The 72,089-nt window shown below is 43.9% G+C and overlaps 1 protein-coding gene across 2 annotated transcripts; it reads left to right on the top strand.

Annotated features, from left to right (window-relative positions):
- Positions 1–47,003: 47,003 nt before the first annotated feature.
- On the top strand, positions 47,004–71,028 carry MOSPD1 (motile sperm domain containing 1). 2 transcript variants are annotated; one of them, XM_038588368.1, is made up of 7 exons: positions 47,004–47,138; positions 48,834–49,063; positions 60,175–60,432; positions 60,542–60,617; positions 62,321–62,538; positions 67,225–67,386; positions 69,568–71,028. In XM_038588368.1, the coding sequence occupies exons 3-7, from the start codon at positions 60,279–60,281 to the stop codon at positions 69,597–69,599; spliced, it is 642 nt and encodes a 213-aa protein (XP_038444296.1). In that variant the 5' UTR covers positions 47,004–47,138; positions 48,834–49,063; positions 60,175–60,278; the 3' UTR covers positions 69,600–71,028. The 2 variants fall into 2 exon arrangements, with proteins under 2 accessions (XP_038444296.1, XP_038444295.1); XM_038588367.1 differs by lacking the exon at positions 48,834–49,063.
- Positions 71,029–72,089: the final 1,061 nt, after the last annotated feature.

Below are 72,089 nucleotides of genomic sequence, written 5' to 3'. Positions count from 1 at the left end.
TTCCTTCTTCCTTTCTTTCCTTCCTTCCCTTCTCTTGCTCTCTCTCTCTTTCTCTCTCTCTCTCTCTCTCTGAAAGATTTTAATGTTACGTTTATAATTAAAACACGGGAAAATAAATGTGTCCTGTTGGTCTTGCAGATAAATGAACAGTAAATATTGCAGGAAGGTGCTCCAAAGGAGCCAAGGATGTATTATTAAAGTGTAATCCGGCACTAAGCAGGCTTTCCTGGGAATGTTCCTTGGTCCTTTTAGGTGCTCTAAGGAGAAAATATGCAGAACATTTCGAAGCCTTCATGCTTGTCAGTGAAACATCAAAGAAAGGGGCTCTTTGGCTATGGGTGAGATGGCATGTGTGCTTCAACACGTCAACCTAATAGACCTGCTGCAGAGAGCTGGACGAGTGACTTCATCACGACCTGGTCTTGAAATACTTTACTTTATGGTGTCGAGGCGGTAGACCTTCCTCCGGGCTTTTGTACTTAGGCTCTGGAAGTTTGAGATGCACCCTGAAAGACTTCAACCCTCCTACTGTACTGATAAGAAAACTCGGCCCAGTTTGGGGATAAGATTTGCCCAAAAGATCCCATTTGTATTTCTACCCCTCGGCATCTTCATCCAAGTATCCCCTACATCTGTGGAGCACTCTTGGACATGCCCTCTGGTGTCTCTGGATCTCCTTGAGTAAACTGGAGATAATTATGGGCACTACCACATTCCAGAGTATTGTGATAATTCGGGGCAACTCCTGATCTTGGGTTTGTGAATTCAACCCCCGCATTGCATGTAGAGCTTTAAAAAAAAAACAACAATAGGGCTCCTGGATGGCTCAGTCAGGTAAGTGTCTGCCTTTGGTTCAGGTCATAATTTCAAGGCCTCGGGATCGAGCCCCACATCAGGCTCCCTGCTCAACGGGGAGTCTGCTTCTCCCTCTGCCCTTCCCCTCTGCTCCAGGTCTCTCTCTCAACTCTCTCTCAAATAAAGAAATAAACTCTTAAAAAATAAACAATAAAGAAATATAGAGCATTGTAAGAATTAAATGAGATAACTTAGCCTTCAGTAAGTGTTAGCTATTCCCGGTATCTTTACTGTGATAGTTAATGTCTTGGAGGGTCTTTTCCACAATCTGGGAAAGCAGACAGCATGGGCAGGCTGTCACCTAGCCTGTGAGCACAGTGACAGGCAGAGAGGGTAAGTGGCTCATCTGGCTTATAAGTCTCACACTCACATCCAAATCTCTGATATTCTGCTATACGGTACATGAGGCGACCCCTTCCAGAACGTCTCCAATGCTAAAATTCCATGCTGTCTATAGAAAGGACTCTCAAGGTCGGCCTTTTACAACTTCCTGTCTTTTTCGTCTCAGAGAACAAGAAAGTAGCAAAGTCTAGGGCTCAGAGGTCGATGACACGGAAGGGAGCCAGCGTCCTAGTATTAATAAACCAGTGGTGTCTCTTCTACGGTATTTGATTTGTGCAAATTTCACCATGTGTGCCTGTGAGATTTATGGGAATTCTTTTTTTTAATTTATGGGAATTCTGTAGGACTTTTCAGGAATAGAATTTTTAAATTTTATTTATTTATTTATTTACTTATTTACTCATTTATTTATGAGAGACACAGAAAGAGAGAGGTGGAGACATAAGCAGAGGGAGAAGCAGGCTCCGTGCAGGGGGCCTGATGTGGGACTCCATCCCATACCCTGAGATAATGCCCTGAGCCGAAGGCAGAGAGAGGCTCCACTGCTGAGGCACCCAGGCGTCCCTGAGGAATAGTTTTAGTGTGGTTTTGACTTGACATGCTGGCTTTGCAACTTAACGTTCCCATTACATGTAACGCTGCTACTGCTTCTCATAGCTCCTCCCATTTACTGGACAATAACACCCTGCCAAAATGCATTATCTTGTCTAATTACTAGAACAATTCTAGGAGGTAGGTACATTATCCTCACTTTAAGTGGGAATCGATAATAATAGTAATAATAATATAACTACAAAGGCTTGAGATAGAGCGTGAGTGCAAGGGGGTAGGGGAGGAGCAGAGGGAGAGGGAAGGGAGAGAAAGAATCTCAAGCAGACTCCCTGCTGAACATGGACCATCCCACCTACCATGTAGGGCTCAGTCTCATGACCCTGAGATCATGACCTGAGCCGAAATCAAGAGTTGGACACCTGAGTGACTGCACCACTCAGGCACTATGTTATTTGTTGTACTTCCTAATCATATCTTTATTTATCTGACAACTTTCTTATTTTCTTTTTTTTTTCAGAACTTTCTCATTTCTTGATTTCTCTTTTTGGTTTTATGTATGTGATATATTCTCTAATCTTTCTGGGGGTGATAAATAAGGGATCATTTTTTTTAAGTTTTTATTTATTTATTCATGAGAGACACGCAGAGAGACTAGGCAGAGACAGTGGCAGAGGGAGAAGCAGGCTCCAAGCAAGGAGCCTGATGCAGGACTCGATCCAGAGACCACGGGATCACGACTGGAGCCGAAGGCAGGTGCTCAATCGCTGAGCCACCCAGGCACCCCAGGGATCTTTTTTAAAGATCATTTTTGATCCTTTAAGGCGTTTGCTCTGCTTCCTTCAAGATACTACTTTTTCATCTTAGACTTCTCTTGTTGCAGTTTCCTTCAAATACTTGGTGTTCCTTTGTTGGCCATTTATATTTATGACTGGGGGATTTTGATGAATAGGAGATACAGCTTGGCCTTTGAATAGAACTATTTACCCCAAGATCATCTTTCTTGACTATCTGACTGCATCTCTGTATAAGTAGGTGGGGGCCCCGGGAAGCAAGCTTCCCTTTGGGTAATGGACAGAGAAACCAACTCGGGTCATCCTCCCAACACCCCCATTATCGATGGAAGATGAAGTTTATTCTTTGTTTTAAAGATTTTATTTGTTTCTTCATAAATTAAGACACAGAGTTAGAGAGGCAGAGACACAGGCAGAGGGAGAAGCAGGCTCCATGCAGGGAGCCTGATGTGCAACTCGATCCTGGGACTCCACGTTCATGCCCTGAGCCCAAGGTAGATGCTTAACCATTGAGCCACCCAGGGGTCCCAAGGTAAACTTTATTCTTGGTGCAATTCCTCCCTGGGTGCAGCTTTCTTTTCGTCTTTAATTCTGGGGCTACTGTGGAGGTCAGAAGTGAACCCCAGGCTCTGTGCTGCCTCTCTCCCTTTGTCCCCGTACTCATTCTGGGGGCCCACCCAAGGTAAATTTTCTGCTCTGTTAAGTCAGCAGCCACTGGGGTGGTAGCTGGTTACAAATGCTACTTCTTACACCTTCTGTCCCAGCTGTTCCACTCCAACTTCCATCCCTCCACCCACTCTGCTTTCTGTACCTGTCAATTCCAAGACCTATGAGCTAGTCCCTATTAGCTTTTTTGTCACATCACTCCGGTGCCTCCAGAATCTAGAATGCTATCTGGTATTGAGCAGGTGCTCGTGAACTGCTTATTTCATGAGCAGATGACGAGTGGACAGGGACCAAATTATAGAGAGCAGAGCTTCAGTGCCAAGTTTTTGAGTAGATATGCCATTTATAGTATTATTTTAGAGAGGGGTAGAGGGGGGATAGAGAGAGGGGGAATCCCAAGCAGACTCCCCACTGAGCATGGAGCTGGATGTTGGGCTTGATCTCACAACCCTGAGATCGTGACCTGAGCCAAAACCAAAAGTCAGACGCTTAGCCCAGGTGCCCCTAGATGTGGCATCTGAGAAAAAGAAGCTGACGTCAGGTTGGTTGGTTGGTTTGGGTTCTATAATCATGGCCCCAAAAGCAACAACCACTTTCCAGGCAATCCCAAAAAGAAGAAATTCTGAGAAGATAATGCTGGCTAAGTAGGGATCTGGAAGCCAGAGAGTTGGGAGGGTTCCGCCTTGATCCAGGGAGCCAGTTTCCCTCTGGAAATTGGTGAGCAGCATGAAGACAGAGGTTCTCGCAGAGATCTCTGACAATAATATTGTTGTAGGTAGAATAACGTACCCCCAAAGATGTACATTTCTTAACGCCCAGCACAGGTGGATACATTACGTCACTTGGCGAGGAGGCATTAAGACTGTAGACAGAATTAAGGTTGCTAATCAGCTGACTTTGAGATGGGGAGATAATCCTGGATAATCCGGGTTGGCCCAAAGTACTCACCAGAGTCCTTATAAGTGACAGAGGGAGTCAGAAAGGTCTGCAATGGAGTGATTTGATGTGAGAAAAACTCAACCCATCTTGCTACCTTTGAAGATAGAGGAAGAGGGTTGCAATCTGAGGAATGTGGGGGCTCCAGAAGCTGGAAACGGCAAGGAAGCAGATTCTACCTTGGAGCCTGCACAAGGGAATGAAGCCCTCTACCTAAATTGAATCAGTAAAGGAAGATCAGTAACATCAAGGGCTTTCCTATCTCTGACTTCAAGTTTCTCATCAGTCGAATGGTGGATGCTTCGTAGGCCAGTGATGTTCTTAGTCCTCCTTAGTCACTGTGATGGTTAATTTCATGTGTCAACTTGACTGAGCGCCTGGGTGCTCAGATGTTTTGTCAGGTATCATTCAGGGTGTTGCTGTGAGGATGTTTTCGGATGAGATTAACATTTAAATTGGTCAACTAGGTGCTTGCTTCCCCAGCACATACATTAAATTGGTAGACTGAGATTGCCCTCTCTAGTGTGGGTGGGCCTCGCCCAATCAGTTGACGGCCTGGATAAAACAGATATTCTGGCCCACCCCACTTAAGAGAGAATTCTTCCTACCTAATGGTTTTTTATTTATTTTTATTTTTTATTGGAGTTCAATTTGCCAACATATAGCATAACACCCAGGGCACATCCCATCAAGTGCCCCCTCAGTGCCCCGTCACCCAGTCACCCCACCACCGCCCACCCACCTCCCTTTCTACCACCCCTTGTTCCTTTCCCAGTTAGGAGTCTCTCATGTTCTGTCTCTCTTTCTGATATTTCCCACTCATTTTGTCTCCTTTCCCCTTTATTCCCTTTCACTATTTTTTATATTCCCCAAATGAAAGAAACCATATCATGTTTGTCCTTCTCCGATTGACTTATTTCACTCAGCATAATACCCTCCAGTTCCATCCACGTTGAAGCAAATGGTGAGTATTGTCATTTCTAATGGCTGAGTAATATTCCATTGTATACATAGACCACATATTCTTTCCCCATTTATCTTTCAATGGACACCGAGGCTCCTTCCACAGTTTGGCTATTGTGGACATTGCGGCCATAAACATCGGGGTGCAGGTGTCCCAGCGTTTCACTGCATCTGTATCTTGAGCTGGGACATTGTCTTTTCTTCTACCTTCAGACTCAGATGAAAGAGCTGCTCTTCCTGTGCCTCATGCCTGCCGGCCTTTGGATGAGAAACTCTATCCTTGGCTCTCTTGCTTCTCAGGCGCTTGTACATGCACTAGAAGTAAACCGTCAGCAATTCTCGGTCTCCACCTTGCCGACTCGCAGATCTTAGGACTTATACACCCTCCCCGTGATCATATAAGCCACTTCCTTATGATTAAATCCTCTCTCTCTCTTTCTCTGATATTGTGATTTATAATAAGAAAAAATACTTGGTCTTTGTCTCCAGTCCCTGACTCAGGGCCTCTTGCAAGTTCCTGAGCACTAGTAGTATCTTTGCTTCTAATGTGGTGACTCTGGTTGGCCTCCTGGATGGGGGCTGATCTCCAGAAAGACCAAGCCAAGCTTAGACGTTTGGAATTTTCAGCTCCACCCACATCAAGAGAAGGGAGAAAAGCTGGAAAATGGACTTACTGATGGATCATTCCTATGTGATGAAGCCGCCCCTAAAACCCAAACACCAGCAGGTTTGGGAAGCTTCCTCCGGGTTCGTGAGCACATCCGCATACTGAGAGGGTGACAACACCCCTACTCCACAGGGACAGAAGCCCCTGTGTGCAGGAGTCTCCCAGACCTGGCCCTTTGCTCTATGAGCCACTCTAACACATTAGTCAAACCCAAGGAGAGGGGTCTTTGGAATACCCAAATTATAAGCCATTGGTCAGAAGCAAGGTGATTTACTGGACTTGCTATTAGTATCTGAAATGGGACTGGAGCAGTCCTATAGGAATAAGCCCTAAACACATGAGATATAAGGCCATCTCTGGGTTGATGCTGTCAGAATTGAGTTAAATTGTATGATACCCAGCTGGTTCCAGACAGAGTTACTTGCTAGGGGAAACCGCACTGTATCTGGTTTAGAAAGTGTTGTGGGTGTTCGGGGTGAGAGTAAGCAAAGACACGCAACAGTAGGTTTCTCCAATTCTCTCCCTCCCTACCTCCCTCCTTTCCTCCCTCCCTTTTCCTAGAAACTTGGATTAATTCAGCCATCAAAGCCTGATATAAATGACAGATAATAGTGAAAATCCTTCAGCTGTAGCAGCTTGAGTGAGACTGGAGCCCCATCCACTCATAGCCCTCTCTCCTACTAGGCTCCAAAGCCTCGATTAAAATTATTTGTGTAAGGTCATCACTTAGCTCTTAAACTTGAGGAATTGTTTTCATTTTTCTCTTAAAGAAGGGTATGTACTGAAAAGTAAAAATATCTCAGGGTATCCTCTTGCTTCATTTTTCATTTATATTAGTATCATTTGCTGCTGTAACAATTTATCCAAACTTGGTGGCTTCAAAACAACCACTGATTATCTTACAGTTTTGTAGCTTTGAAGTCCACGATCACTCTGACCTGATTAAAAAATCAAGGTGTCAACAGGAATATCTTCCTTCTGCAGGGTCTAGGGAGAATCTCCCCAGCCAACTTTCCTGCTTGTGAAATCCACTTGGATTCTTTTGTTCATGGCCTATTTCTCCATCTGAAAAGCTACCAACATAGCAGCTTCAAATCTCTCCCTTACTCTGACCCTGCTTTCCCTACCACACTATTCCCTAATGCTGGCCACTGAAACGGAATTTTCCAGAACACTTTATGCATATACAATGCTAACTCATGCACAGTCCTCACAACTGTACAGGGGCAAAAGACAGCACATAGTAGACTGGCAGGGGGGTTACATGCCACCAGATTGGATAGGGCTCACTTAAGGGGTCGGGGGGTCCATTAACCTTATGCCTGTGGAAATTTCAAAGCCGAGCTCTCCTAAAGCACTTGCTGCAATATGTCTCTAGAGCACTTGAAATGTGGCCAGTGGGAATGAGAAACTGAATCTTTCAGATTAATTCAACTGAAACTGCCACACGGGACGTGCACTATCGTATGGGGCAGCACAGTCATAGAGGGCCCTTGGATGTTCATGGACATTTTGTAAACCTTTGACATGGGATGTGTGTGTGTGTGTGTGTGTGTGTGCGCGCGCGCTGTGTATTTCTGGGAAGTGAGTCCGTGGCTTTCATCAGCTTCTGCTAACTACGGAAGAGGTCAGGACCTGCAGCTTTATGGCTTTGGGAGAAAGGAAGCAAGGTGAGGGAGGTGAGTGTGGCCTCTGGTAACCACTGCGGTTGCCCCTTTCTGCGTTTGTCTGTGGCTGGCTTCTCGGGATGAGCTCCTACGTCGTTGACTTCTTCCCAGCAGGCTAGGACCGCTAGCCCAAAGCGCGCTGGTGTGAAGCTCAGACTCTGATGCATCCTGCGGTTTTATATTTTTTAAGATCTTCTTTATTTGGCAGAGAGAGACAGAGCGCCGAAGCAGAGGGAGCAACAGAGGGAGAGTGAGAAGCAGGCTCCCACTGAGCAGGGGACCTGATGCGGGGCTCTGTCCCACGACTCGGGGTTCACGGCCTGAGCCAAAGGAGATGCTCAACCGCTGAGCCACCCAGGCGCCCCTCTCTCTGTGTCTCTCATGAATCAATCAATGCAATCCTTTTTAGGAAAGGAATAGAGTGTGACCCTTGAACTCGGGGGTGTGAGCATGAGCCCCTCGTTCAGTGCAGAGAGGACTCAGAGGACAAATAAGCTTTTTACAAAGGGAGCACCTTTTAAGTGCGCAGCGCCCATTCTAGCCCTCCCACCACAGTCCAGCCACTAGCTTTCTGTCATATCTTATGGTCATTTTAAAAACTTTCTTTGAAATAGTTCATCGCATGGATGTCTCGCACTTTATGAAAACAACCGGCTCTTTTGGATAGAGCCCTTGGTTCCACATCTCCAAAACTCTAAGTCACGCTTGATGGAAACGCCTGGGCACGCAGACCCACTTGCTGTATGTTTTAGACCCGTGACAACGGATGAGCTGGAACACTGGGCCGGGTCCCCTGAAAGGGGAGTCACTGGAGAACGGTCTAAAGATATGAACGGAGAAGCGACAGCTCAGAGAATTCGGAAGAGCAAGTGCCCTGAGGTTTTAGGAGTCAATACCTTAGAGCAGACGCCATATCTGAGGTGGAGTCTCAGTGTGAATGAGGGCGAGGGGGTCCCCGGTTGCTACTCCTTCTGCCCTAGGACAGGAACAGCTTCCTCGCAGCTCTGCAGAAGCAGCTTCTGCACGCGGCTGTGGATCTCCTGGGCCAGGAGGGCCAGGAGCTGCACGGACACCAAGGGACCTAGGACCCGTTCCAGGGTTCGCATCTCGGGCCGAAGCCACCGACCGCTGGCAAAGCTCCAGGAGCCGCCTGACGGTTTCCTGGGGCCCAGCGGCACGATCCACAGGGGCAGGTAGGAGGCCACCAGGCTGCGCCCTCCAGCTGGGCTGGGCTGGGCTGGGCTGGGGGCAGCTCCTGGCGGCAGGTGCAGTAACTCCCGGGCTGTCACAGTCAGGAGGCCTTTGGCTCCTGGGAGCACGGGCCAGACGCCAGGGTCAGGTTCCGAGCCCTCGTGACCCCGAAAGCAGGCGCGACCGCCGCCGACCAAGGAGCCCGCGCCCGGGGCGGGCTGGCGGGCGCCAGACCTTGAAAAGCAGGTGCACGACCGCCGTGCCCCGGGCTCCCACTCACAGCCCGGAGGGGCCGCGGCCTGTGTGGCTTCGGGGAGTGGGGCTCCCGCCCCCTCGACCCGATTCTGCGCGGCCTTGGGAGGCCCCATCGCGGGCGGCTGTCTCCTCTCTGTCCGGGACCCACGCACCACTAGGCCCTGCTCCCACCAGGGAAGTGGCAGCAGCCCTAAAGTCTGGCGTCCGAACACCAAGGGCTCCAGCTGAGCTGCGGACCAACGTGTGCACCACTTGGCCTCAGTGACAGCCTCTGCCTGGCGCCGGCTCAGCCAGGAGGGAAAAAATGGGACCCCAGCCCCGCCCCGCCCCGCCCCGCCCCGCCCGCCAGGGACCAATTGGAAGACAAGAGGCGGGGCGGCGAGGCCAACCCCAGCCCCCACGAGCCCTCTGCTGGCGGCCCAGGGCGGAGAGGAGAGCACCGGGCTAGCCAGGTGGAAGCTCAGGTGTCCAAGGGAAGAAAGTAGGAAGGTAGCTCAAGGCCACTGGGACCCGCCAGACCAAGGTCAGAGGCATCAGCCCAGGAGAGCTTCTGAAAGTGCCAACTGTCCAGCTCCTGCGAGATGCGGTGCGTCAGGGTGTCGGGGTGTCGGGAAGGGGGGCCCCAGAGACGTGCAGTGTTCCGTGCAGGGCCTCCCAGGAAATTCTCCCTGCACTGAGACGTTTGAGAATCAGCGACCTGGGCGGAAGAGCCCGAGGGGGTCCCCACCGCTCCGGTTCCTCTCGACTGGACGGCAGAGAAGCCCTCGCTAGGATCAAAAACGGGGGATGTGCCACCCAGGCAGCCCCTGGGCTCTGGAAGCGCTTCAGACCGGAAACGGGGACGCTTCCGAAGCGGCAGGAGGCCCGACCCACGTCAGCGTCGTCTGGGGCCCAGCCTCGTCTGGGGCCCTGGCGGCGGGGCGGGAGGCTCAGGGCCTGCCCAGGAGCTGGAGTCCGCAGGGCGGGCACTGCCGGCCTGGGAAAGTGGTGCGCCCCGACGCAGTACCTGTCTGAGCCACCGGAGGGCGCGTGGGTCTCTGGGACGCGGGAGGCGCGGCTCCCCGCGCGCGTGCCTGGACCAAGGACCCGGGGCGCGCGCGAGGACGGAGGACTGGCACGTAGAGGAACGATGGGCGCGTGGACGAAGGACGCGTGGCGAGCGCGGGGACAAAGGACACGCGGGGGCGCGGGGACAGAGGACAGGCGCGTGGAAGAATGATGGGCGCGTGGACGAGCACGGGCGGCGGGCGCGAGGACGAGGACGAGCGACACGTGGGGGGCGCGTGGCCAGAGGGCGGGCGCGTGGACGGAAGATGGGCGGCGGGTGCGTGGACGAAGGACACGCGCGGCCCGCCCCTGTCCCGCCCGCCGGACTCCCTGCCGCCGCTCCCTGCGCCCCAGGCCGGGCCTTGCCCAGGTTGTCTGGGGCGAGGAGCGCCCGGCGGGGCCCTGGGTCATCCTGGTGGGGAGCGCGCCCGCACCCGCACCCGCACCCGCACCCGCACCCGCACCCGCCCCGGCGCCCCGGCAGCTGCCTGGTAACCGGATTTTGGACGTTCCCGAGACGCGTGGCCCTCGCTTTTCCCCGAGTGCGTGCCCGCTTTGCATGCAGCCTTCTTATCCCGGGGCCGAGTGAGCGCGGGCTCGCTCAGGCGGCTTTGGGGAGAAGCCGCGGTGCATGCAGTGAGGCTGCCCTGCGGGAGAGCGCATGGAGGGACGGCCGGACCATCTGGGCCCTCCCTGGTGGTCGTGCTGGAGGGTTGGGGCCCGTGTGGGGAGGGCTGCCAGCTCTGAGGCCCAGCACGGTCAGGGCACGTATGTCCACAGCCCAAGCGGCCCGCTTCCTGGATGCCTCGGAGCCGCGAGGAAGGCTCGGGGCTGAGGGCGGGCGACCGCGCACGCTCTCAAGGAATGGGTGCTCGCGAGCAATCCCCCTGCAGGAGCGCTTCCTCTGGGCCAGGCCGGCCTGCTGCCCGTGGCTTCCGTGCAGCTGCATGCGCCGCCGCGGGAAACCTGGGGAAACTGAAGGTTCAAGGAGAGACCCTGGGCGTCCTTGCAGATACCTTCCCCGAGGTGGGGGGAGGGGGGGCAGAGGCGCGGCGGCGGGCGGGGCCTGAGCGGCTCAGTTGCTTGAGCTTGGGATCCTGGGGGTCAGCTCAGGCCCTCAACTCAGGGTCCTGAGGTCAGGATCTCCCGCGCTTGTCAGTCTCTCCCTCCCTCTCCCTCTGCCACCCGCCCTCCCTCAAGGGAAGAAATCATTCCTTGTGCAAAAGAAACTTGCCCAGGGATGGGGTGGGAACAGCGCTGTCTTCCAAGACTGGGCAGGAAGAGTCCTGAGTCGTTTTCTGTTTCATGGCCTCCAGGGACGAGGCCGGGGACCCCAGGGCTGTGAGCAAAGAGAGGGAGAGCATGTGGGGGGCGCGGGTGGGGGCCGGTACAGGTCTGGAGACCTGTGCTGACGTGCACGTGAGCACCCCTGTGTCCACCAGCCTGGCCCCAGACGTTGCACTAAGAACCTTTGGATGTTGCTACACGTGAGCATTGCAAGGGCTATCCACTCTAGCCCGGTCGCCATAACCCTCTGGCATATTCTGTGTGACCTGGGACGCGTCATTCAGTGCTCCTGAGCCACAAGCCTCAGGCCCCTCCTCTGGACTCCGGGCATGAGCTTTGGGTGAGGGCTGGGGGACCCGGCCTATGCATACGCTGCCCCCACTTGTGCGTCGGCCCGCCTATATACAGAAACAGAAGACGGCCAACAGTAGAGTGGCAGTGGGGTTACAAGCCGCCAGATGGATAGGGCTTCGCTTAAGGGGTGGGGTCCTTAGCCTTAGGCCTGTGGAGTTTCAGAGCCGAGCTGTCCCATAGGACTTCCTGAAATTCTGTCTCTAGAGCACTTGAAATGTGGCCAGTGGGAATGAGAAACTGAATCTTTCAGATTAATTCAACTGAAACTGCCACACGGGACGTGCACTATCGTATGGGGCAGCACAGTCATAGAGGGCCCTTGGATGTTCATGGACATTTTGTAAACCTTTGACATGGGATGTGTGTGTGTGTGTGTGTGTGTGTGTGTGTGTGTGTGTTGTGTATTTCTGGGAAGTGAGTCCATGGCTTTCATCAGCTTCTACTAACTGCGGAAGATGTCAGGACCTGCAACTTTATGGCTTTGGCAGAAAGGAAGCAAGGTAAGGGAGGTGAGTGTGGCTTCTGGAAACCACTGGTGTTCCTTCTTTCTGCTTTTGCCTGTCCTCAGCTGTGGATGGCTTCTCGGCATTAACTCCTATGATTTTGACTTCTTCATAGTTAGTTAGGACCCCTAGCCTCGAGGTCAATGGTGTTAAACTGAAACTGTCATACAAACTGTTTAATTTTTTTAAATATTTCTTTTCTTTATTCAGTAGAAGGATGAAGCGACCAGTAACAGATTGAGAGAATTGAAAAAACCTACTGTTTCATGTCTTTCCTTACTATTACTCAGAATACTCACACTTTCTGAAACCAGATACGGTGTGGTTTTCCCCTAGCAAGCAACCCCGTCTGGAACCAGCTGAGTATCCTACAATTTCACTCAATTCTACAGCATCCACCCAGAGATGGCATTATATCTCATGGGTTGAGGGCTAATACCTGTAAGACTGCTCCAGTCCCATTTCAGATACTAATAGCAAGTCCAGCAAATCACCTGTGCTTCTGACCATTGGTTTATCAATTGGGGATGCCAGAGACCCCTCCCCCTGGGTTTGACTAATGTGCTAGAGTGGCTCATAGAGCATAGGACCAGGTCTGGGAGAGTCGTGAGCACAGGGGCTTCCGTCCCCGTAGAGTTGGGATGTGTCACCCCCTCAGTATGCGGATATGCTCACCAACCTGGAAGCTTCCCTAACCTGCTACTATTCGGGTTTTAAGGCGGCTTCATCACATATGCATGATCAATCAGTAACTCCATTTCCATCTCTTCTCCCTTCTCTTGATGGAGGTGGAGCTGAAAATACCAAGCTTCTAATCTTGGATTGGTCTTTCTGGACCAGCCCAGATCCAGGAGCAGATCCAGAGTCCTCTCATGAGAATCAAAGATATTTCTAGTGCTCAGGAACTTCCAGAGCCCTGTGTCAGGGACTGGAGACAAAGACCAAGTATGTATTTCTTATTATAAATCACAATATCAGAGAAAGAGAGAGAGATTCATCATAAGGAATTGGCTTACATGATCATAGAGGTTTGTAAGTCCCAAGATCTGTGAGTTGGCAAGGTGGAGACCCAGAAGTGCTGACGGTTTAATTCTAGTGCATGTACAAATGCCTGAGAAGAGGGGAGCCAAGGATAGAGTTCTTGTCCAAAGACCAGCCGGCTTGAGGCACAGGAAGAGCAGCTCTTCCAATTTGAGTCTGAAGGTGGGATAAAAGCCAATATCCCAGCTCAAAAACCATTAGGTAGGTATTTTTTATTGGTGTTCAATTTTCCAACATATAGAATAACACCCAGTGCTCATCCCGTCAAGTGCCCACCTCAGTGCCCGCCACCCAGTCACCCCCACCCCCTGCCCACCTCCCCTTCCACCACCCCTAGTTCGTTTCCCAGAGTTAGGAGTCTTTCATGTTCTGTCTTCCTTTCTGATATTTCCCACTCATTTTTCTCCTTTCCCCTTTATTCCCTTTCACTATTTTTTTTATATTTGGGTCCAAGATTATAGCACCCAAACCAATCAACCAACCTGAGCTCAGCTTCTTGTTCTAAGATGCCACATCCAGGGGCACCTGGGTTAAGCGTCTGACTCTTGGTTTTAGCTCACATCATGATGTCATGGTCGTGAGATCAAGCCCCACATCCAGCTCCATGCTCAGTGGGGAGTCTGCTTGGGATTTTCTCTCTCTCCCCCTCCACCCCTCTCTAAAATAATACTATAAATGGCATATCTACTCAAAAACTTGACACTGAAGCTCTGCTCTCTATAATTTGGTCCCTGTCCACTTGTCATCTGCTCATGAAATAAGCAGTTCACGAGCACCTGCTCAATACCAGATAGCATTCTAGATTCTGGAGGCTCCGGAGTGATGTGACAAAAAGCTAATAGGGACTAGCTCATAGGTCTTGGAATTGACAGGTACAGAAAGCAGAGTGGGTGGAGGGATGGAAGTTGGAGTGGAACAGCTGGGACAGAAGGTGTAAGAAACAGAATTTGTAACCAGCTACCACCCCAGTGGCTGCTGGCTTAACAGAGCAGAAAATTTACCATGGGTGGGCCCCCAGAATGAGTATGGGGACAAGGGAGAGAGGCAGCACAGAGCCTGGGGTTCACAGCAGCCCCAGAATTAAAGAAAAGATAGCTGCACCCAGGGAGAAAGTGCACTAAGAATAAAGTTCACCTTGGGACGGCTGGGTGCCTCAGTGGTTAAGCATCTACCTTCAGCTCAGGGCGTGATCCTGGAGTCCCAGGATCGAGTTGCGCATCGGGCGCCCTGCATGAAGCGTGCTTCTCCTTCTGCTTGTGCTTCTGCCTCTCTAACTCTGTGTCTCTCGTGAATAAATAAATAAAATCTTTTTAAAAAAGAATAAATTTCATCTTGTATCAACAATGTTGGTGTTGGGAGGATGACCTGGCTGGCTTTTCTGCTCATTACCCAAAGGGAAGCCTTCTTCCTGGGGGTTCCATTTACTTATACAGAGATGCAGTCAAATGGTCCCTTCAAGGAAGATGATCTTGGGGTAAATGGTTCTATTCAAAGGCCCAGCTGTATCTCCTATTCATCAAACTCCCCCAGTCATAAATATAAATGGGAAACCAAGGAACACCAAGTATTTGAAGGAAACTGCAACAAGAGAAGTCTAAGATGAACAAAGTAATATCTTGAAGGAAAAAAAAATAAATAGCTTGAAGGAAACAGATCAAAGGCCACAAAGGATCAAAATTATCTTTATAATGATCCCTGGGATGCCTGGGTGGCTCAGCGATTGAGCACCTGCCTTCGGCTCCAGTCGTGATCCTGCAGTCCCGGGATCAAGTCCCACATCAGGCTCCCTTCATGGAGCCTGCCTTTCCCTTTTCCTTCTGTCTTTGCCTGTCTCACTCTGTGTCTCTCATGAATAAATAAAATCTTTTTAAAAAATAAAAATAAGGGATCCCTGGGTGGCACAGCGGTTTGGCGCCTGCCTTTGGCCCAGGGTGCGATCCTGGAGACCCAGGATCGAATCCCGCGTCGGGCTCCCGGTGCATGGAGCCTGCTTCTCCCTCTGCCTGTGCCTCTGCCTCTCTCTCTCTCTCTCTGTGACTATCATAAATAAATAAAAATTAAAAAAAATAAAATAAAAAATAAAAAAATAAAAATAAAATAAAAAAGATCCCTTATTTATCACCCACAGAAAGATTAGAGAATATATCACATACATAAAACCAAAAAGAGCAATCAGGAAGTGAGAAAGTTATAAAAAAATAAAATGAGAAAGTTGTCAGATAAATAATGATACGATTAGGAAGTACAATGAATAACAGGGTGCCTGGGTGGTGCAGTCAGTTGGCTGTCCAACTCTTGATTTCGGCTCAGGTCATGATCTCAGAGTCATGAGATTGAGCCCTGCATGTTGGGGGGGGGATCCATGCTCATCAGGGAGTCTGCTTGGAATTCTTTCTCTCCCTCTGCTCCTCCCCTACCCCCTTGCACTCGCGCTTTCTCCCAAGTCTTTGTAGTTATATTATTATTACTATTATTATATATTCCCACTTAAAGCGAGGATAATTAAGTACCTACCTCCTAGAATTGTTCTGCTAATTAGACAAGAGAATGCACTTTGGCAGGGTGTAATTGTTCAGTAAATGGTAGGAGCTATGAGCGGTAGTAGCAAGGTTATATCTAATGGGAAAATAAGTTGCAAAGCCAGCATGTCAAGTCAAAACCACATTAAAACTATTCCTGACGGACACCTGGGTGGCTCAGCAGTGGAACCCATGCCTTCAACTCAGAGCGTGATCCTGAAGTATGGGATCGAGTCCCACATCAGGCCCCCTGCATGGAGCCTGCTTCCCCCTCTGCCTATGTCTCTGCCTCTCTCTTTCTGTGTCTCTCATGAATAAATAAATAAAATCTTTTAAAAAATAACTATTCCTGAAAAGTCCTACAGATTTCCCATAAATCTCGCAGGCACACATGGTGAAATTTACACAAATCAAATACCATAGATGAGACATCTCTGATTTATTAATACTAGGACACTTGTTCCCTTCCATGTCATCGACCTCTGAGCCCTAGACTTTGCTACTTTCTTGTTCTCTGAGACGAAAAAGACTGGAAGTTGTAAAAGGCCGACCATGAGAGTCCTTTCTATAGACAGCATGGAATTTTAGCATTGGAGACGTTCTGGAAGGGGTCGCCTCATGTACCGTATAGCAGAATATCAGAGTTTTGGATGTGAGTGTGCTACTTATAAGCCAGATGAGCCACTTACCCTCTCTGCCTGTCACTGTGCTCACAGGCTAGGTGACAGCCTGCCCATGCTGTCTGCTTTCCCAGATTGTGGAAAAGACCCTCCAAGACATTAACTATCACAGTAAAGATACCGGTAATAGCTAACACTTACTGAAGGCTAAGTTATCTCATTTAATTCTTACAATGCTCCTTATTCCTTTATTGTTTATTTTTTAAGATTTTATTTCTTTATTTGAGAGAGAGTGTGAGAGAGAGACCTGGAGCAGAGGGGAAGGGCAGAGGGAGAAGCAGACTCCCTGTTGAGCAGGGAGCCTGATGCGGGGCTCGATCCCAGGGCCTTGAGATTATGACGTGAACCGAAGGCAGACACTTACCTGACTGAGCCTCCCAGGAACCCTATTATTTTTTTTAAAGCTCTACATGCAATGCGGGGGTTGAATTCACAAACCCAAGATCAAGAGGTGCCCCGAATTCTCACAATACTCTCGAATGTGGTAGTGCCTGTAATTATCTCCAATTTACTCCAGGAGAATCTGAGACTCAAAGGTCATGTAGAAGCACTTTGAGAACTTGAAAGTGCCCCACAGATGTAGTAGATGGCTCAGATGAATACCCTTAGGGATAGAAATACCAATGGTATCTTGGGCAAACCTTATCCCTAAACTGGGCTGAGTTTTCTTATCGGTACAGTAGGAGGGTTGGAGTCTTTCAGGGCCTAAGTACAATAGCCCGGAGGAAGGCCTACTGCCTAGACACCATAAAGTAAAGTATTTCAAGACCAGATCGTGATGAAGTCACTTGTCCAGCTCTCTGCAGCAGGTCGATTAGGTTGACGTGTTGAAGCACACGTGCCATCTCACCCATCGCAGAAGAGCCCCTTTCTTTGATGTTTCACTGACAAGCATGAAGGCTTCGAAATGTTCTGCATATTTTCTCCTTAGAGCACAATAAAAGGACCAAGGAACATTCCCAGGAAAGCCTGCTTAGTGCCGGATTACACTTTAATAATACATCCTTGGCTCCTTCGGAGCACCTTCCTGCAATATTTACTGTGCATTTATCTGCAAGACCAACAGGACACATTTATTTTCCTGTGCTTTAATTATAAACATAACATTAAAATCTTTCAGAGAGAGAGACAGAAGGGAAGAAGGAAGGCACAGAGAGTGACAGAGACACAGAGAGAGACTCTCTGCTTTAACACTTTCCCAACATTTGTCATTCTGAGGTGATTCCTTCAGTTCTTGTTCAGCAGCTTCTAGATATTTCCACAGTTGATTTAGTCATTCCACAGGTATTTCTTAGGCCGTGTCAGGTCCTAGGCACTCAATGCTCTAGGAAACAAATATGGAGCAGTGAGGACCACAGAGTCCCACCTCTGGTTGCAAGCCCTGTGTCCATGTGCCTTTGCACCTCCTCACCTTTTCTGGGGGGCGGGGGTGAATAACATTATATCTTTTTAAAAAATATTTTATTTACTTATTTTTAAAGAATTCATGTATTTATGTGTGAGAGAGATAGAGCACAAGCAGGAGAAGGAGCAGAGGGAGAGGGAGAAGCAGATTCTCGCTGAGCAGAGAGCCAGACGTGGAACTTGATCCCACGACCCTGAGATCACCACCTGAGCTGAAGGCAAATGCTTAAGCAACTGAGGCACCCAGGCACTCCTCCCTCCTTTTGAAAGATTTTAACATTGTATCTTAAGCATTTTTCACGTGTCTGCCTTCCAGCTCATCCTTAAGGATCTTTGATTTGGTTCCATTTCTCTGTTTTGGGGCAGGGTAGGAAATGGAAAATCACTTGCCATCGTCTTTTGCTCAATTCCATAACTACTTCCAGGTTTCAAAGGAGAGAGCAGTAGAGAGAGGAAAAGTCACATGCAAGTTAGAAGAAGTGAAAGAAAATAGTGACTCTTCTTTCTCATTCTCTTTGCTCACCTGAAGCCTTGCCAGTGCATCATTTTTATTCAAAGAAACAACAGAGGAAATAGTACAGTGTAATAGCAGTGGCATAGAACACAAATTGCTAAAAAAAAAAAAAAAAGAACACAAATTGCTAAGATAGGGTAATTCGACTCAGTGGTCAAGGAATGCCAAGGACCCACAGCTACATCGCATGCTCCCACCAGTGGTTGAAGAGAGGCCACCTTGGACCCTGGAAATATCTCTGAGGTAATAACAGCAACAAAAACAAAATTACAATAACAGGAATCCCCGGCTGGTCACACAGCTTTTGCCAGTCTTCAACACCCGGATGGCAGTTTCTCAAATATGAACAATGTGTGGATGCTTCCTTTTTCTAAAAAAATATTTATGTATTTATTCATGAGAGACACACAGAGAGAGACAGAAACATGGGCAGAGGGAAAATCAGGCTCCCTGTGGGGAGCCCAAAGCAGGATTTGATCAGAGGATCCAGGGATCGTGCCCTGAGCCAAAGGCAAATTCTCAACTACTGAGTCACCCAGGTGCCCCTGTGTGGATACTTCCCATTGGATAAAAATTGCTTCAGAACACATTGTTGATCCTGATCATAATATTACCTAAATAGGACAGCCTGGGTGTCTCAGCAGTTTAGCGCCTGCTTTCAGCTCAGGGCATGATCCTAGAGTACCAGATTGAGTCGCAAGTCAGGCTCCCTTTATGGAGACTATTTTCTCCCTCTGCCTATGTCTCTGCCTCTCTCTGTGTGTGAGTCTATGAATAAATAAATATATAATCTCTTCAAAAATATTACTTAGGGGGGCAGGGCAAGATGGCGGATGGGTAGGTTCCCCAACTCACCTGCCCCAAACAACTTACCTAGATGACTTTCAAATCATCCTGAAAACCTACGAATTTGAACTGATATTTAAAGAGAGAACATCAGGAATGCTACAGAGAGAAGGGTTTTCGTTTCTTACTAGTACAACTCATTTTTAGCCACTCTGCACTGAGCAAAATGACTAGAAAGAACTCACCACAAAAGAAAGAATCAGAAACAGTAATCTCTGCCACAGAGTTACATAATTTGGATTACAATTCAATGGCAGAAAGCCAATTCAGAAGCACTATTATAAAGCTACTGGTGGCTCCAGAAAAAAGCATAAAGGACTCAAGAGACTTCATGACTGCAGAATTTAGAGCTAATCAGGCAGAAGTTAAAAATCAATTGAATGAGATGCAATCCAAACTAGAAGTCCTAACGACGAGGGTTAATGAGGAGGAAGAACGAGTGAGTGACATAGAAGACAAGTTGATGGCAAAGAGGGAAACTGAGGAAAAAAAGAGACAAACAATTAAAAGACCATGAGGATAGATTAAGGAAAATAAATGACAGCCTGAGGAAGAAAAATCTACATTTAATTGGGGTTCCCGAGGGCGCTGAAAGGGACAGAGGTCCAGAATATATATTTGAAAAAATCATAGCTGAAAACTTTCCTAATCTGGGAAGGGAAACAAGCATTGAGATCCAGGAGATAGAGAGATCCCTCCCTAAAATCAATAAAAACCGTTCAACACCTCGACATTTAATAGTTAAGCTTGCAAATTCCAAAGATAAAGAGAAGATCCTTAAAGCAGCAAGAGACAAGAAATCCCTGACTTTTATGGGGAGGAGTATTAGGGTAACAGCAGACCTCTCCACTGAGACCTGGCAGGCCAGAAAGGGCTGGCAGGACATATTCAGGGTCCTTAATTCCAAAACCAGTATGCAACCAAGAATACTTTATCCAGCAAAGCTCTCATTCAGAATGGAAAGAGAGATAAAAAGCTTCCAAGACAGGCAGGAACTGAAAGAATATGTGACCTCCAAACCAGCTCTGCAAGAAATTTTAAGGGGGACTCTTAAAATTCCCCTTTAAGAAGAAGTCCAGTGGGACAATCCACAAAAACAAGGACTGAATAGATATAATGATGACACTAAACTCATATCTTTCAATAGTAACTCTGAACGTGAATGGGCTTAAATGACCCCACCAAAAGGCGCAGGGTTTCAGACTGGATAAAAAAGCAGGACCCATCTATTTGCTGTCTACAAGAGACTCATTTTAGACAGAAGGACACCTACAGCCTGAAAATAAAAGGTTGGAGAACCATTTACCATTCAAATGGTCCTCAAAAGAAAGGAGGGGTAGCCATCCTTATATCAGATAAACCAAAATTTATCCCAAAGACTGTCGTGAGAGATGAAGAGGGACACTATATCATACTTAAAGGATCTATCCAACAAGAGGACTTAACAATCCTCAATATATATGCCCCGAATGTGGGAGCTGCCAAATATATCAATCAATTAATAACCAAAGTTAAGACATACTTAGATAATAATACACTTATACTTGGTGACTTCAATCTAGCGCTTTCTACACTCGATAGGTCTTCTAAACACATCTCCAAAGAAACGAGAGCTTTAAATGATACACGGGACCAGATGGATTTCACAGATATCTACAGAACTTTACATCCAAACTCAACTGAATACACATTCTTCTCAAGTGCACATGGAACTTTCTCCAGAATAGACCACATACTGGGTCACAAATCGGGTCTGAACCGATACCAAAAGATTGGGATCGTCCCCTGCATATTCTCAGACCATAATGCCTTGAAATTAGAACTAAATCACAACAAGAAGTTTGGAAGGACTTCAAACACGTGGAGGTTAAGGACCATCCTGCTAAAAGATGAGTCAACCAGGAAATTAAGGAAGAATTAAAAAGATTCATGGAAACGAATGAGAATGAAGATACAACCGTTCAAAATCTTTGGGATTCAGCAAAAGCAGTCCTGAGGGGGAAATACATCGCAATACAAGCATCCATTCAAAAACTGGAAAGAACTCAAATACAAAAGCTAACCTTACACCTAAAGGAGCTAGAGAAAAAACAGCAAATAGATCCTACACCCAGCAGAAGAAGAGAGTTAATAAAGATTTGAGCAGAACTCAACGAAACTGAGACCAGAAGAACTGTGGAACAGATCAAAAAAACCAGGAGTTGGTTCTTTGAAAGAATTAATAAGATAGATAAACCATTAGCCAGCCTTATTAAAAAGAAGAGAGAGAAGACTCAAATTAATATAATCATGAATGAGAAAGGAGAGATCACTACCAACACCAAGGAAATACAAACGATTTTAAAACCATATTATGAACAGCTATACGCCAATAAATTAGGCAATCTAGAAGAAATGGACGCATTTCTAGAAAGCCACAAACTACCAAAACTGGAACAGGAAGAAATAGAAAAACTGAACAGGCCAATAACCAGGGAGGAAATTGAAGTAGTCATCAAAAGCCTCCAAGACACAAAAGTCCAGGGCCAGATGGCTTCCCTGGGGAGTTCTATCGAAAGTTTAAAGAAGAAACCATACATATTCTCCTAAAGCTGTTTGGAAAGATAGAAAGAGATGGAGTACTTACAAATTTGTTCTATGAGGCCAGCATCACCTTAATTCCAAAACCAGACAAAGACCCCACCAAAAAGGAGAATTATAGACCAATATCCCTGATGAACATGGATGCAAAAATTCTCAACAAGATACTAGCCAATAAGATCCAACAATACATTAAGAAAATTATTCACCATGACCAAGTAGGATTTATCCCCAGGACACAAGGCTGGTTCAACACTTGTAAAACAATCAATGTGATTCATCATATCAGCAAGAGAAAAATCAAGAACCATATGATCCTCTCAATAGATGCAGAGAAAAAAAAAAAAAATAGATGCAGAGAAAGCATTTGACAAAATACAGCATCCATTCCTGATCAAAACTCTTCAGAGTGTAGGGATAGAGGGAACATTCCTCAACATCTTAAAAGCCATCTACGAAAAGCCCACAGCAAATATCATTCTCAATGGGGAAGCACTGGGAGCCTTTCCCCTAAGATGAGGATGAGGAACAAGACAGGGATGTCCACTCTCACCACTGCTATTCAATATAGTACTGGAAGTCCTAGCCTCAGCAATCAGACAACAAAAAGACATTAAAGGTATTCAAATTGGCAAAGAAAAAGTCAAACCTTCCCTCTTCGCCGATGACATGATACTCTACGTAGAAAACCCAAAAGCCTCCACCCCAAGATTGCTAGAACTCATACAGCAATTTGGCAGCATGGCAGGATACAAAATCAATGCCCAGAAGTCAGTGGCATTTCTATACACTAACAATGAGACTGAAGAAAGAGAAATTAAGGAGTCAATCCCATTTACAATTGCACCCAAAAGCATAAGATACCTAGGAATAAAACTAACCAAAGAGGTAAAGGATCTATACCCTCAAAACTATAGAACACTTCTGAAAGAAATTGAGGAAGACACAAAGAGATGGAAAAATATTCCATATCATGGATTGGCAGAATTAATATTGTGAAAATGTCAATGTTACCCAGGGCAATTTACACGTTTAATGCAAGCCCTATCAAAATACCATGGATTTTCTTCAGAGAGTTAGAACAAATTATTTAAGATTTGTGTGGAATCAGAAAAGACCCCAAATAGCCAGGGGAATTATAAAAAAGAAAACCATAGCTGGGGGCATCAAAATGCCAGATTTCAGGTTGTACTACAAAGCTGTGGTCATCAAGACAGTGTGGTACTGGCACAAAAACAGACACATAGATCAATGGAACAGAATAGAGAATCCAGAAGTGGACCCTGAACTTTATGGTCAACTAATATTCGATAAAGGAGGAAAGACTATCCATTGGAAGAAAGACAGTCTCTTCAATAAATGGTGCTGGGAAAATTGGACAGCCACATGCAGAAGAATGAAACTAGACCACTCTCTTGCACCATACACAAAGATAAACTCAAAATGGATGAAAGATCTAAATGTGAGACAAGATTCCATCAAAATCCTAGAGGAGAACATAGGCAACACCCTTTTTGAACTCGGCCACAGTAACTTCTTGCAAGATACATCCCCGAAGGCAAAAGAAACAAAAGCAAAAATGAACTATTGGGACTTCATCAAGATAAGAAGCTTTTGCACAGCAAAGGATACAGTCAACAAAACTAAAAGACAACCTACAGAATGGGAGAAGATATTTGCAAATGACGTATCAGATAAAGGGCTAGTTTCCAAGATCTATAAAGAACTTATTTTAAAAAAAAAGAACTTATTAAACTCAACACCAAAGAAACAAACAATCCAATCATGAAATGGGCAAAAGACATGAAGAGAAGTCTCACAGAGGAAGACATAGACATGGCCAACATGCACATGAAAAAATGCTCCGCATCACATGCCATCCGGGAAATACAACTCAACAACACAATGAGATACCACCTCACACCAGTGAGAATGGGGAAAATTAACAAGGCAGGAAATCATGAAGTTAGAGAGGATGTGGACAAAGGGGAACCCTCTTGCACTGTTGGTAGGAATGTGAACTGGTGCAGCTACTCTGGAAAACTGTGTGGAGGTTCCTCAAAGAGTTAAAAATAGATCTGCCCTACGACCCAGCAATTGCACTGCTGGGGATTTACCCCAAAGATGCAGATGCAGTGAAATGCCGGGACACCTGCACCCCGGTCTTTATAGCAGCAATGTCCACAATAGCCAAACTATTGTTTGGAAGGAGACTTGGTGTCCATAGAAAGATGAATGGATAAAGAAGATGTGGTCTATGTATACAATGGAATATTACTCAGCCATTAGAAACGACAAATACCCACCATTTTCTTCAACATGGAGGGACACCGAGGGTATTATGCTGAGTGAAATAAGTCAGTTGGAAAAGGTCAAACATTATATGGTCTCATTCATTTGGAGAATAGAAAAATTAGTGTAAGGGAATAAAGGGAAAAGAGAGAACATGAGTGAAAATATCAGTGAGGGTGACAAAACATGAGAGACACCGAACTCTGGGAAATGAACAAAGGGTAGTGGAAGGGGAAGTGGGCGGGGGGTTCAGGTGACTGGGTGATGGGCAATGAGGGGGGCACTTGGCAGGATTAGCACTGGGTGTTATGCTATATGTTGGCAAATTTAACTCCAATAAAAATTTAAAAGATAAAAATAATAAAATAAAAAAAGAAGATCTGTCATTTGCAGAAAGCACCAGGTTCAAGTCTCACAGCATAATTGTATTATAATCTAAGTATGTCTACTTTCGTTATTAATTGACTGACATACATGGCAGCTCCCACCTTAGGGGCATAAATATTTATTATTGTTAGGTCTTCTTGTTGGATAGATCATTTAAGTGTGATATAGTGTCCCTCTTCATGTCTTACCACAGTCTTTAGGATAAACCTTAATTTATCTGATATAAAGATGGCTACCCCTGCTTTCTTTTGAGGACCATTTGAATGGTAAATGTTTCTCCCACCTTTCCTTTTCAGGCTGTAGATGTCTTTAGGTCTAAATTGAGTCTCTTATCTTGATGAAGTCCCAATAGTTCATTTTTGCTTTTGTTTCTTTTGCCTTCGTGGATGTATCTTGCAAGAAGTTACTGTGGCCGAGTTCAAAAAGGGTGTTGCCTGTGTTCTTCTCTAGGATTTTGATGGAATCTTGTCTCACATTTAGATCTTTCATCCATTTTGAGTTTATCTTTGTGTATGGTGCAAGAGAGTGGTCTAGTTTCATTCTTCTGCATGTGGATGTCCAATTTTCCCAGCACCATTTATTGAAGAGACTGTCTTTCTTCCAATGGATAGTCTTTCCTCCTTTATCGAATATTAGTTGACCATAAAGTTCAGGGTCCACTTCTGGATTCTCTATTCTGTTCCACTGATCTATGTGTCTGTTTTTGTGCCAGTACCACACTGTCTTGATGACCACAGCTTTGTAGTACAACCTGAAATCTGGCATTGTGATGCCCCCAGCTCTGGTTTTCTTTTTTAAAATTCCCCTGGCTATTCGGGGTCTTTTCTGATTCCACACAAATCTTAAAATAATTTGTTCTAACTCTCTGAAGAAAATCCATGGTATTTTGATAGGGATTGCATTAAACGTGTATATTGCCCTGGGTAACATTGACATTTTCACAATATTAATTCTGCCAATCCATGAGCATGGAATATTTTTCCATCTCTTTGTGTCTTCCTCAATTTCTTTCAGAAGTGTTCTATAGTTTTGAGGGTATAGATCCTTTACATCTTTGGTGAGGTTTATTCCTAGGTATCTTATGCTTTTGGGTGCAATTGTAAATGGGATTGACTCCTTAATTTCTCTTTCTTCAGTCTCATTGTTAGTGTATAGAAATGCCACTGATTTCTGGGCATTGATTTTGTATCCTGCCACGCTACCGAATTGCTGTATGAGTTCTAGCAATCTTGGGGTGGAGACTTTTGGGTTTTCTATGTAGAGTATCATGTCATCAGCGAAGAGGGAGAGTTTGACTTCTTCTTTGCCAATTTGAATGCCTTTAATGTCTTTTTGTTGTCTGATTGCTGAGGCTAGGACTTCCAGTACTATGTTGAACAGCAGTGGTGAGAGTGGACATCCCTGTCTTGTTGGGACTTCATCAAGATAAGAAGCTTTTGCACAGCAAAGGATACAGTCAACAAAACTAAAAGACAACCTACAGAATGGGAAAATATATTTGCAAATGACATATCAGATAAAGGGCTAGTTTCCAAAATCTATAAAGAACTTATTAAACTCAACACCAAAGAAACAAAGAATCCAATCATGAAATGGGCAAAAGACATGAAGAGAAATCTCACAGAGGAAGACATAGACATGGCCAACATGCACATGAGAAAATGCTCTGCATCACTTGCCATCAGGGAAATACAAATCAAAATCACAATGAGATACCACCTCACACCAGTGAGAATGGGGCAAATTAACAAGGCAGGAAACAACAAATGTTGGAGAGGATGCGGAGAAAAGGGAACCCTCTTACACTGTTGGTGGGAATGTGAACTGGTGCAGCCACTCCGGAAAACTGTGTGGAGGTTCCTCAAACAGTTAAAAATATACCTGCCCTACGACCCAGCAATTGCACTGTTGGGGATTTACCCCAAAGAGACAAATGCAATGAAACGCCGGGACACCTGCACCCCGATGTTTATAGCAGCAATGTCCACAATAGCCAAACTGTGGAAGGAGCCTCGGTGTCCAACGAAAGATGAATGGATAAAGAAGATGTGGTTTATGTATACAATGGAATATTACTCTGCCATTAGAAATGACAAATACCCACCATTTGCTTCAACGTGGATGGAACTGGAGGGTTTTATGCTGAGTGAAGTAAGTCAGTCGGAGAAGGACAAACATTATATGTTCTCATTCATTTGGGGAATATAAATAATAGTGAAAGGGAATATAAGGGAAGGGAGAAGAAATGTGTGGGAAATATCAGAAAGGGAGACAGAACGTAAAGACTGCTAACTCTGGGAAACGAACTAGGGGTGGTAGAAGGGGAGGAGGGCGGGGGGTGGGAGTGAATGGGTGACGGCACTGGGGGTTATTCTGTATGTTAGTAAATTGAACACCAATAAAAAATAAATTAAAAAAAAAGAAAAAAAATTAAAAAAATAAAAAATAAATAGAGTCTCTTAAAAATAAATAAAATGAGTCTCTTGTAGACAGAAAATAGATGGGTCTTGCCCTTTTATCCAGTCTGAAACCCTGCGCCTCTTGATGGGGTCATTAAGCCCATTCACATTCAGAGTTCGTATTGAAAGATATTAATTTAGTGTCATCATAATACCTATTCAGTCCGTGTTTTTGTGGATTATTTCTTTGGGCGTCCTCTTTCTTTTACAGAGTCCCCCTTAATATTTCTTGCAGAGCTGGTTTGGTGGTCACATATTCTTTCAGTTTCTGCCTATCTTGGAAGCTCTTTATCTCTCCTTCTATTCTGAATGACAGCCTTGCTGGATAAAGTATTCTTGGCTGCAGGTTCTTCTCATTTAGGACCTTGACTATATCCTGCCAGCACTTTCTGGCCTGCCAGGTCTCTGTGGAGAGGTCTGCTATTAATCTAATATTTCTTCCCATATTAGTTAGGGATCTCTTATCTCTTGCTGCCTTAAGGATTTTCTCTTTATCTTTGGAATTTGCAAGTTTCACTATTAAATGTCGAGGTGTTGAATGGCTTTTGTTGATTTTATGGGGGATCTTTCTATCTCCTGGATCTGAATGCCTGTTTCGCTCCCCAAGTTAGGGAAGTTCCCAGCTGTGATTTGTTCAAATATGCTTTCTGGTCCTCTTGCTTTCGGCGCCCTCGGGATCCCCAATTAAACATAGATTTTTCCTTCTCAGGCTGTCACTTATTTCCCTTAGCCTTTCCTCATGATCTTTTCATTTGTTTTTCTCTTTTTTCCTCTGTTTCCTTCCTTGCCATCTACTTGTCTTCTATGTTACTCACTCATTCTTCTACCTCATTAACCCTCGTTGTTAGGACCTGCAGTTTGGATTGCATCTCATTTAATTCATTTTTTAATTTAGGCCTGATTAGATCTAAATTCTGCAGTCATGAAGTCTCTTGAATCCTTTTTGCTTTTTCCAGAGCCACCAGTACCTTTATAATTGTGGTTCTGAATTGGCTTTCTGCCATCGAATTGTAATCCAAATTATGTAACTCTGTGGCAGAGATTACTGTTTCTGATTCTTTCTTTTGTGGTGAGTTCTTTCTTGTCATTTTGCTCAGTGCAGAGTGGCTAAAAACGAGTTGTACTAGTAAGAAGCAAAAACCCTTCTCTCTGTAGCATTCCTGATGTTCTCTCTTTATTTTATTTTTTTATCTTTCTTTTTTTTAAATAATAAATTTATTTTTTATGGTGTTCAATTTGCCAACATACAGAATAACACCCAGTGCTCATCCTGTCAAGTGCCCCCCTCAGTGCCCGTCACCCATTCACCCCCACCCCCCGCCCTCCTCCCCTTCCACCACCCCTCGTTCCTCCAACCACAAATGTTGGAGAGGATGTGGAGAAATGGGAACCCTCTTGCACTGTTGGTGGGAATGTGAACTGGTGCAGCCACTCTGGAAAACTGTGTGGAGTTTCCTCAAAGAGTTAAAAATAGATCTGCCCTACGAGCCAGCAATTGCACTGCTGGGGATTTACCCCAAAGATGCAGATGCAGTGAAATGCCGGGACACCTGCACCCCGGTCTTTATAGCAGCAATGTCCACAATGGCCAAACTGTGGAAGGAGCCTCGGTGTCCATCGAAAGATGAATGGATAAAGAAGATGTGGTCTATGTATACAATGGAATATTACTCAGCCATTAGAAATGACAAATACCCACCATTTGTTTCGATGTGGATGGAACTGGAGGGTATTATGCTGAGTGAAATAAGTCAATCGTAGAAGGACAAACATTAGGTAGTCTCATTCATTTGGGGAATATAAAAAATATTGAAAGGGAATAAAGGGGAAAAGAGAGAAAATGAGTGGGAAATATCCGTGAGGATGACAGAAAATGAGAGACACCTAACTCTGGGAAACGAACAAGGGGTAGTGGAAAGGGAGGTGGGTGGGGTGTTGGGGTGACTGGGTGATGGTCACTGAGGGCAGTACTTGACGGGATGAGCACTGGGTGTTATTCTATATATTGGCAAATCAAACTCCAAAAAAAAAAAAGAAGAAATGATGAAAAAATATTACTTAAATATATGCTAATGAAAAATGAGACTGCCTCCTTTTGCTTATAATAGTGAAAAAACTATAAAACCATAACTATTTTGCATATTAAATGCAAACAACACCACAAAATCAATAAAATTCAAAATCACTACCATTCACTTGATGACTCATGTTGTTTTGCTGAAACTAAATCACTTTCCCCAAGTGAATATTGGTACGTGCCTTATTAAAACACACTGCCTCCGAATTAACTATGATATTAGCTGCCTTGATTTGAAGCAAATGCATCATTTATGCTTAGATCTCTGTTATTTTCTCTTGTATCCGAAGCATTGAAAATGGTACACTTTGTATTACTACAGTTGAAATTGAGATGCAAATTCTGAAGCTGAAATTGCATGACAGAACCGTCGACCCTTGAACAACACAGGGGCTAGGGGCACTGATTCCTTGTACAGTGGAAAATCCACATGTAACTTTTGACACCCCCAACTTTAACTACTAATAGCCTACTACTGATGGGAAGGTTTCCTGAAAACAGGAAGGGTCGAGTAACACATATTTTGTATGCTCTATGTATTAGATACTGTCTTCTTAGAAATAAGTTAGCCAGAGAGTAGAAAATTTCATTAAGAAAGTCCTTTGAGAGGGAAGCCGGGGTGGCTCAGCAGATTAGCACTGCCTTCAGCCCAGGCTGCAATCCTGGAGAGCCCGAATCAAGTCCCACATTGGGGTCCCTGCATGGAACCTGCTTCTCCCTCTGCCTATGTCTCTCTCTCTGTGTGTCTCATGAATAAATAAATAAAATCTTTTTTAAAAAAGAAAAGAAGAAAAAAATAAAAATAAAAAAATAAAGAAAGGAAGTCCTACGAGAGAAGAAATACATTTCCAGTATGGCACACAGTGTTTATCAGGAAAAAAAAAATCTTCAAGAAGTGCATCCGCGTTGTTCAAGGTCAACTGTACTTGGTTTTAAGGTGACCACTCACTCAATGCAATTCTGGCAGATGACCTGAAGACCCCCTGTTTGGAAATGCTAGCGCTTAAGAGCCTAAGCTCTGGAGTCCAGCAGATCTGAGTTGTTAACTTTCCACTCGCACAGATTGTTAACCTCTCTGTTCCTCAGGGTTCCTCATCTCTAGAACACAGATGATAATAATAGTACTTTAATTTCTTCATCGGAGACAGACACCATGACCCACTTTCCAGACATGCGTGATGCAGAAGCTTGAAACTGGAGAGACACCTCAGAGCAGAGCGGCTCTAGCGTATTTCTGAACTCCCCTGTGACCCGAGAACCACATGGAGTTGGGCAAGTAGAAAAATAAAAACAGTTTCTCTGGCCTCCTTCCCTACCCTCCCGGTACCTGTATTTACTCTTCTGGCTTTACGCTTAGAGAGGGAGTGGGGACTGATGGGGCCTGAAAAGAGAAATAATTAGCAATCCAGTACACAGACTTGAGAGTCAGTTGAAGCCTGGCCACAAGACAGCTATTTTTATCCGAAGCCCACCAATACAGGCATGCTTTTTGGCCTCCTGGCCTGGCATGAATCCCTTGATTCTTAAGGCCCCCAAGGTTGAAAATAGCCTAGCCACCTGCCAACAGTTGGTATATTTTTAGGACCAGCAGGATTGGAAACAGGACTCTGTATGCTTGGAACTTGAGCCAGGTTCCTGGGGGCGGGGGGGTCTCTCACCTCCAGTGGGTTGCTGGGTTCCAAGCTCATGGATCAAATCCAGCAGCCAGTCACAGAAGACGGGAGAGAACTCAGAGAGGAGCACATCGGAGTCGTGAAAGGAGGTGACGTTTGGTCGTTTTGGTAGAGAGAATACACGGAGGAGAGGATGAGTAGGAGCCCATAGCTGGAGGGTATTTGGATAAAGCATGTAGGAAGGTTGTGCAAAGGGTAGGACCACATAGCAAGCAAACTTCACAGTCCTAGACACTTCCTTTGTTTAAAAAAAAAGGCTAGTTAAAATTGATCTTATGGTCTGTTACCAATCTCTCAAACAAAAATCCCATTACATTTGAAATGATCCAAATACTGTGTATTTGTCAAATTATAACAGATAGATCTAAAGATCTTTTTCTCTGCTTCCTCTTATCTCCATCTCACTGAAGACAAAAATTAATTCCGGGTGCCTGGGTGGCTCAGTTGGTTAAATGTCTGCCTTTGGTTCAGGTCACGATCCTTGGGTCCTGGGATTGAGTCCCACATCCAGCTCCCTGCTCAGCAGGGAGTCTACATTTCCCTCTGACCCTGAAACTCCGCTTGTGTACCCTCTCTCTCTCAAATAAATAAATAAAATCTTTAAAAAAGAGAGAGTGACATTAATTCTTCTTGTCTCACTGTGGGTCTCACTCTCTTCCTTCAGAGTGATTTATTAAAGTCATTCTTCCAAATCAACATATTCCTCCTAAGCAAACACACTTAAAAAACAGAAGACATGAATAAATGAGAGAGCAGAACAGGAGGCCCTCACTTAATCTGGGAGACGAAAGCATTTCCAAGAAACTAATACTATTAAAGCTAATTGTGCGTGTACGTTCATACCAGCTGTATTTGTAATAGCTGCAAACTATAAACAGGAGAAATGTCCATCAACTTCCGAAGGGGTAAATGAGCTGTGGTGTGTACATACAATCAAATGCTACTTGGTAATAACAGTGAATAGACTGGGACACCTGGGTGGCTCAGTGGTTGAGTGTCTGCCTTTGGCTCTGCTCATGTTCCCAAGATCATGGGATCGAGTCTTTCATGGGGCTCCCTGCAGGGAGCCTGCGTCTCTTTCTGCCTATGTCTCTGCCTCTTTGTGTCTCATGAATAGCTAAATAAATAAATAAATAAATAAATAAATAAATAAATAATCTTTTTAAAAAGAAGGTGGACGGAGGGATGGAAGTAATGGAGAAATGCAAGTTTTTTTCCTTACCATGGAGGAACATGCAAAGGTATCGAAAGGTTTTAAACAACAGCATGACATGATATTTGTTGTTGTGAAAGATCAGTCTGCTTATGGAAAATAGAGTATAGAACTGAGGAGACAGGTAGAAGGATATGGCAATGGTCCAGATTCGAGGTCATACCACCTTGAGCTAGGGCGGTAGGAGGGGATGGGTTGAGGTGAATGGATTTAAGGTACGTGAAGAAAACAGAATCAATAGGATTTGGTGATGGATTGAATACAGAGGATGAAGAAAAAGGACAAAACAAGCCAGATGATGGTGTCATTCACCAGGATCAGGAACACTAACAGAGGACCTGTCCTGGGAGAGAGGATTATGAGTCTGATTTTGGACGCGCAGAGTGAAACGCCTGTAGGATGGGCAAGGGTAGATACCCACTGGTCCGTGAGCTATGCGGGCCTGGAGGTCAGAAGGAACACAGGGGCCAGAGGCACAGGTCTGGGAATCAGCAACATAGAAATGGTAAACAGATTAACCATGCCAGGCAAGACGACGGTGTTTCTCTGCTCCATTTGCTCTCCCAATCCCTGCAGTGGCAAGTTCACACTTTCTCCACCTTTTTCAAACCTTCTACTACCCCTGCTCAACCAACACACGAACATACCACCCCCATCATCAGCTGAGTCCCAGATCCCAACCTCTTCTCCTGAATCTTGCCCATGATTCCCTCTCTCTTCTGTATCTTCACTCAATCCCTCTGGGTTTGCTGCATCTCATCATCATTGATACACGCTCAAGCTTTTCACATGTTTGGAACAATGTTCCTTCACCCTACTCCCCGCTCCTCCCCCTATTATCCTGTTTTCCCCTTCATTGTTACACTTTTCCTGAGAGTGGGTCTATTCTCACTGCCTCTGTTTTCTTTCCCACTCACTTCTCAAATGACCTTAACCTGTATTCCACCCCCACCATCCAATGAAGTCTTTCAAGAAAGTTGGCAGGACCTCCATGTTCCTAAATCTAATGGGCATCTTTTGATTGTGATCTTCCCTGATATCTCAGATGCATTTGTAACAGTTGACGGCAGTTGAGAACAAAGGTGGTTCTCTTCAAGTTCCAGGCTCATGCCAGTCATTTCTGAGAAAAGTATCTGACAAATACTCAAGTCTAAATGACCAGGGTTCGCGTGTCTTCGTTTCAGGTGAAAGTGGAGGTCCATAAAAAAAAGCAGCTAGTTCAGTTTATAACTCCACTGAGCACGTTATTTTTTTATTTTGACACTATCATCAAACTTTTTTTAAAAAATTTATTTTGGTGCTCCCTGGGTGGCTCAGTGGTTGAGCATCTGCCTTCAGCTCAAATCATGATCTCGGGGTCCTGGGACCGAGTTCTACATTGGGCTCCCTGCATGAAGCTTCCTTCTCCCTCTGTCTATGTTTCTGCCTCTCCCTCTGTATCTCTCATGAGTAAATAAATAAAATATTTTTAAAAAATAAAAAGATTTTATTTTTAAGTCATCTCTACACCCAAGGTTGGGCCAAACCTACAATCCTGAGATCAAGAGCCATATGCTCCACCGACTGAGCCAGCCAGGCACCTCTGATGTAGGATATTGGTTAGGTCTCAGAGCCAATGGCCAAGAAAGAATTCTTGAGATGTCTGTGGTGCAAAAGGTGGCTTTATGAAAGCACGGGGACAGAACCTGTGGGCAGAAAGAGCTGCACTAAGGTCATGAGGAGAGGCCCATTATAGATTTTCAAGTTGGGAGGGTGTGATGGATAGTACAAGCCTCAAAGGCATTTTGGAAAGGTTTCTAGGACTTTGAGGAGGCTAGCTGTTCTTAGGAAAGGTCATTTGTCACTGTTTAGTAAAACTTCAGTTATGAGACCCTTCTTCCAATGTATATTGGTATGTCATATACTTGGGGGATGATTGCCAACATGTAACTTGTGGCGGGTAGAGATAAAAGAAGTTTCCAAAGGAATTTCTATATGTTAAAGTAGACTCACAGGGTCCTTGGGTCAGGCTAAGGTCGCCTTTTGCCCTTAGCAAAATGTCAACATTGAAGCAGCTGAGTCCCCTAAAGGGATGTCACTCTGCCTGTTTCAAGGACTTGTCAATGGACTGTAGGGAGTAAGAAATCTTATTTTTTTTTCATTTACCTTTGTTTCCCACATCACCTCTACCATCATACTGAAGCAAGAGAGCGATGTTCTTGTCTCAGAGTCAAAGAATGAATTTCTCAGAGAAAGGAGAGTGAGCAAAGCAATAGAAGTTTATTAAGCAAGGATACAAAGGAAGCTCTCAGGAGTGAGAGGGGACCCAAAAGAGTTGCCAACATGGCCCTCACTGATAGTCTTTTATTTAGAATCAGCCCTGGAGCTTGTGGTCTGCACATTCTTGTGACATCTTGGTTTGACTAAGGACTGGTGATAACATCTTTAATGGCTCACTTTTTAGGGTACTGGTCATTTTTTTTGTGGTCACAATGTGCCTGCCATAAAAAGACCCCACCTCTAATGCCTAGGGTAAGGTGGTCTTGTTTGTTCCCTTAACTCTGATTTCCTTACACCTCAGCGTTTCTGAGATTTTTGGTGAGCCTGGTCACATAGCCCCTTACTTGAGCCTAGTCATGTAGTCCCCTAGTCCCCTAGTCCTCCCTCCCTCCCTAGCCTTGCCTGGCCCTTACTCCATACTTTTTTAGACAGAAGTGCTTTATGCATACTTCTGTTTTGTTGCACGGAATATTGAAAAGACCTGTACTTATGGGTTGAGATTTAATAAGATTAATACTTCTCACTGCTTCTTTTTTTAAAAGATTTAAAAAATTTTAAAGTAATCTCTATATCCAACATAGGGCTCAAATTTACAATCCCAAGATCAAGAGTCACATGCTCTACTGACTGAGCCAGCCAGGCACCCTGCCTCACTGCTTCTTCAGGTAAAAGTGAATTTGTCTTTTGTCTTCAAGAGTGTGGTGACAGGGATGCTTGGAAGGCTCAGCGGTTGACTGCCTGCCTTTGGCTGGGGTGGTGATCCCAGTATCCGGAATCGAGTCCCACATTGGGCTTCCTGCGGGGAACCTGCTTCTCCCTCTGCCTCTCTCTCTCTCTCTCTCTCTCTCTCTCTCTCTCAGTCTGTGTCTATCATTAATAAATAAATCTTTAAAAAAAAAGAGTGGTGACAAAAAGTACAATGACTATTAGTGCAGCCTAATGCCACTCCCTAGATTCATGTCAGGGCACCAGCAGGTTTATCCACCAATGCTTTTGCACCATCATTGAAAATGTCCACACAGGAACAACAACAACAAAAATATTATTATGCAAAGGGTTTTGACCTTGTGCGGCCTTGGAAAGGGACCTCCAGGGACAACAATTGGAAAATCATCCCTTTAGATTCATCAATGTTTACCCCTACCCTGATGAATCACATCCCTGAGAGGTGGATAGTGGGAAAAGGTGGCGTTCTGTTGACATGGAGGAGGAACCAGGTCATGCTGAAAGTGTCAAAGAACAAAAACTCAACTGAGTAAATTCAAAGACGTAATTGAATACCTTGAGTTATTTATGAATAAGACAGCATCCCTTCTAGTAAAAAGAAGCATGCTTAGAGTAGTTATACAAAATGGAAGGCTTTTATAGGTAGGAATGGGGTGGGAAAAGGAAGTTATTGGTAAACGAAAAAGAGAATTATTTTCTGGAAAAGTCACTTTTCCCTAAAGGGAAGGGTAGGGATCTTATCTATGGTGCACATTATCTCACTAGAGCTGATCAGGAAATTCCAGACTGATTGGTTTAAACCTCCACTCTTGGGAGAGGCTGAAGCTGCAATTAGGAGTTGAGTCTTGGAGCTTAAAGTAAGTGACTCCATTTTGGACCTTGGGGCATTTGTTTCTATTTAACAATAGCCAGTCAAAGGTCTCTTCATTCACAAAACAAAGCGGATTTAGTGGGATAGTTAAGGGGGAGTTGGCATGATGAAAGGTTCGAATTCAGATAAATTTTGCTGATTACAAGGGTTATCTAGAATATAATCATTGGAGTGGGTGGCTGAGTGGAGAATATGGTCTTTGGAAACAAGGAGATCAAGGATGAGTGGGTTGACCACGTGGACATTGAAGGCCCCTGGATAATGGCAGCAGAACTTAGAGCAGAAAGGAAGACTAAAAGCCTGTTGTTAGAGTCTGCACTGGATACAAAAGAGTGGCTAGAAATTCAATCAAATCAGGGACCAAGATGGGGAAGCATTAGCACAGCAAAACAGGATGAACTTGAAAGGAAAGAGTAATGGTTTGGAAGTGGTGTTCCTCAAAGTGGAGGACACTAATCCTCCTCCCATCCTATAGAATGTGGGGTGTTGAGAGATGAAGTCAACACTATTTGAGCAGGCTGCAAAGGAAATGGTGTTCTCAGAGGAAAATCAGATTTCCATTAAGGTAAGGAGATGGAAAAAATTGTTCAGAAAAGATGATGAGGATATAAAGAAATGTGATGATTATGTAGCAGCCATTCCAAAATAGGCATGATAGAATTTTTTGTTTGCTGAGACAAGAATAGAACTTTGGGTAATGAGAAAATATGGACTTTTTTGGTGAGAAGTATATTTGGGAGATCGAGGAGCAGGAATATATGACTAGAAGGACTTAGAATTGGGGAAAAAAAGAACTCTGAAAATAAGCTTGTAATTACCCTAGACTTAGCCCTGACAGCCTCTGGGAGGAACAGACTATAAAAATTAATGGAGGGAAACTTCACTAAAATGGACTGGGGAGGCTCGACACGGAGAGCTCTCACACCCTACCATTCCTCTCAATAGCAATCCTGATAGGAAGAGAAGATCTTGCACACATACTATCTTTCTATGGCAGCAGGAGAAAGGCAGGCTTTCTGCCTCCCTCGGCAACAGCTCAGCCAATGAGAGACAGTCACAGCCCAGCCAGCCAATGAGAGAGAGAGGCACAGCCCAGCCAGCCAATGAGAGGCACAGTCCAGCCAGCCAATGAGATTATATCTGCAACTACCAGTTTACTCCAATGAACTTCTTGTTTACAACAGCCCTCCCAACTCCCCCACTCCCTCTATTAAAGAGCCTTCCTCTACTTTGTTCTCTGGACTTGCTTACGATTTTACTGCAGTTTGATTGTTCCAGATTCCAATTGCCCTCTATTGGCGAATAAACCAATTTTTTACTGGCAAAGTATCTGGCAGTGTATTTTTTAGGGTAACAATGTAGACCTCCAGAATTCAGCCTAGATTTGGGAAGAAAGGCCATGAGGTAATCAAGTCTTGAGGATACTGGAGCAGGATGGAGCGGGATAGTTGGGAACTGACCATCTTGTATTTTGTCAAACTAAAGGACACTATCCTTGTTTTGGTTTTTTTTTTTCTTCCAGACAAAGGAGTATCTGCCTGGAAGTATGCAAATCCATACGTCTTAAGAGATGGAAATGCTTCCATCTTTGACAGGAACTTCTCCAGGTTCTAACAAGCTCATTCGAGTTATTTCCAAGTTGTAGGGCCTTCTACAGAGCACCTATTCAGTTACAACAAATCGCCCTTCACCGCTATAATTTTTTTTAAAGACAATGAGATTACTATCATCAAGGGGAGGAAAAAGAGCCAGGATTGTTCTCCATTTAAATATTAGAAGACGGACGCCTGGGTGGCTCAGCGGTTGAGCGTCTGCCTTTGGCATAGGGTGTGATCTGGGAGTTCCTGGATCGAGTCCCACGTCGGGCTCCCTGCATGGAGCCTGCTTCACCCTCTGCCTGTGTGTCTGCCTCTCTCTCTGTGTGTCTCTCATCAATCAATAAATAAAACCTTTAATAAATAAGTAGATAGATAAATGAATAAAAGAAGATACTGCACCAATCAAACCAAAAAATGGGGTTTGTCACCTATACCTAAATAATCTCTAGTTTTTTTTTAAAGATTTTATTTATTTACTCATGAGAGACAGAGAGAGAGAGGCAGAGACACAAGCAGAGGGAGAAGCAGGCTCCATGCAGGGAGCCCGACTCGATCCCTGGTCGTCCAGGATTAGGCCCTGGGCTGAAGGCAGCGCTAAACCGCTGAACCACCCAGGCTGCCCCTAATCTCTATAGTTTTAACCTGAATAAAGTCACTTGGTATGTCGTGATTTTTAAAAATATTTTATTTATTCATGAGAGACCCACAGAGAGAGGCAGAGACACAGGCAGAGGGAGAAGCAGGCTCCATGCAGGAGCCCGATGTGGGACTCGATTCTGGGACTCCAGGATCACAACGTGAGCCGAAGGCAGCTGCTGAACCACTGAGCTACTCAGGTGCCCCTGTCATGATGTTTTTAAGGTGTGACATGATTCCAACGAATTACATCCACAGAGGTCAGTTTTACCTAAAATGCTGCAGCACTGATAAATGACCTAAAGGCATGGACCTGGTTAGAGTTTCTTATGAGTAAATTACCCTAGCAATGTTTTCTTGCCTATTTCCAGAGGCTTGCTAATGTGGCCACAGATGAGTAGCACTAGTCCCAAAACTCCTTGGTCCTTTGCAACCACAAAGGGACAGGCAATAATGGGCTCTCGATCACTGCCAAGACTGTACAGTTACGCAAGCTTATGCAAGCTCAAATACGCACTGGCCAATCAAAGTGTACTTTGATGAAGCAATCACTTGTACTTTAGTTTTTATGAGTTCAACACGGTTTTATTTGGAGGTTTTGCTTCAAAGACGAGGAGCTCATTTGGGTGTGCGCAACCTGATTAAACCAGAACTGGCTTCTTTTTTATTTTAAGATTTTATTTATTTATTCATGAGAGACAGAGAGAGAGGCAGAGACATAGGCAAAGAGAGAAGCAGGCTCCATGCAGGGAGCCTGATGTGGGATTCCATCCCAGAACTCCAGGATCACCCCCTGGAGCCAAAGGCAGACGCTCAACTACTGAGACACCCAGGCGTTTCATGAGCCATCCACATGTCCCCAGAACTTATTTCTTAAACATGGAGTTTAGGTGTTTTAAACGTTGGCTTTCATTTTTTTTTAGTGAAGTTACTGACCTCAATATACATCTCACCTCTGATTTTACCTCAAATGCCAACATTAAAAATGACTTTGTAGCATTAGATAAAGAACTTCCATATGTATATAATCACACTCTCATTTTACAGATAAGGAAATTGAGGCTACAAGAGGCTAACTTGCTCAAGTTCACACACGGCTAGTAAGTGGCAAAGATCACAATTTAACTTAGATCTGAATGCTTCTTGTCAATGCTCTTAACACTTGCATGGCAGTATAGTGTACCTGCCTTTGGCATTGGACCTTTGGAAAAATACTTAAAACTGAATTACAGGGCTGTCACTTTTGAAGTAGGAAATCCTATGGGTTGAAGTGAAGTCTAATTATATACAACCTCCATCTTAAGTAGCTGTTATTGCAAGATCCCCCTGCCATGGTTTTACTCATCCTGATCATTAAAATCATTTGCGCCTCTGTGATGACATGTTCCCAAATGTGCTGTGGCGTGCATGCTTACCTTGAAAATATGGTTTTCAGGTATATTAACTTTGGTCTGCCTTCCAAGTTTGCCCATGAAATGAATTGATAAGCAGGTGAGCGTGATGAGTTATACATCCTGGAAGCTTAATGAAATTTTAGTGCTGCCCCTTGGCCTGTTTCTTCGACAGGGTATCCCCAAAGTCTAACTGCAGTTAAAAAAATAGAAATATATTTTAGGGAGCACCTATCAGATTCTCAGAAAAATCCCAGGTCGGTGGTACCACTGATGATAGAAGCAAGGAGTTAATCGTGAAGGGTTGAGTCATCCAATATCCCAGCATTGGAAAGAGTGAGAAAGAGTGAGGACAGCAGGATAGCAGGAAGCTACTTAGAGTATGATGTGGAGGGTCTTCATGAGAATCCCTAAAATTTCCAGGAAAGTTACCCAACTTAAAAATGCCATGTGTGTCAGGATTTCTTGTGGGAAGTGGTGAGCCTCATCTGGGTTTGATGGGGGACAGAACCAAAGTGGCCCTCACAAATGTCAGAGAGTGCAGAGGTGCTAAAGTATTAAGGGGTAAAAGCATACAAATGCCCTGGAGAGTACTGAGACAGAAGGTGGAATCAGGGCTGACCCAAGCCAGTGTCTGGACTACACCACCATAAGGTATATGGACTGCCCTTGTGTTTTTGTGGTCCAGTTGACCAGTCTCAGTGGCCCGGGGTCTTTCTGTCTTTCTTTCATCAGCTCTCAACTTCTTCATAATAATAATTATCATGTCCTGAGTGCCTTCGATGTTGTAGTCTCTTTTCAAGCATGGCATTATTTCCTCTCTTCAGGCCATTATCTGAAGGAAGGCTTTCCAAAGGATGGATCCGAGCCCAGGGAAGTTAAGCAACTTCCCCCACTTTCCACCTCTCATTACTCTATGCTCCTTCCCATAAACCACACTGCCTCACATGCCCTGTCCCGTAGTCTTCTTCTATAGTCAAAAGGAATTCCTGACCTTTGCTTCTTTCCCCTGACCACTGTGCCTCAGACCATCTTCCTGTTTTGGTCAGTTTTCTCCAGGGTGGTAAACAGCCCTCTGTAACAGTGCTGTAACCCGACAGATGCAAAAAGTACAGGTGCCCTGGTTACCACAACAGAAGGTAACAACCATCCTGGGCTCTGCCTACAGGCTCACTGAGGCCACCTCAAGCTCCTGGAGCATTAAAAATGCTCCCACCTAAAGAATAAAACAAAACCATTCATACAGAGTGGTGACATCTAGCCAGCAATCCAGTAAATGTTCTCCACTAATTGGCAATTTAGCCATTTTTATTTTTCTAATATGGGTCATTGGGTGAAGTAGGTGAGAACTACAGAACTGCATTTCTGTGGTTGATTCTGTAAGTTTGGGTGAGGAATCAGGGCAGGTGACCATCTATTGGGATGTTGACCAGCTATTTCTGGCCAGGCCTGCCACAGACTTGTGGTAGTCCAGCCACCTCATTGTACTGATGGGTGAGTTTTGAGGCCCAAGGGGGAAGAGAGGGTTTGCCCAAGGGTCATAACGGCTAATTGGAGGGACAATGGAAATCAGGTCCTTCTTTTGCAAAAAGTAGGAAATTCAAACCATCTCTCTTCTCTGCCACCAGATGCCTGCTATTATGATTCTTATTATTTCCCACCAAAAATGAGCTATGGCAAAAATTAATTCCTTTTTTAAGATTTTATTTATTTATTCATAAGAGACATACAGAGAGAGGCAGAGATATAGGCAGAGGGAGAAGCAGGTTCCCTGCAGGAAGCCTGATGTGGGAGTTGATCCCGGGACCCCAGAATCACATCCTGAGCCAAAGGTAGACGCTCAACCACTGAGCCAGCCACTCAGGTGTCCCCAGCAAGAATGAATTCCAAAAGGAACAGCAATGCAGTATGTCTGAAGAGTCTAGACTTAAAGCACGACCTCTAATACCTTTGTAGGCCTGGGTTCGCCACGTGTCCAGTTTGTCAGCTGATGAGAAGCCAGTTGAAGCTGTGTTGATGTCCGGGCCCCTGTCTCAAGGTAATGGGAGAGCTCGGCAATAGTGCCCACTCCTCTCAGAAGTCCCTTCTCCAACTGACCTGGGATCACAAGGAGCAAACGTGTATAAAGGCTACGAGAATATAAAAAATAGTGAAAGGGAATAAAGAGGAAAGGAGAAAAAAATAAGTGGGAAATATCATAGAAGGAGACAGAACATGAAAGACTCCTAACTCTGGGAAACGAACTAGGGGTGGTGGAAGGGAAGGTGGGCGGGGGATGGGGGTGACTAGGTGATGGGCACTGAGGTGGGCACTTGATGGGGTGAGCACTGGGTGTTATTCTATATGTTGGCAAATTGAACACCAATAAAAAATAAATTTATATATATATAAAAAGGCTACGAGCAATCACTTCTCCCCGGGCCCTAGTCCCAAGGCTGTCAGCATGGACACCTCGCAGACAGCCTCCCTCCAAAGGAGCTAACAGGGGCTCTACCAAAAAGAGGGATCATTCACTTTTCAGTAAACTACCGACCCATGACCCTGCATGGCATGAGGCGATGACAGGAGGGTACAAAACTGACCTGTGGTTGCCCTGGGCATGCTTCCCAGTCAAGCAGGTGAAGCAGTCGATAGCTTCACAGATCATCTCAACAGGAGTGCTTCCATCTAATGCACCAGGTGCAATGCTACTACTCCGGGAAAATGGGGATGGACAAGACCTAATCCAGCCCTCATGGTTGCCTCCAACACAAACAGGAAAACAATGACGATAACAGGGTTTACCTGTCTCGAAAGAGGTCTGCTTAGGAGGGGAGGCAACTCGGCAGACAGAGATCTAAAGGGAGCCTTGGTCACGAAACCACTGCACCACCAAGAAAATCCTGGGAAGCCACCAGCTGGATTGAGAGGGCAAAGGCCTTAAAATGAAAGGTTAAACACTCTTTGTCTGGCCAGGAAGTCAGATGCAAGCAAGCCACCTAGCCTCAAGCCAGTTTCTGAGAGCTTGGGGCAAGGGTGAGGAACTTCAAAGGGAAGGTTTTGCCTGAAGGGGTTGCAGACTACAAGTTGTGACGCAGACTGGGATGTGTCCTCCTGGAGCGTCCTCCAAAGTTGTGCTCCCATGGTGACACCTCCTTGTCCTGTGAAGGCCTTTCCCAGAAAGAATCTTTTTTTAAAAAAGATTTTATTAGAGAGAGAGAGCAAGTTAGCACAAGCAGGCAGAGTGGCGGGCAGAAAGAGGGAGAAGAAGCCTCTGGGCAGGGAGCCCAACGTGGGACTCGATCCCAGGACCCTGGGATTATGACCCAGGCCCAAGGCAGATGCTCAACCGACTAAACCACCCAGGTGCTCCTACCAGAAAAGGTCCTAAACAAATTCACTCTGATAGGTGAATGCCTTTTTTAAACTGGTAATGGCAGTGTCTCCCAGGCTCGCCTGAAGTTAAAAATCACTTGTGTCCTTCCTTTTTTTTAAAGATTTTATTTATTTATTCATGAGAGACAGAGACACAGGCAGAGGAAGAAGCAGGCTCCATGCAAGGAACCCGATGTGGGACTTGATCCCAGGACTCTGGGATCACCCCTGAGCCGAAGGCAGATGCTCAACCACTGAGCCACCCAGGCGTCTCACCTGTGTTATTCCTTAATCGTGCTGTGGACCTTGTTTTTCTCCTGGTGGGATATTGTGAGTTGGAATAAGAAAAACATGCGTGGTCTTCCTCCCCAGTCCTGGCACAGGGCTCGTAAAACCGTTGGAATTTCCCAAGCTATGAGAGTGGTAAAGGTGGCTTGATATTTATAACAAACCCCCATCATGTAGGAGCTTATGTTAATAAGGTAATGGGGGGGGGAAGCACTAGGATGGGGACTACATGCCAGGAGAGCTAACCCTGTGATTGGAAGTTTGAACCTTTCAGTCCTGCCCCACAGACCTCTCAAGATGAGAGAGGCACTGGAGATTGAATCAATCACCAATAGTCAATGATTTAATCAACCATTGATGCGGGAGAGCAAGGTTCTTGTCTCACGGAATCAAAGAATGAATCTTGCTCAAAGGAGAGTGAGTAAAGGGATAGTTTATTAAGCAGCGATACAGAGGAAGCTCTCAGGAATGAGAGGGGTTCTGACGGGGTTGCCACTGGGGGTTTGCAGGGTTGGTCTTTTATTGAAAGCCAACCAGGGAACCTAAATCCTTTTAACTTTATTGATAGCACAACTAAAGACTAGTGATAGCATTTTTAAAAAAGATTTCATTTATTCATGAGAGACACAGAGAGAGAGAGGCAGAGACATAGGAAGAGGGAGAAGCAGGGCCCATGCAGGAAGCCCGATGTGGGACTTGACCCCGGGGACTCCGGGATCACGCCCTGAGCCAAAGGCAGACAGATGCTCAACCACTGAGCCACCCAGGCGTCCAGAGTGATAGCATTCTTAATGGCCCATTTCCCTGTTAGGGTCCAGTAATTCTCTATTGGTCGCAAGTATCAGTTATAACAAAACCCCACTCTGATAGCTAGGACAGGACAGTCTGGGTTGTTTATCTCTGGTTTCCTTTCATCTCCATTTTTGGGATTTTTGTGAGCCTGATCCTATGGCCTCCTACTTATCTCTCCCTACCTAGCCCCACACGTCCTTTACTCACCATGCCTACGTAATGAAGCCTCCATAAAAACCAAAAAGGAGGGAGTTCAGAGAGTTTCCAGGTTGGTGAACCAGAACACTTCTACATGTCACCATGCTGGGCCTCAAACTCCAGGGGAACAGAAGCTCCTTTGTTGGGGGACCTCCCCTTATGTATCCTTTCACACCCTTTTTTAAGAAGCTGGGAATCTAGTGAGTAAACTGGTTTCCTGAGTCCTGTGAGCTGCTCCTGCAAATTAACTGAACCCAAGGAGGGAGGCATAGGCACCTTTGATTTATAGCCAGTTAGTAAGAGTATAGTAGGTAACAATCTGGACTCCCAATTGGTATCTGAAGCAGAGGACAGTCTTATAGGACTGTACCCTTACCCTGGGGTATCTGATGCCATCTCCAGGTAGATAGCGTTACCCTTAAAAAATTAAACTACCTATCATTTAACCAACAGGAGACTTATTCAAGAATAACAGAGAATTGCAACCCAGGAGAATCAACCTCAGCAAAACCATAGGTAAGCTTAGAGATGAACAGGACAGTTGTAAACAAGAAGTCCATTGGAGGAAATTGGGAGTTCCAAGTATTGTGGCTTCTCAGTGGCTGAGCTGTGACTGCCTCTCATTGGCTGGGCTGTTGCCAGGGGGAAGAGGAAGTCTTCCTTCCTCCTCCAGGCACAGTAAAGCAGTACCCATGCGCAAGGTCCTTCTCTTCCTGTTGGTTCAGTAATTGACTAGCACTGGTAGGGTTTGAGAGCCACCCCTGCCCAACCTCCTGGCTCCATTTTACTGAGGTCTCCCTGTATCGATTTTCACAATAGTGTCAGAATTGAGATGAATTGTAGGACAGTGTCAGAGAATTGCTTTGGTGGTATAGAAAAAACCTACACTTTAGGACCTTTGGAACTCGGGGATCCTGGGTGGCACAGCGGTTTTGCGCCTGCCTTGGTCCCCAGATCGAGTCCCGCATCCGGCTCCTTGCATGGAACCTGCTTCTGTCTCTGCCTTTCTCTCTCTCTCTCTCTCACACATGAATAAATGAATAAAATCTTTTTTCTTTTTTAAAGAGAACTGTTGGAGCAGAATCTTAACCTGGAAATTTTTATTCAATGGGTCTGGGGAGGTTCCGGGAATGTTTCTAACAAGGGCTCCAGGTGATTATTCCCTTCAGGCAAATTTGGGAACCATGATGTAAAACATTACCCCAGGAATTTGCAATGAAGGCTCTGAGTCCTAATGTGGAATCTCAAACACACATACTAAGTAGTAGAGTGTAAAGGCTTTTAATAATAAAACAGACCTTATGTTTGAAGAGCATCCTATAGTTACATTATCAAGTATACTATAAATATCACCACATTAGAACCTCCTAAAAGCCTAGTAAACTGGGTAAGCCAAGGATTCTTGTCCCCATTTTAGGGGTGAGGAAACCTGTCAGAGTGTAGTTTGTAATATAATTGGAGAAAAAACAAATATGTATTAAATGATGCAAGAACAACACAAAGCAAGATGCCTGATTTTGCAAACGAAGACTGTATAACACAGCATACAAAGTTTGAAGGTATATGGGGCCCAAGGGTATAGCCTGAGGCAAATAGGAGCCCAAAGCCTCCCAAAGGAGGAGATATTTCTGCCTTGGGAAACTCAGTCATTTTCTGTGTCACCATGAAATCTGTCTACATTGGATTTTCATGTGAACTGTACCAGTTACATTTTCCACAACCACATATTATACCACAAACCAGTCTGACCTGCGGGGTAAGTACAAGCTTTGGGCCTTTTGCAATTGCAATGCTCTGCTGTCTAACCAGTTTGTGTTTGCAAAGTGACATGTGGCTGGGTCAAGATGAAGATGTCCTAGTGAAGCCTTGCCTAGGCTCCTTTCTGGGCCTACTTAGGGCTCCAGATACAGTGGAGATGAAGGATTTCATTTCACCCAATTATACTGATGCCTTTTCTGGATTAGGCATCGTGCTGGCAGCTGTGGGTCACTTTGAGGAATTCATAGTCTAGGTAGTAGAGAAAGGAAGACATAATACACAACTGGTGATTACCTAAGTCAGGAAGAATTGCAAAGCAGAATAAGCAACATTCTATGGTGATGGAGCTGGAGGTGATAGTTCTCGTGGAAGATCCTGTAAGGTTTATTGGAGGAAGTAGCATTTCCACTGGGCCTTGAAAGATGGTTAGGTATTCCAAAGACTGAGAAGAAATTCCATGAACAAAGGCATCAGAAGCCTGAGCCCAAGGGTGATCTATTGGCAGCCCATTGCTCATGTGGGGCAACTGGGGAGAATTCTCTGGGCCGTTCAGGGAAGGCACCTGTGGCAGTGGCAACTTACTCTGCCTTTCTGAACAGCATTAACTTTTAATTCTGAGTATCCCATCTTTAATGATATTTCAAGGAGCCTATGAACATTACAGACAGCGCGGCTTCCTTTCAAGGGGGAGTATTTGAGGCCAGCGTTGTCCCTAGCCCCATTGCCTTCCAGGGATGCCTAGTATATTGGGTTAGAGTATTGGGTGCATCAGAAAAGGATTACAGAGGACCTTTTATACTAGGCTGAGGGGCTGTAGGCACTTCTGAGACATCCAAAGGTTTTAAGTAGAACAGTAGCAGGTCACCTATACGTGGTAGATAAATCCCTCTGGTTGCTGTCCGGGAGATGAGATGGTGTGGGCAAAGGCAGGAGTGGAGGCAGAGAGCCCAACCAGGAGGCCACAAAAGTCATGGGGCCTATGCTGAGCCTGTAGCACTGAGGAGGGAGTGGCGAAGGGTGGGCAGTAAGAGGTGTCTCAGCGATAGAATCGGCTAGCTTTGGGTACTCACTGCCTGTACTTGTGTGCGCGCCGCGTGCACGTAGGGGAGGAAGAAGGGGGAGCGAATGGAACGTGCTGCCTGACAAGTGCAAAGAGAGATGACCCTCAGCGTCTCCGGTCTCCTCGAGGGGAGGCAGGAGGAGAGGGAGGGGAGGAGGGAGGAGGGACAGGTCCTGGACAGCAGGATGAAGTTTGGAGCACGGAGGAGGAAGAAACCCGAGAGGCCAGGTGGCTGGCAGGAGGCCCCGCCCCCGGGCCCCGGCCCGCCCCCCGGCTCCGCCTCTTCTCCCTCTTCCTACCCGCCCCCAACCGCAGCTCTTCGTCGAGGGCGGGGAGAGGTGGCATTTGAGTCCTCCGGTATCCCAGCAGGCAGTGCAGCTTAGAGACGCTGACAAAGGACCGGAGGAGCAGTCGCAGCTGCTTTCCGAGGAGCCGGTGTTGCCGAGGTGAGAATCCCCCTCCCCCCGTCCCGTCACCCACTTCCTCCGACTTCGGGAAGACGTGGAAGTTACGTTACCGGGAGACCCCGCGCAAAGAACGAGCCGGACCCAACCCCCGAGCTGGGCTCTGTGACTGGCAGCGGGGCTCGGCGGCGCCGGGCTGTGGGTGGAAGGTGGGGAGCGGGCAGAGGGAGCCCTCTCTGCCCCGTCTCTGACTGTCAGCTGCCCCGCCGCCCGCGGAGCCCGGCCCCAGGGTCCGGCCGGCCCGTGCCTGCCTTTCTCGTGCCCAGGCGGAGGCAGCGGGCTCTGGATCCTCCCGGTGCCCGCCCGGCAGAGTTCCGTTGCCCCGGGGATGAGACTCCGGGGACAACTCTGGCGGATGTGGCGAGGAGGGCTAGGGGAGGGAGGCTGACTCCCCCTTCGAGGTGTCACCGTCCTCGCCCTAACTCTTCCTTTCCCCAACCCAGCCAGTTCCTCCGGGCGATCAACTGGAAGGAGATCGGTGGGGCTGGAGTGGGGCGTCCCGGGATGGCTGGAGGGAGGTGAAAGTGGGCTGGAGAGAGGCGGAGAGGGGGAGCGAACGACTTCGTGGGATAGTGGCGGGGGCTTGCGGGGAGACGTGGCCTGCATCCGTCCCCCTTCCTGGACCTCCGCACGGATCCTGATGGTTGCACCAGCTGCTCGGCTGTAAACAGGCTCACATGACCGGTTTCACATGGAGCGGGCCGGTATGGGGACGAAGGCTGGAAAGGCTGGGCCCCAATCAGGTGGAGCTCCAGTTCCAGGACGGACCGTTTGATACTCCCTCTCCTGCCCTCCAGCCCTTAATCGATGTTCTGCGGTTTCCCCTCTGGGTAAAGTAACTGACATCTGCCCTCTCCGACAGAAGTCGCTTTTCTGCCCTGGTAGAATCCAAGAGACCTCACATCGGGGAGCGAGAGGGCGAAATATTAAATGAAAATGGCCCCGGATTTTTGACCTTTGAGGGAAATAAGAGATGGACGCAGACCTGGAAAATGGGATCCTTTGGATCTTGCCTAAAAAGCAGTCCTGTTCTGTTGGAATGCGTTGCGTTCTTAATGTGAATTCCAGAGAGAAGGGGAAAAGTCTACTTTTTTTCAGCAAAGGCACACCTGGAATTGAATATATTCTCATTGACGAAAGTCTTGTCCATGTTTCCTTTAAGTACTTGGAAATCTGCCTATAAAGTGCTATATACAGGATATTGACCAGGGAGTGGACACCAGCTTCTAGGTTACCTATGTATTTGGTAGAAAGCTGTGGGGAGTTTGGAAAACAGGAAACCGAGCCAAATGTGTCTTTCAAGTTGTTCATGCCTACATACCCAAACAGGATACAAGATAAAGTAGTTTCTGAAGCATTTCTAGAACTCTCAGAATACAAGGTTTACTCAAATCCCGGGATATTTGAAAATTTGGAGTTTCTCAAATCTGTAAGGGGTAGTGGTGATAGAGTCCCTTTACATGTAATATATAATTAGATGTAATGGACAATATTCAGTATAAAGTCAGCCCTTTCTATAAAGTCAAAATAGCTTATAAAATAATGCATGTGTCTCCCCTTAAATTGTTCGTGCACATTTTCTTCTCCAATTTTTTATTTTTAATTAATTTCTCCTGAAGCTTTGACATTTTAACTCTAATTTCTTTCTTTCTTTCTTTTCTTTTCTTTTTTTTTTAGAGGGTAGGGGCAGAGGTAGAGGGAGAGAGAATCTTAGAAAGGTTCCATACCCGGCAAGGAGCCCAAGTTGGGGCTTGATCCCACGCCCTTGAGATCATGACCTGAGAGCTGAAATGAAGAGTCAGATGCTTAACCAACTGAGCCACCCAGGTGCCCATTAAACTCTAATTTGTGAAAAGCAGTTAAGAAACTACAAGAAAAGCTTCCCCATCCTGTAATAGCCCAATAAAGTAAGTTATTTGCTACTCTTTCTGTTTTTAAGACGTTTAAAATGGAAAATAGAGGAATTTTAAATATTGTCTAAAATTTAAATGAGATTATCTGTGTTGCTCTGAATCTTGTTTTCCTATCTTGTAGTATTCTAGAGAATCTTGCCCTGCAATAAATAGATGAAGTGATTTACTCTTTAAGGCCCTCTGTTTCCTTATCTATAATATGAAAGTTTTGTTTTAATCTCCAGAGTCCCTTAGAGCTCTCAAATTTCATAAAATAGTGCAGGTTTTGATTGGGAATTATTCTTGGACAAAATAAGGTGCTCAGATAGGCCAAGTTATTGGTATCAGCTGGAAGAACATGCCATGCATAACAGGAAGTATCCAGAGTCCTAACAGAAATAGGGATTGTGCTTTACAAAATTCTCATTAGGTAAATTAGCCAGATGGGTTGACCTGTACCCCTCTCTCATCTTGATCAGGAAATTGAAGATTGCCTCAGCTAAATCCTACCTCCAAAATTAGAACAGTTAAGCCTGACTTTCTTGGCCTTCAGGGCATAGTACAGGGTGATTCTTTTCATTCATTCCAGCTTCTTCCTGAATTAAGTGGGCTATGTGATCAGTGACGAAGTAAGGAGGAAGAGAAAGGCTCTAGCATTGAGTCTTACCTTGGCAGTGCCTTGGTAAGATCCCCAGAACCAATGCCTTTTTTCAGCTCTCCAGCATTTGAGATTTGATTTTGCCAGCACATCCTCAAAATTGTATCAGTCTCAAGGTTTGATTCAATCTAACCAAACTCACGAAAGGTTACTATGTTAATATGAATGCCTGTTGACTAACTTCCAGTGAGAAGTAGAAGCTGACCAGAAGATTCAGGGATAAGCCTGGGCACCCCTTTTGACACTGGAAACACAGACGTTGTGCTCCATCTTGCCTTCGTTTTCTAGGGACTGTGTAGAACACTTCCTTCCTTTTTAAAAAAATTTTATTCATTTATTTGACAGAACACAAGCAGGTGGAGCAGCAAAGGGAGAGGGAGAAGCAGACTCCCTGCTGAGCAGGGAGTCCCATGCAGAGCTTGATCCCACTGGGATTGTGACCTGAGCCAAAGGCAGACACTTACCCCACTGAGCCCCCCAGTCACCCTGGAACACTTCTTTCTTAAAACACCTAGTGGTCGATACCTTTGACAAGGTTACAGCTTTTATGTAAAAACCCTTTCAGTCACACCTTTGTATGGATCTATCTATCCTACTCACCTGATTGAATCTGGGCCACCTGGAAAACCTCTCTAAAATCTGTTTCCTTCTGTTCCTCTTGCCTTCATCTAGGCCCTCATTCCTTCATGCCACATTGATTCAAGACTTACACTTGGATTTTACTGTAGCTACTCTGGATTCTGGTGGTGTGCTTGACTGGTCAGCAGCAACCAGTTTCCTACTTCTAGATCTTACCCAGTCCGTTCTGGGCCTAAGACCTCTCAGAGGGGTTTCCCATCATCAGACGCAGTGGTTCTCAAAGGACAGCCTGCATTAGAATCATCCAGAGGGCTTGTGAAAATACAGATGACTGGGCCCCAGTCCCAGAATTGTGGGGGCAGTAGGTCCAGCCTGGGACCCAAGAATTTGCATTTCTAACAAGTTCCCAGGTGAAGTTGCTGCTGCTGCTGGTCCGGTACCTCATTTTGAGAACCACTGGCAGCCAGAATCCAGCCTCCACCCCCAAACTTGGCTTGCAGGATTTTTCACCATCTCTTGCCACTCCCCCATACATGCTATTTTTTAACCATGTGCAGTGCCAAAGCTCATCTTAAGAGTCCCTTTCATGCTTCTACACATCTTCTTCCTGGAAGTCACCCCCATCTCCACTCCTACTGCAACCTCCTATTTAAGGCAGACCGTCACTTTCTTTATGCTCCTAGAGCTTTTTTATCTGCCAGCATTTTAACACTTGTCACATCATATCCTAATTACCATGGATATGTGTTTTTCCTGCCAGACTGAGTTTTTCAAGGGCTAAGACTATGTTTTCATCTCTTCTGCATATCCTCAGTGCAGGGCCTAGCACATAATAAGTGCTCAGTTAATGTTCCGTGAATGAATTTGTGATCCTAACTCTGGAGAGTGCCATATAGGTAGCAATATGTGTCCTTCATATAGTGAGTTAATATAGGTTTTGCTTTGAGAATTGCACATACATCTTAAAATACCTGAAGACATTGAGATACTGTAAAACAAAGATGGGAAATACCTAGCTTTAAGAAAAATGGTTTTAAGACACGCTGCTAGGCATCCTTATTTTTCAAAATCTTAAATGATACACGACTCAACTTTTCCAATTTGAATATGTAATAGCCCATCACCACATTATTTATAGCAGGTAGGTCTCTTTGGAAAGGCATCAAATTACACAAAAAAAAACCCCGAGAACGTGTGTAGAAACAAAATGGCCTCATATTGTGCCATGAACAGCTGAACCTATAAAGTGGACATTAGGACATTGCTTGTGAAAGACTTTAGGAATATACCAGCCAGGGCAGCCTGGGTGGCTCAGCGGTTTAGCAACGCCTTTGGCCCAGGGCGTGATACTGGAGACCTGGGATCAGTACCTCGTCGGACTCCCTGCATGGAGCCTGCTTCTCCCTCTGCCTGTGTCTCTGCCTCTGTGTGTGTGTCATTAATAAATAAATAAAATCTTTTTTTAAAAAAGGAATATACCAACCATTAAAAATCCTAATGGACAGTACTGGAGATATATGGAGGAAGAGAGCCAAGCTGATGAAATGGAAGGAAAAAAGAGGCTTGGATAATAGTGAGACTAAAGCAAAGAGAGCTTATCGCTCATAACTGTTCAATATTTTCCCTGCCCATTGGCAGAGTGTGCCAGGTATGGAGGAAGGAGATAGATAGCCCTTGTGCCCAGATAAGTGGGAGCTGGCCCCGAGGTAGAGCTGGGGACCCTAATCAGTATAAACACAAGTGAGAGACAGGGAGAGGCAGTAAGGAGCTGGGGCACTGTGGCCAAGCAGATGGGTCACCAGTTTCTGGGGAAGTCTGTACCCCCCAATTATCCTTAGCAGTTTCAGACTTTAAACCACTTGAGTACAAGCATCTCCAAGGACCACTTACTTTATTTGATTTTCTTGGAGCCTCCTCTTTCCAAAAAAAAAAAAAAAAAAAAAAAAAAAAAGTAGGGGAGAGGGCAAATGACAATATGCTTTTATTTTTGTAGAAGTTCTTTTTTTAAAAGAATTAATAATGAGAGACACAGACATAGGCAGCAAGAGAAGAAAGCTCCCTTTGGGGAGCCTGATGTGTGACTCGATCTCAGGACCCTGGAACCACAACCTGAAGCAAAGGCAGACATTCCACCACTGAGCCACCTAAGCATCCCATGACCATATAGTTTTAAAATGGTTTCTGTTTTAAATCTCCAGTTTGAATCTGTGGTGAGCAAAGGTATTGAAACTCCCACATATCTCAGAGTCTGATCTTTTCCTCCTTCTGGTCAATCTAAAGTGAGGAAGACAAAAAATAATCACACTTCTGGGCACTGCTCTCCCAGGACTGATGGTGGAGGGTGAGGACTTCACATGTTCAGGCGTGTGTGTGTGTGTGTGTGTGTGTGTGTAAGAGTAGTTTGCAGACTGGTCACAAGGTGGTGTACACACATAAGGTTTCCTTACAAATTTCATTCATGATTGCATTTCTGGGCCTTTGGTGCAGAGGAAACGGACAAGGCAGTTCCTGCACTACCAGCTGCCAGCTGCATGGTGTCTCTGTAAGGTCAGGGCTGTGCCCGAGCCTAGCTGGGCACCTAGGAGCCAGGCTAGTGATGAGAGGGAAGCAGGTGGGGGTGTGTGTGGGGGTGGATGGGGAGAGGCAGCTGGAAGTGCAGATTCTCTGTTCTCCACTCCCCCCCCCCGCCCCAGCCCATGGTAAGCAGCTACTGTAGATTTCCTGTTCCTTTAATGGGGATTCTTTCCCTGTCTTTTATTTTATGGACAAAGTGTGTTTAGCCACGAGGAAGAGGAATGCTCCTGGATGGAGGAGACCATTATTAGTAAACACCTGTCGGCAAACTGATCAGTTCAGTATCTGCTAAGTGCCTAACACCGAGCTTGGGTCTATGCAGGGTGAAAAAAAAAGCCAAAAACCAAAACAAACAAGCAAACCCCACAGAAAAACAATATGGCATTCTGCTTGACATCTGGGGAGTCCAAATTAATCCACACAAAACAAATGTTAGTATATTCAATCAATTTGGCAAGTACATTAAAAGACCATGTCATAAACTTAATGAGATCCCATAGATCAGAGAAGTAGAGGAAGACCACAAAGAGGGGAAATTTGAACGAGGCTTTGAAGGATGGAGGGACATTTGGCATCCAGAGAGGTAGAATAAAATAAACCTTAGTTACCAATGCCCTAATGGTTAGCTCCTGATAGCCGTCGGTCTTCTTTTTGAATCAAGAAAAGAAAGCATGCCTAACTTAGTAAGTGAAATTGTCTCTTAGTATTTGTTCTTTATAAAACTGAAAAGGCAGCACATGCATCAAGACTTGGAATTTTAGGGCAGCCCGGGTGGCTCCCCGGTTTAGCGCTGACTTCAGCTCAGGGAGGGATCCTGGAGACCCAGGATCAAGTCCCACGTCGGGCTCCCTGCATGGAGCCTGCTTCTCCCTCAGCCTGTGTCTCTGCCCCCCCCCCCATCTCTCGTGAATAAATAAATACAATCTTTTAAAAAAAAAAAGACTTGGAATTTTGGATCATCCTTTGAGAACTCTTCTGGAAAAGCAGGGACCATTTCTAGGGATGAGGGCATGTGTGACAGTGAGCCTCAGAGGCAGGACTTTTGAAAAAGACACAGAAGAGATGGTAGGTACCGTATAGGGAAGGGTGAGTCTGGAGACCAGAGATTTGTCTCCAGTACCTCGTGCAACCTTGGGTAGTAAGTCCCTTAACTATCCTGGGCCTGCTTTCCCATAGGTACAATGAGAAGGGCTGGGAGCGCACATTCTTTGACTTCATGTTAATGTTTGACTTTTGGAAAGCAACCTCATAAACCGATTTGTAGTAAGGTTTTACTGGTTTAGTGTATAATCTCTCCCCAGAATTTTTGCACTTTATCATTTTGCAGTATGGACAGGAGCAAAGAGAAAGTGTTATCCGGAAGACCATCAATTAGAGGCAGGTGTTCTGCTTCCTTATGTTTGTTGGCAGAATCTTGGATATTGCTCTGGTGACCTGGTGCTAATTCCTCCCTAATGGGACACCCAGGTGGCTCAGCAGTTTAGCACCACCTTCAGCCCAGGGCGTGATCCTGGAGACCTGGGATCGAGTCCCACGTCAGGCTCCCTGTGAAGAGCCTGCTTCTCCCTCTGCCTGTGTCTCTGCCTCTCTCTCTCTCTCTCTCTCTCTCTCTCTCTCTGTCTCTCATGAATAATTAAATAAAATCTTTAAAAAAAATTCCTCCCTAATTTCTATTGGTCGGAGTTCAGGAGGCAATGTATCTCTTAGCCGAGATAAGTGAGAAATGGAAACAGGGGTACAAAAAGAAATAAACTGCTAAAACCGATGAAATGCTTCTGTAGCAGTGACCGGGGGTAGACAACCTATTTATTCACAATTCATGGGGAAAAGTATACATACTCAACTTGTAAAGGGAAAGCTTCAAAATAAAAAACAAAGACTTCTAAACCATTATGTAAAGCGAGCGAAATTCCTACTCTGACTTGTGCCAACTAACCCCCTCTTCAGGTTGGAACCAAGAGTTTAGTGCTTGTTTTGGGTGCGTAATTTTGACTTCCCAGCTCAATTTATAAACTGTCATACTCCTTTATAACAAAAAGTTGCACATTTTCATCAGTTTTCCAGTCCTCTTAAACCTTTGTTTTTCTCACTGTAATGAGATTCTGTTGCATATAAAATGATTTTAAAGAATTGAAATCATGGTATTTAAGACATAGTTTAAGATTTTCGGTGTTAGTAAAGGATCATGAATTGGAAAATGCAATTAACAGAGGTTTTTCACACATTGTTTCTAAATTTCTTCCTGAGTTTCAAAACTGGCACCTTTTTCAGATCAGGCCCTGGAGGAGTTGTTCAATTCCACTAGAAAAACAAACCCCACACAAAACTTCTGATTTTTTAAAATATTTTATTTATTTATTCATGAGACAGAGAGAGAGGCAGAGGGAGAAGCAGGCTCCATGCAGGGAGCCTGACGTGGGACTCGATCCTGGGTCTCCAGGATCACGCCCTGGGCTGAAGATGGCATAAACCGCTGAGCCACATGGGCTGCCCTACACAAAACTTTTGAATAGGTATTCATAGGGTTCAGAATTCGAAAGATACAAAAAGGTATCCAGAGGAAATTCCCCTTCTACCCCAGTTCCTGGCTACTCAGTGGGTTTCTCTGGGGCCAACCCTGGCCATCCTTCCACAGATCGTTTACCCAGAGCCAGGAAACCTCTGTCTCCCACACAAATGGTGCCATACTCTCTACTCTGCATTGTACCTTGCTTTTCTCACTTAACACTACACTTGACGTTCAGTCTGTACCCATACTACACAAAGAGCTTCCTCTTTCTTCTTGACAGATACCTGGTGTCCCAACGAGTGGCTACATCATACTTTATTTCATCAACACCCTGTAAGGGACAGTTGAGCTGTATCCAGTTTTCTATTGGCCACAACAGCTAACCCTTACTGAGCACCAGGCTTTGTTCTGGGCGCCTCCCATACATCATTTTATTTAATCCTCAGAACTGAGATTAAAACAGTTCCACGTACATACTTCCACACAAGAGGAATATTTATGCTCGATGAATTCCTCAAAGTAGCATCTCTAGATCCGAGGACATGCATGTTTACTTTTGGCAGGTAGAATCAGTGTGCCAATTTATATCCTCGCCAGCAATGTTAGGAATATGCCTGGTTGCTCCCACCATGTGCTGTCAGAGTTGTTGATTTTTGCCAATCTGGCAAGTAAAACATGTATTCCAGTATAGCTTTAGTTTGTTCTTCTCTTGTGAGATTACATCTCCTTTGGTAAGTTTAAAAAACAATTGGCCCTTGTCTATAAAATATAGCATTTGCTCATTTTTTTCCTTTTAATGATTTTATTTATTTATTCATAAGGGACACACAGAGGCAGAGACATAGGCACAGGGAGAAGCAAGTTCCCTGGGGGGAGCCTGATGCAGGACTCGATCTCAGGACTCCAGGATCACCACCTGAGCTGGAGGCAGATGCTCAACCACTGAGCCACCCAGGTGTCCCAGCATTTGCTCATTTTTATAATGAGTGCTTTTTCATAATAATTTGTATTTCCTCTACATATAGTAGGGAAATCAGATCTAGCCTGTGATTGAAAAAGTCATTTTGGTTTTGCTTAAAAGTTTTTGTACCTGGCAGCATTATAAGTGTTTTTATATAGTCACATTTAGCAATACTTTTTGGTTTCTGGTTGTTAGAAAGCCTCAGATTCTATAAGAAAAAAAAAAAGATTTCCCATAGTTTCTAGTATTTTAGTTTTCTTTTTCTACACTTAAAACTTTGGTGCATTTGGAATTTACCCTTTAATAAACTGTTGGAATTTTGTAAGGAGTAAGGGATAAATTCAACTTTCTTTTCCCTAGGTGGATACCTGGTTTTACCAACATTTACTGACTAAACTATTTTCCAGAAATCAGAGATGCCATGTCACCTTTTATCCTAAGCTAAATTCTCATCCTAACGTTTTATTTATTTTTTTAAAAAAGATTTTATTTATTTATGAGAGACACAGAGAGAAAGGGAGAGGGAGAAGCAGGCTCCATGCAGGGAGCCTGATGTGGGACTTGATCCCAAGACTCCAGGATCATGCCCTGGGCCGAAGGCAGGTGCTAACTGCTGAACTACCCAGGGATCCCCTCATCCTAATGTTTTAGAATGAGATGTTGAATATTATTTAGTAGTGGCAAACTTGGATGTTGTGTTTCTATAGCCAAGCTTACTAAGAAAGTAATAGAGCTAATTATTTTCTACTGGAAAAAAAAAACAAAGTTCTTAGAGCACATTATCCAAATAGTGTGTATGGCCCTTAGCAAAAGAAAGAAATTTGTGGCAAATAAAAACTCAAAATTAGAATGATTTTATCAGATGCTCTTCAGAATAATCTTAGTTTTTTGTATTACAACAGACAGTTTGCTAGAGTAGAAATGCTGGACTGCAGGCAGAAGGCCTGCTGACATTATTTGTCTTTGTCTCTTCCTAATTTAATAACAACAGCAAACACTTAGAACACTGCCTGGTCTACAGTAAGTGCTAAAGCATTGCATGTATTAATTAATTCTGTATATTTAATTAATAAAAAAGTTTGTAATCTGTTATGACTGATATACATATTAAATGTTGTTACTAATAAAAATATTAATAGGCCCTTTCAGCTCGGTCAAAAACAAAAACAAAAACCAATCCAATACTGTCATAAGCTACATGTGTGCATGCTGTAAAGTGTACGGATAGGAAGTAGAAGGATGATCTGGGATAGCTTGTGGATTATGATCTTCCTAGCATTGTCCCTCACCTTCACATTTCTGTTCCTTGGCGTATGCTATTCCCTAGGTCAGAATGCCTTTCCTTGTGCCACCCACCCTGCCCCAGGAGTGTATACCTTTTTTTTTTTCCTTTAGGGACTACCTCCAGTGTCATCTCTGGGCCTCTCTTCCAGGCAGAATTATTCATGTAATCTTCTAGTTCCCTAAGCACTTAAATACATATATAGTGGTATGCATTATAATAGAGGTAGCTTATTTTTTTAAGATTTATTTATTTATTCATGAGAGACACAGACAGAGAGGCAGAGACATAGGTAGAGGGAGAAGCAGGCTTCTCGCAGGGAGCCCAATGCAGGACTCTGTTCTGGGTCCTGGGATCACGCCCTGAGCCAAAGGGAGGCGCCCAACCGCTGAGCCACCTAGGCTCTGATGGCTGAAGCATCCACTTCAGAGATTGCCGGCCACAGGACAGGACAGAGAGCCAGGCCCCCTCCCCCCAAGTGTTTTAAAGATTTGGTTGATTTCAGTAACTGATTGGTTGGGTCATTTGTTTTGTTGTTTTTGTTTTTGTTTCTCTTCCTACACTTTAAATTTCCACTCTGATGTTCTGAATCCACCAATAAAGTATGAGCCCACAAAATCCTCAAACCCAATAAAAGCAGAGCCCCAGGAAAAAAAAAGTATTTAAGCTTCCTAGAGATAGCTTAAATATTGTTTCAATTAGATTTGAGTCTTTTAAAAAAAGATTTTATTATTTAGAGAGCAAGCACAAGCAGAGGAGAGAGAATCTCAGGTGGACTCTGCACTCAAGCGCAGAGCTTGACACAGGGCTCAATCTCACGACTCTGAGATCATGACCTGAGCCAAAACTAAGAGTTGATCGTTCAACCAACTGTGCCACTCAGACGCCCCTCAATTTGAGTCTTTCAAGAGCAGGGTGGTCGTGATATCTCTGCCCAGCTCCTGACATAGTTCCTGACCTATAATAGGTGTTCAACTGAAAGAAACTAACAATTTGCATACATGATTATACCCTATCATATTTGATAAAAGTTGGAAAGGCCTCAAGCAGAATCTGCACAGCAGCCACTTCTGGCTGGTAAAAGCAAACAGTTTAATCTTGTGTTCTATTGCTTTTTACAGGTGTGGGAACTGGGACACAAAGTATTAAATGGTTTATGGCCGGTTTTAAAGGTGTCATCTACAGAGAGAAAAATAAAACATTTTCTGTGATTGTATTGTTTTAGCTTTTGCATTTTCAAAAGCCACATTCTTAGGATGCAGGCTAAATAACAATGTTGTTGATTAAAATTAGCTTAGGAAATAAACATAGAAACATCACACCTATCAGACAGACTTCTCCCAGCTACACTATTTAGAACATATTCAAGAACCCCAGAAGGAATCCAAAAGGTCTCTAAGTTAGAAGAAAATAGCTCTCATGTAGCCTGTGTACTTGATGTAGGGGGGAAGGCACGGTGCCACTTGCATGCCAGAGCCTCCTTACTGACTTTGAATTCTCATAGGAAGCTCCCAAGAACTCCTTCACAAGTGTGATATTCAGCTTCCCTTCGAGACATTTTTGCTTGTCTTGGGTTTTTGGTAGGAAAAAGATGAAAAGCACTCTTCCACCCATGCTGCCAGAAGACACTATTAAGGCATTGTTGAAATGAGTGTAAAAAAAAAAAAAAATAAAAAAAAAATAAAAAAAAAAAAGAAATGAGTGTAAAAGTCAGTCTCATGGTTTTTCTCCCATAACTCATGGAAACTTACTTTGTTTTATATTTTCTAGTCTTTGAGAATTCTGACGAGCTCACATAAAATCAGTTGTGACAATACTTAATCTTACTTTATAAGAAATCCAAGGTTTTATTCTTTTTAATCTGTTTCTTACTATTTTATTTATTTGGCAGAGAGACAGCAAGAGTGCACAAGTAGAGGGAGTGGTGGGCAGAGGGAGAGAGAGAAGCAGGCTCTGCGCTGAGCAGAGAGCCCAACTTGGGCTCGATCCCAGGACCCTAGGATCATGACCTGAACCAAAGGCAGACGCTTTACCGACTAAGCCACCCAGGCACTGGGGTTTTAAAAAAAAGCCATGTCCCTTTGATCTCACCTCTTTGAAAGAGGGTGATTAATTTGAGGTAGAAAGACTTCTTTATTCCAGTATTTGTGTAATTTATCATAGCTTGAAATATTTTTTATATAAAGATTTTATTTATTCATGAGAGACACAGAGAGGGGCAGAGACACAGTCAGAAGGTGAAGCAGTCTCTCTGTGGGGAGTCCAATGCCGGACTAGATCCCAGGACCCTCGGATCACAACCTAAGCCAAAGGGAGATGCTCAATCACTGAGTCACCCAGGTGCCCTATCATAGGTTGAAATTTTGAATGTGAAAGGAGCATCTGTAAATTTCTTTGCATAGTTTTGTACAACCTGTACAAGTAAGCCAAGAGGAAGAGTCCATAGGCATCTTTAAATGACTTGGGGACCTATTTTAATGCAAGCTGAGCATGCTTTTTGTTGGAGAGATGACCAATGAACACGGGTATCATTCGACCTCCTTCTCTCTTCTTCTCTTTCTAGATTGCCAAAATGCTTTGGAGTTTTTAACTAACTGACTTAAGGAAAGTCCAAAATAGATTTGAGACTGTAAAAACAGAAGCTGCAGCAAGGGGGATTCAGAGCCAATGCATCAACAAAAAAGACAGCCAGAGTTAGTGGAAGGAAATCTTCCCGTTTTTGTGTTTCCCACGGAGCTAATATTTTATGCAGATGACCAGTCAACACATAAGCAAGTGTTGACGCTATATAATCCCTATGAGTTTGCCTTAAAGTTCAAAGGTGAGTCTCCTAGGTCTCTCTCATGGATTGTAACTAGTCCCTACTAATTGTTTACTTGTAGAAACTAATTTTAAAAGACACTAATGGCCATTGTGACTTTTTCTTTCAGTTTTGTGTACTACTCCAAATAAGTATGTTGTCGCTGATGCTGCAGGTGCAGTAAAGCCTCAGTGTTGTGTGGATATGTAAGTCAAAAATCCCTTCCTGGTAACATGTTTTAAGTGTGTTAATATTTATGTGTTTAACTTGTAAAGAATCTCTTGAAGCCATTCCCCCATAGGCATTTATGCCATATTGAATCTTTTGCTGGAAGTTTGAGTCTCTCCCAATTTTTTATTTTATTTATTTTTTTAAAAGTTGTTGATTTCTTTGAGAGCAAGAATGCACAAGCAGGGGGCGTGGCAGGCAAAGGGAGAGTGAGAAGCAGGCTCCCCACTGAGCAGGGAGCCCGATGTGGGACTCAATCCCAGGACCCCAGGATCATGACCTGAGCCAAAGGCAGATGCTTTACCGACTGAGCCACCCAGAAACCTCAGTCCCTCACAATTCTTAAAGAAGCCCCTAAGATTCCAAACAGGTCGACCAGATACTTAGTAATATTTCATGATGCTGGAGCTGACGTGTATGTTAATATTTCTGTGAACATCTCAGTTGTTGTACTTGTCATTATAGTGGGGTCGCTTATGAAGGTCAAGTTCTAACTCATTCCTTTAAATTTCTCTAGCTGTAACAGGGACTTTAGCTTTCTTTGGAACATCCTATTATAGTGACATTTGGGAAACTAATAATACTACATTCACAGAACAATGGTAATAGAAGTTCATCTGAAATGATTCAGCTAATAAGCCTGGAAGTTAATCTCTGCAAACAGGAAGCAAGTGTGTAACTACTCATCTGTAAAAGGTTATCTGAGCTCTTCCAGATAATTTCGTCTTAGAGTGTCAGATAAATGGTTGTTTGTTCAAGCTGTTCATATTTAATTTTCACTTTAGAGCTAGTGGTGACCAGATGGATCCATTGACCAACTCTTAATTTAAGCTACCAAGTAAACTGTATTTGTTTAAATCTTCCATGAGAATGAGAAGCAGAAGTTTTTTCCTCTGAATATATTTTCAGCCTCCCATATCCATGAAATGATATATCTTTAGAGGACGTGTTTTCACAGGTTTGATTTCCATTCAATACACAATAAGCAAGAACTATTCCAAAGAAATGTAGTCTCTTGCCAAAGAAATGTGTTATCTTTAGCCTAATTGGTTTGTGTTCTCTATTATGAACAAAGTAAGATACGTGGAATTGTAGATCACTCTCATAAAATGTGAACTACTTTATACTCTTTTCAGAGGAATACATAAATGTATTGTTAGCCTTCCGTGGCATTGGTCATACTGGTTACTTACTTACTCAATTGCTTGTTTTTACCTGTGTGCACGGCTTTTGGTTTTGAGTCTAGGTGAGGCTTGTTAGTTGCATGATAAATAAGTGGCCTTAGAAATCCATGATACTTTTGTGGGGAATAAACCATTTCATATACCCTATTTGGTAACTGTTGCTGCCTGTAGATCCCAAGGGGAAAAAAACCTCATTGCTCAAAGGAATTTTCTTTACCTATCGTCCTTTTACTTCAGACTTTTATTCTATGTTGTAGAGTATGTGGTTTTCATCAAATATTTTAGAATCACCCATTTCCTTTTGGGTTATGCTGTGTTTTTTGTTGTTTTCTTTCTTTCTTTCTTTCTTTTTTTTTTTTTTTAGCATCAGTAGCAAATTTCTCTACTTGGGTATTTGGTTACAGTTAGTTCATGTTCTCCTGTATGAAATCTCTGGCTGAATTCTGTTTGACGGGCCCCCAGAAACCTAAACAGCATCTATTTTTTAATGTTTTCAGTGTGATTCGTCATAGAGATGTTCAGTCCTGTCACTATGGCGTGAAAGACAAGTTCCGTCTCCAAGTGTCCGAACAGAGCCAGAGGAAGGCTTTAGGAAGGAAAGAGGTTGTGGCTATTCTTCTCCCATCTGCAAAAGAACAACAAAAGGAAGAAGAGGAAAAAAGAATAAAGGAACATTTAACTGAAAGTTTCTTTTTTGAGCAGTCCTTCCAACCAGGTAGTTTGGGGTTGCTTGGAAAGCCCTCTGGCGGTTGTCACGCATTTCTAACTTGAAAATAATCAAGGACTGAGGATAATTACTAGAGAAATGATCTGCCACTTTCCCACCTAACCTACTGCTTCAAAATGGAACCTAACTAGAGATCAGGTACCTAAAATCACACCAGGAGGCCTAGAGCTGGACCCAAAGTGGGGAGAAAAGCTCTCAGCCTCTGAGAGAGCTTATAGCAACTGTGTTGCTATAAGCCTGGGAAATGTGTAGACCTGAGAATGCAGCCCCCTTACTTTTGTTTCTGTGACTTTCCTGTATCCTTTCTCATTTAATTAGTTCAAAGAAGGAAAGAGATTGTGTTTGGCAATAGGCCAAGCCTGGTGCACTGTTCATATTATTTTGAAAAAAAAATCTCATTAAAGTTGAAGTTAATTAAACTAAGTAGATTATAATATCCCCTGTGGGCTATTAATTGAATCCCTCTCCATTCCTCATTTCCTTCCAGCTTAGATATTCAGAAGTGTTATGATATATTCTTTCAACATTGACACTATCCTCATATTCAACCCTTTGGACGTCATTCTTCCTCCCTCTTAACGTCTCATTATCTCCTTCCAACCCCATTATAAGGGGAGGAAGATAAAATTTTCCATAGAAAAACATGGAAACTTTTTGATAGTGATATATGAATGCGATAGCAGCTGTCCTTGAAATTGCAACATTATCTATGAGGAATTAAAAACAAATCTACTTGTCATTACATGAATTCGCATATCCTTATCAGTTTGTTCATCTTAGAGTATTTATTTGGATAACACAGGGAGTAATGCCTCTTTGACTGCTGTGGGCAAGAGTCTCCTCCGTCTGTGTAGGGAGTGCCCAGATTTTCTGGTGACACTAAGACGAGGGCCTAGCTAGTAGCCAGTAGATTGCTTCTTCTCAGCAACTCTTATTGCCTGATAGGATCAGATTTTCCTCTTTAGAAGCTGAAAGAGAGAGAGAGCTTCTGGTAAATGTCACTTTGATCTCTGATCAGTATTGTGAGGTTGGCTTATAAATGTTTATGGAAATACAAGATTCTCCCTTTAAAATGCCTCCTCTAGAATAAGAAAAGTGATATAATGAGTATTTGTTTTTTGATGTTAAATTCATAATTTAAAGAAAAATGGTCACTGGCTAATTTCTGTATTTAACAGACCAGTTAAAGAGTCCCTCCCCAAAAGGATTAAAAGTTTAGTTTTATATTTTCTCCTTTTTTGTTTTTTATTTTAATTTTTAAAAATTTATTTATTCATGAGAGACACAGAGAGGCAGAAACACAGGCAGGGGGAGAAGCAGACTCCCTGTAGGGAGCCTAATGCAGACTCGATCCCAAGACCCCCAGGATCATGCCCTGAGCCGAAGGCAGACACTCAACCACTGAGCTGCCCAGGCATCCCTCCTTTATTTTAAAACTTATTAGAATTCAGGTGAAAATCATCCTAAAAGAATAAATAATGACAATTGTATTAATTGAGCATTTTACTCTTATTTTACTTTGACAGTGAGCATTTGGTATCGAAAGTATATTAGTGAATTCTTCTAATTGTAAAATCAAAGTAGGTTAACAAATGAGGTGATTTCTCTTTTGAAAAAAAAAAAAAACAACTCTCTAAGCCATCCATGTCAGGAAGCTCAACGAAAGCACATTTGTCTGGTTAACTGTCATGTCCTTGTCCACTAGTGCAGAGTAGTATATGTGTGCGTTTCATCTGGTAGGGTCTGTTGGATTGGTTTTCTTTGTCTTACGAGGTTTCCATGGCTCTTGCCACTCTTGAGAGCAAGGGCAGCAGCACAGTAGAGCATGTCCAGTTTACGAGTAGTTATACCCCAATGTTTCTAATAATGTGGCCAGAAACGGAGTAAGGTATTCTTCTGTAATAGAGTATGATGGTGACTGATTTAGCCTGTGTTGACAAACTGATATTTTTCACTTCCGTTTTTTGAATTAATAGTAAGTTATGTGTGGTTGCCAGTATGTAGAATTCTCTGGTTTGTTCATCAAGTTTCTCTAAACTAAAGAAGCAAATCGAGATTGTCAGGGGGTGTGGGGTTTGAAATATCATTATTTTTGCCCATCTTTAGCTTAGAGAGATGATTATTAGATGTATCACGAGCGCAATGTTGCACGGCTATGTGAACCAGCCAGAAGATGGTCAGAGGCTAGATCGTGAAAGATTTTATAAATATATTTCTATAAATGTATCAAAAGGCAGGAAAATAAGAAATTTCTTCTCGAGTTGATTGTACTATAAAAGACATAGCAGTAACAAATTCAGAAAGGAAAGCAGCACCTACAATCCCACACACTTAACAGATCTGCTTATGTAAGTGTTCCAGGCCTTGTCTGTGTGCAGAAGTATGTGTGTGTATATATATATATGTATATATATATATATATTTCATTTAACAGAAATTTAAGAGAAACCCACAAAGCATACTTTAACAAAATACCAAAGCCCAGGTTATTAAAAAGATGTTTTAAAAAGATGCAGCTGAATCTTAGTGAGTTTGTCTTAATTACATTACTAATGAACTGGTGTGTTGATGCAGTGTCACAGTCCGTGCCCTCTGGCTTAAGAAAATTACACTCTTTATTATTGTTTATAATAAGAAAAGATCAAAAATGACCTAAAAGTCCATCAGTTGGACTGGAGATTGGATTAAATTATGAATATTCATAAGATGGGATGCCAGGCAGGCATTTATTTACAAAGATCTGATAGAAAGATAGATGGTTGTGCATTGACATAGAAAGAGGTGCAACCATATTTCTGAGAGGAAAAAGCAGTTATAGAACAGTACATATATTGTGGTCTCATTTATGTCAAAAAATTTTGTTTACATGTTTATGTGGGTCTTGTAAAATCTGAAAGGATCTATACCAGCCTGTTAACTGTTATGTCTAGGAGAATGAGACTGATCAGGAAACTTTGTTTTCTATATCTCCATAAAGTTTTTACAACAGTCTTGTAGTATCAGGAGAAAAGCTATTTCCATTTTGAAAAAATGCAGGCATCTATGCAAATGCATTTGGAATTTCTCTAAATACTAAAAATTCCTTGAAATTATCTTTATTGTGGGTCTGCAGCCAGCAGTGTAGTAATCATAAATGTTTTCCTTAAAAGCTTATCTCTGCAACAAATACAAAGATACTTCACTTATTAAATGAAATAAGACTTGTTTTTAGATATTTATACTGTTGTTTCATCTCAAGCAGTAATTACTATAAAATTTGAATTTGTTTTTACCTATCTGGCTTTGGCAAGGCTCAATTAAACTTCACACAACAGCTAAGGTATTAATAATTTAGAAAAGTTGCATTTAATAATAAAATGAACAGTGTTATTTCATTAATAAAACACAAGATTATGTTGCTGTTGGCTATTCCTTTTAATGAAAGAAGGGTAGTGGGAACAACTATAGGACAGAATATGCTGTTGGGTTTCTTAAAAATATGGGTATGAATATTGCACACATACAGCAAGAACTGTAGAGTAGCAGGCCCAATGACGTTTTTTAAATTTTATTTTACTGTTGTAAGAACACTTAACATACGATCTACTCCACTCACAAAATTTTAAGTGTACAATACAGTATTGTTAACTATAGGTACAGTGTTGTGTAGCAGATCTCTAGAACTTACTCATCTTGCTTAATTGAGACTTTATGCCCATGACTAGTAAGTCCCATTTTAAACACACCCCCAGTCCCTCGTAACCACCATTCTACTGTCTGGTTCTGAGTTTGACTGTTGTAGATACTTCATGTAAGTGGATTCATGATGTATTTGTCCTTTTGTGACTGGTTTATTTCATTTAGCATAATAGTTGCCAGATAGTTTCTGCTTTCTTTGCTGTAAATGGGATAGAGCAGAGGACAAGAATTTTCACAGGTAGCTTTTTAAAAAAGATTTTATTTATTTGAGAGAGAGAGAGAGGGAGAGCACAAGTAGGGTTGGGGGGAAGGGGAAGAGGGAGAAGCAGACTCCCCATGGAGCAGGGAGCCTGACATGGGTCTCCATCCTAGGACCCTGAGATCATGACCTGAGCCCAAGACAGACGCGCTCCACTGACTGAGCTGAGCCACCCAGGTGCCCCCATGGGTAGCCTTAAAACACTCAAGTAGTGCCTTTCTGCAGCTTTTAATATTTTCAGAAATGGTAGCAGGATGCTACAGTTATTAGGACCAAACCTGTGTACCTAAGCTCCTCTCAGAAGGCACTGGGCTCCGAAATGGAGTAAGACACAAGCCATCCCCAGGGGTACAGGAGGAGAATATCAGGACTTCAATTTCTATTTCTAGCCCCTTCTTTAAAAATTCTGTTTATCTTAGAAACCTATACAGATGCTGCGTGCTTGAGTACTTTCTGCTGATTATGGTGAGGTGGGGGGAGGGGGAGGATGGTGATCTTTCAGTAGGAACTTGCTGCCTCACAATGCCCTTTCAACATTACATTCCATAATGACTCCGAGGAGTTATGGGCTTCCAGATAAGTCCAGCAGGTACAACCCCTTGGAATGGAAATGATGGGGAAAGAGTCAGAGGAGTAAGACAAAACCAGAATCCTGGTGAGTGGTAGACAGTAAATGTGAATGAACTTGGTCTTAGATCATTTTTAGAAACAAGCTCAGGGGTTTTTCTCTTTCACAGAAAACAGAGCTGTCTCCTCAGGACCTAGTTTACTGACTGTCTTCCTGGGAGTGGTGTGCATTGCGGCTTTGATGCTTCCTACGCTGGGGGATGTGGAATCGCTGGTGCCTCTCTACCTCCACTTGAGTGTGAATCAGAAATTAGTGGCTGCTTATATCTTAGGTGAGTGTTTTAGAGCTGCATTTGGGGCCCATGTGGGGCATGTGCGTAGGCTCAGGGGTGGTATTGGTGTTACATGTGTATGGAGTTGATAGTGATGGTAATGGTGCTGGTGCTGGTTTGTTTGTTTGTTTATTTATTTATTTTTTTATTTATTTGAAAAACAGGTAAGATTGCTTCCAAAGCATGTGTTGAGGTAAAGTGCATTTCAAGATTTAATTTTTGGCTTACATTTAGTTCTTGTTGTCTCTGTAAGTTTATTTACTTAAGTAATCTCTACTCCGCCCCACGTGGGGCTCTGACTCACGAGTCAGAGCAAGAGTCACATGCTCTACCAACTAAGCCAGCCAGGCACCCCCCCACCCCCCCAACTAGTTTTTTGTAGCTTATTGATCTAGCACCTGATCCTGTATTCAGTTGTTTTCCTTTTGCTGACTTGGATGGTATACAACATGTATAAGAATGTAAAAGGCTATGTTCCACGATCCAGCATTTTTACTTCTAGGATTCAGTCCTAGGGAGACACTTAGACAAAGCGCCTACAGTGACAAAGGTGAACAGTGTGTCCTGATTTAATACGGTGAACCTCTCTCTTTAAACCCATTCCCATACTTCCTGTTAAATCATTCTCTCAGGCATCCTGGCTTGGAATCTTCTCATTAGTTTAACTGAACTCAGTGCCTGCCATGTGTCAGGGATCAGGGCTCCAGTCATGACTGACCCTGTCTTCTAGTCTCCTGTCACCTCTTCTGAGATGCCAGCTCTTTTCAGGATTCTCTCAGTACTCCTTGGTATACTCTTTTTTTATTTTTATTTTTTAAAAGATTTTATTTATTCATTTGACAGAGAGGGTGGCCGGGGAAAAGCACAAGCCAAGGGGAGAGGGAGAGGGAGAAGCAGGCTCCCCCCCTGAGTGCAGAGCCCCTCGGGGGTTGATCCAGAAACCCTGTGATCATGAGCTGAGCCAAGACAGACACTTAACTGAGCCACCCAACTGCCGCTATGCTCTCTTTTCTTTACTTTCAAAATTCTCGGGCAGCCCATGTGGCTCAGCGGTTTAGCGCCTGCCTGCCTTCGGCCCAGGGCGTGATCCTGGAGACCCGGGATGGAGTCCCACGTCGGGCTCCCTGCATGGAGCCTGCTCTTCCCTCTGCCCACCCCTCTCAAGAATAAATAAAATATTAAAAAACAAAATTTCAAAATTCTAAATTTGACTTTGTACCTTCTATGTGTGTCCTTTCTCTTCCCATTTCCCCCACCCCCTACCCCGTCCCATTATTTTAACCCTCCAAATGCTCCATCACATTGCTGTCAGTTGGATTTCCATTCTGGTTTGGTTTCACCACCGCCACTGCCTCTTCCAGAATCATCAGAGCCTCCCCATAGTCCACAGAAAGAAATGTGACTCTGTAGTTGGGCATCTCCAGCTCTTCACTCTGAGCCTTGCCAATCTCATCTAGCTGATTCCCTCTATAAATCCTTGATCACAGCCTGTGAGATTATTTATTCACCTTGAAAAGCTCAAGAGTCTGGTCAACCTCCTTGTCCTGGCTCTTGCCATTCCCTCACCTGAAATGCTTGCTGACCTCATTGTTTTTATCATCCCTGTCCATCTTTTAGGCTTATTTCAACTTTACCTTTTGGGGCATCTTTTCTACCTGTCCTGGTCCTATGTGATTGTCCTTCTTTTCTGTGCTTTATCACTCACTTTTGTTTATACCACTTAGCACTGAGCATATTCTTAATTTATTAAATTTTTATGCTTTCTTGTATGGAGTCTCTTCAAAAGAGACAAACCAAGCAGGAATACTATGCTTCTCTTTGTGGTTCAATGTGTTTTTGTTGATGAAGTTGGCTGGCTTTACTGACACTTTAAAGTGCCATGTCTGCTATTATCATAGCTGATGTGACTGGGTAAAGTGGGAGGAATAGTTGATAGTTAAAAAATTAGCTATGGCCAGACATTAGCGATTTAATTAAATCTATCCAGTGACTGTCCATTGCTATAAATTGTATTTCTTCTGTATAATATCAACTGAATTCAAACTGACTTTGAATTCTTGGTAGAGTGCCTGTCTATGTGCTCTATTTTATTTGCTCATCGAGACCTAAACAATTGCTTATTGAATGGAAGATTTTGTAAAATGCAGGACTTTAACTGTTCTCCAATTTTTTTTCTTTCAGGTCTTATCACAATGGCTATACTTAGAACCTGAGCAAGAAATTCAGTTGACTTCTGAAGTAAATTTATCTTGCAAATAAGAATGTGGACTGCCTTTTATCTCTCCTTCACTCCATTAACATGCTACAAACTATTGAGTGATTTATAAGACTTGCAAATGTATAATATATATTTTAAATTACTCTCTAATTTTATTGGAAGGACTCTAGCACATTATGTTACAGACAGCAAAGATGCTTCTGAGTGACACCTAGGAAATTATCTGAAGAAATTCTTTTTATATCTAAAGCTATTGTGCAAAAGACTTTAATTAAAACATCTGCTATTTTCTCACATTTTTTTCTAATTTATCTTGATTATTAAGGTCATATGTCCTTCCAAGTGAAAGGCCTGAAAGAACAAACTGACCAGCCTAAACATAAAATGACATTTATTTCCTAATTACAAACATCAATGTTACTATGTAAATTATACCTTGTCTTCTGTCATTATAAACAGTTGCCATGGTGTTTCTAAAATAAGTTTTACAGTTAATATGTGGAGGGTAAAAAAAAAAAGCGTAAAGTACTGAGGGATCATGCTTATCCTATCCTAGGATCTCACAGAAGACCAGACATTCTTAATTTATCTGGTGAACTACAGAATAGGTAGTGGTCCAGATGCCAAGCATGTGGGTTTTTTTTTCTTTAGCCCTCATAAAAGTAGCATGACTTCTCTATTTGGTTTAAGAATTTAAAAGGAAGGTAGGCATTTATTTAGTTGTTCGATTCACCCTGGCTTTACCTCTGGATCATGCTTTATGTTAATAGGAAGAGAAAAATCACTTATTTCTTCCTAGCCCTTTTCCTGACTGTAAGCAACTAGCCCACACTGGGATTACTAGATGCTGGATGTTTTATGTGGAGATGTTTTTCACCTTTAAACTCTAAGCCAAGTATAGAAAATCCTTGATATGTGTCTATTTTATATTAGTCACTGAGACATTTTTTAAGTTTATATTTATTAAAACAACTTTACCAAAAAAAGTCCCCAAAGCACAACTATTTACATTTCTTTATAGCCTCTTCTGATCTTTAACATAAATATGCAGTTTTAACTGTTATTGTCATAATAACTGATCTTTTGACTTAGGATTTTTATCTGAGAGCACAATGCGTTGAGTCTCTTGAAAATCATCTTTCAGATCTTTTTATAGAACGAACTTATGCACTGCTACTGTAGTGTTCTCAAGGAATATACATAAACATAATATATATGCCTGAGGTTTGTTTTTGCAGGAAAATAGTGCTTTAGCTTTGAAAGTAAAAGCTTTTATGTATACTCTTTCATAGAAAATCCTCATTGTTTACCAATTTGGGGAGGATGAATCATTAAATGGATCATGTCTGTACATTGTGTAATGACTGAAGAGCACAGAAATGTAATCTATTTTAAACTTTGTAAAAAAATATGTTTGGAGGCTATTCCTTGTTTCTCTGTCCCTTTCAAGTCCTCTGTGTGTGTATGTGTGTGTGCAAGTGTGTGTACGTATGCTTGTGAGCGCATGCGTGTGTGTGTGAGATAACATATTTGTAAAGGAGAGAAATCACTTTAAAATAATAAAAGAAAATGGAGGCCTGAGTTTCACACTGACTTACACACTTTATTCTGGTTACCTCTGAGGAACTCCCTTTTCGTTTCCTGCTTCCTAGAGCTGTCTCCTATTCCTGTGAGTTAAACAGAAAAAATAAGTGAAATAGATGCACTAAAATGCCTTAAGTTCCTTAATTTACTAAGGGAATTAATTTGTTTAAATTTTTGAATAGGTAATAGTCACATGCTTCAAAAATCAACTATAAAAATGTATACAGGGGTACCCGGCCAGCTCAGTTGGTGGAGTGTGCGACTCTTGATCTTGGGGATTGTGAGTTTGAGCCCACGCTGGGGTTAGAGATGACTTTTTTAAAAAAATAAAAAGGTTACAGTAAAAAAAACCAAAACACTGCTTGCCATCCCCCTCTCCACCCCCATTCTCTGTCCACTGAGGCCCTTTCAAGTGACCACTGTTGTTGATTTAAATATGCTTCCATTGTTTCTTACATATTTTCATTTTTGTGGTTTTATATATATAATGGTAGCCTCTTCTATATATTATACAGCACCTAGTTCTTTTTCACTTAACACTATACCCAGGAGAATTTTCTAGATCAGTAGTTGGAGAGTATCCTCATTCTTTTCTTTACAGCTGTGTAGTGTTTTCTTGTGTGGCTTGTAGCCTAATTCACTTAGCCAGTTCCCTCCTGACCAGTTTTACCAGCACTGCAGGAGAGTGCCTGATCTTCCAGTCTCATCAACCATTCATCAGCCATGTGTTTTGCCAATCTGATGGATGAGAAATGGCATCTCAGCGTACTTTTTTTTTATTAACTCAAAAGTGAGGTTGACCACCTTTCCATAGAGCTATTTATTCATATCCTCTGTTGCCCCACCCCCTGCTTTCTGGTGGCTGGGTGGTTTTTTTCTTACTGGCTGTGGGAGCTTTTTG

The sequence above is a fragment of the Canis lupus genome, chromosome X (assembly GCF_011100685.1).
Source record: "Canis lupus familiaris isolate Mischka breed German Shepherd chromosome X, alternate assembly UU_Cfam_GSD_1.0, whole genome shotgun sequence".
In the NCBI taxonomy this organism is placed as follows: Eukaryota; Metazoa; Chordata; class Mammalia; order Carnivora; family Canidae; genus Canis; species Canis lupus.
This window is presented reverse-complemented; position numbering and strand designations above follow the sequence as displayed.

Coding starts and splice junctions, on each gene's coding strand:
- MOSPD1 (XM_038588367.1), top strand. CDS start 60,279: ATGCATCAACAAAAAAGACAGCCAGAGTTAGTGGAAGGAAATCTTCCC. Junction 60,618..62,320: donor CCTCAGTGTTGTGTGGATAT/GTAAGTCAAAAA, acceptor TAATGTTTTCAG/TGTGATTCGTCATAGAGATG. Junction 62,539..67,224: donor TGAGCAGTCCTTCCAACCAG/GTAGTTTGGGGT, acceptor TCTCTTTCACAG/AAAACAGAGCTGTCTCCTCA.